General features: G+C 47.5%; 1 protein-coding gene and 1 pseudogene across 4 annotated transcripts; both read right to left on the reverse strand.

Annotated features, from left to right (window-relative positions):
• Positions 1-15,117: 15,117 nt before the first annotated feature.
• On the reverse strand, positions 15,118-53,001 carry LOC100273794 (uncharacterized). 4 transcript variants are annotated; one of them, XM_008669320.4, is made up of 11 exons: positions 52,788-53,001; positions 52,113-52,160; positions 51,851-51,897; positions 49,321-49,386; positions 25,810-25,884; positions 24,414-24,488; positions 16,055-16,125; positions 15,925-15,976; positions 15,726-15,815; positions 15,544-15,636; positions 15,118-15,449 (listed from the first exon to the last, which is right to left on the reverse strand). In XM_008669320.4, exons 1-11 carry the CDS (start codon positions 52,852-52,854, stop codon positions 15,342-15,344), a joined length of 792 nt encoding a protein of 263 aa, XP_008667542.1. In that variant the 5' UTR covers positions 52,855-53,001; the 3' UTR covers positions 15,118-15,341. The 4 variants fall into 4 exon arrangements, with proteins under 4 accessions (XP_008667542.1, XP_008667545.1, XP_008667543.1 ...); XM_008669323.4 differs by having other exon boundaries at positions 15,544-15,652; XM_008669321.4 differs by having other exon boundaries at positions 52,605-53,001.
• Positions 49,403-51,844, reverse strand: LOC103646642 (uncharacterized; annotated as a pseudogene).
• Positions 53,002-72,089: the final 19,088 nt, after the last annotated feature.

Consider the following 72,089-nt stretch of genomic DNA (forward strand, 5'->3'; position numbering starts at 1 on the left):
TTGGAGTCACTCCAATCTTCACTCCCAAGTACTCTTATTTTGTTGACCAATACCATCAATCGATCAAAGAGTGATTGGAGCGACTCACCCTTTGTCCAATCATACCTTGCAAGCTCACTTTCCAAAGCTTCAACTCTATGTCTTTTAGCTTTGGGATCTCCTTCATGTGACATTCTAAGAATGTTCCAAATGTCACGAGCATCTTCTCTTCCTTGAACTTTCCGGTATTCTTCCGGACAAAGGCTTCCTTTGATTATGCTCACTGCTTGAGCATTTCGATGAACCTCTTGCATCATTTCCGGAGTCATCTCTTCTCCTTGGGCGGGCTTATACATACCTACATTAACAATCTCCCAAAGACTAGGATGCACACCGATTAAATGCGACTTCATCTTGTCGGCCCACTCATCATAGTTCAACTCACTAAGAGTTGGTAACTTTCCAAGTGGGGCGGAAGAGAAGTTGGGAATATAATTTCTAGAGTAATCGAATTGAACTTTACTAAAGTCATTACCTTTGCTTTTGGTAGATGATCCTTCGGTGTTGAGACTTACCTTGCTCAATACCTTAGACACCAAAAGATCCACTAGATCGTCATTATAATCAAATGTTCCCTTACCTTTACCTTCTTCGGCCTTTCTTCTTGTTTCCTCTTCTTCGGCCTTTTTCCTAGCATCTTCCTCTTTCATTTTGAGGAACATTTTCTCGGCAATCTTCATGGCGAGGTCGAGGACCTTGGGGTCCACTTCCTCACCGGTAGATGTGACGGGGATTTCCTCGAGAAGAGGATCCACATGGTCCCGTTGTGTAGACATGATCGTTTCCTCACGCGGTTAAGCGTAAAACGAGGCACGAAGCTTTGATACCAATTGAAAGTAGCCTAGAGGGGGGGTGAATAGGCTACACCTGAAAATTTTCACTAAAAACTTCGAAATAGGTTAAATCAAAGTTGCACGGGTGCAAACCGGTTCAGTCGATTTTAATCCCAACTGAACAAGTTTGAACCCACTCAACTTGAATTTAATAATCTATTGAACAAATTCGAAGTAGTAAAGAAAACAGCTAAAGATTTGCCCTACACAAGAACTACTTGAATGAATAATATGAACCAACCACCGAATATGAAAGCTTAACAAGAACACACAAGAACACGCGATATATCCCGAGGTTCGGCAACCACCACAAAGGTGTCCTACTCCTCGTTGAGGAACCCACAAAGGGCCGGGTCTTTTCCAACCCTAATCCTCCACAAGCCGACCACAAAGGTCAAGGCAATCTCTTCTCAAATCTGCTCAAGGAGCGGGTGATACAAACTTCTTGGGGTCGTCCACAAATTTGGAGACTCCCAAGCAACCTCTAACCGTCAAGGAACACGAGGTTCCAAGAGTAACAAATCCGCACACGGTCAAGTTTGCAACGAGCTCAAGAACAAGAGAAAGGGAGAATCAAGATGAAATTGACAGCGAGTTCGATCGAGTTCACCTCACACCAAGGGTCCTTCAAATGATTGAAGGAGATGCGATTGCGGGTGTGAGAGGTGAAGTGAATGCTCTTGTTTGAGGGTTGGTCAGCCAAAGATTCGTGGGAGAGGCAGAAGTAAATGAGAGAGAGAGTGTGAGGGGGTATATAAAGGATCCCCCAAAAGCTGGCAGCCGTTGGGAGAAAGAGGGCAAAAACCGGTTGAACCGGTTTTCAAACCGGTTGAACCGGTTTCTACCAGGGGGATCCCGGTCCACTGGTCTACTCAGCCGGACACTGGACCGGTTTCAAAACCGGCTGAGTAGGGTCAAAATTCGGCTCAACCGGTTTCAGAAAAATATCTGCTCCGACTTTTCTGACAGCTCTGACTGTCAGACAGGTCAGAGCAGAGGTGGCAGGATGAATAGTACCAAAACCGGTTGAACCGGTTTTGGGACCGGTTGAACCGGTTTTGGGGGCTGAAACCAAACTTTGAGAATTTTGAAGAGAACTTAGGTGGAGACTTTGTGGGAAGTGAAATTTGTTTTTCTCAAGAGCATTCATGATCTGGGAAAAAATGATCTCAAGGAGTTTTCAAAAGAATTGAACTTGGCTCGTTTCACAACTTACTTAATCGTCGCGGATCCCTCTTAATTGTACGGCGATTCCTATGACTCAAGAATTATAAACTTAGTACCGCCGACGATTCATAGCACTTGGAGCACGCCATTTGATGTGGAATTTTAAATCTGCTGTGCTTTATACTTTTATGCTCGTAGGATCTGTGCTTCTCCTGTCTGTAAAAATACTGTGTACACACTAGGAGCAAACTTGTTAGAATCTTAGTTTGTTTTGTCATTAATCACCAAAACCCTCAATTAGGGTTGATTGCACTTACATCCTATCATAAATAAAAGCATGGTTCCTTTGATGACTACTAGCCATAGGGGCCTTCCCTTTTTCCTTGTTGAGAACGGGAGCCTTTTGACTTGTTAAGTTCTTGGTTTCCTTTCAAAAACCAAGTCCATCCTTAATTGAGGGGTGTCTACCAATAGTGTAGGCATCCCTAGCAAACTTTAATTTATCAAAATCACTTTTGCAAGTCTTAAGTTGAGCATTAAGACTTGCCACCTCATCATTCAATTTAGTAATAGCAATAATATGTTCATTACAGATATCAACATCAAAATCCTTGCATCTATTATAAATAACAACATGCTCTACACATGATCTAGTTTCATTTGCTTTCTCTAGCTTAGCATTTAATTCATCATTTAAACTCTTTAAATTAGAGATAGATTCATGGCAAGCAGATAACTCAGAAGATAGCATTTCATTTCTCTTAGTTTCTAAAGCAAGGGATTTTTGCACACTAACAAATTTGTCATGTTCCTCATACAATATATCCTCTTGCTTTTTCTAGCAGTCTATCTTTTTTATTTAGAGCGTCAATTAATTCATTAATTTTCTCTACTTTTGCTCTATCTAAACCTTTAAATAAACTAGAGTAATCTACTTCATCATCGGAAGATTCTTCATCACTAGATGAAGTGTACTTGGGTGTGTCCCGAACACGTACCTTTTTCTCCTTGGCCATAAGACATGTATGGCGTTCGTTGGGGAAGAGTGAGGATTTGTTGAAGGCTGAGGCAGCAAGTCCTTCGTCGTCAGAGTCGGAAGAGGAGCAGTCCGAGTCCCATTCCTTTCTAAGGTGCGCCTCGCCCTTTGCCTTCATGTTGTTCTTCTTTTTCTCCTTCTTCCCGCTCTTTTCTTGTCCCTGGTCACTATCATTATCGGGACAATTTGCAATAAAGTGACCAGTCTTACCGCATTTAAAGCAGGATTGCTTTCCCCTTGTTTTGTTCTTGTTGGGGTACTCCTTGCATCCTTTAAGCGCAGTCTTGAAGCGCTTGATGATAAGCGCCATCTCATCCTCGTTGAGACCAGCAGCCTCCACTTGTGCCACCTTGCTTGGAAGCGCCTCCCTGCTACTGGTTGCCTTAAGAGCAACAGGTTGAGGCTCGTAGACGGGTAGTGGACCGTTGAGAGCATCGTCCACGTATCGAGCCTCCTTCACCATCATGCGCCCGCTCACAAATTTTCCAAGAATCTCCTCGGGCGTCATCTTGGTGTACCTGGGATTCTCACGAATAAGATTGACAAGATGGGGGTCAATTACAGTAAATGACCTTAGCATGAGTCGGACGACATCATGATCCGTCCATCTTGTGCTTCCATAGCTTCGGATCTTGTTGACCAGGGTCTTGAGCCTGTTGTAAGTCTGAGTTGGCTCCTCTCCCCTGATCATCGTGAATCTCCCCAGCTCGCCTTCCACCAGCTCCATTTTGGTGATCATGGTGGCGTCGTTTCCCTCATGAGATATCTTGAGGGATGTCCCAGATTTGCTTGGCGTTGTCCAAGCCGCTCACCTTATTATATTCATCCCTGCAAAGTGAAGCTAGCAAGATAGTAGTAGCTTGGGCATTTTTATGAATCTGTTCATTAATTATCACAGGGTTATCTGTACTATCGAAGTGCATCCCATTCTCTACAATTTCCCAAATGCTAGGATGGAGAGAGAATAAATGACTACGCATTTTATGACTCCAAAACGAATAGTCCTCTCCATCAAAGTGTGGAGGTTTTCCAAGGGGAATTGAAAGTAGATGTGCATTTGAATTGTACATCATGCGAGAATAGTAAAAAGAGTAGTTTTGATTAACCGTTCTCTTTTTCGACGAAGAGTCGTCGTCTCTTGGTGAAGAAGAGGAGGCATCGCTGTCATAGTAAATGATCTTCTTGATGCACCTCTTCTTCTTCCCGTCCCTCTTCTTGTGACTTAATCCTGAGTCAGTGGGCTTGTCGTCTCTTGGCTTGTTGAAGAGGGACTCCTTCTCCTTGTCGTTGACCACCATCCCCTTTCCCTTAGGATCCATCTCTTCGGGCGGTTAGTCCCTTAGATGAAGAGTACGGCTCTGATACCAATAGTGAGGACCTAAAGGGGGTGAATAGGTGATCCTGTAAAATCAAACTCTAAATAGCCACAAAACTTAGATGTTATAGCGTTAGCGACTAAGTAGCTTTGAAGCGAGTTCTTGTGAACACAACAATCACAGACAATCCAACACAAGAGACACACGATTTTTATCCCGTGGTTCGGCTAAGAAACACTTGCCTACTTCCATGTTGTGGCGTCCCAATGGACGAGGGTTGCACTCAACCCCTTTCAAGTGATCCAATGATCAACTTGAATACCACAGTCTTTTTGTTTAGAGTATCTTCCCGTTTGCGAGGAATCTCCACAATTTGGATCTCTCGCCCTTACAATAAAGATCACAAAGAAAGCACGGAGTAAGGTTGGGAGAAGCAACGCACACACAACACAATTCCGCAGCACACACACGCACACAAGCCAAGACTTGAGCTCGAAACGTAGCACTGAGAGTTCACAACTCGAACAGAGCTCAAATCACTAACACAATCGATCAAATGCGTGGAGGCAGAGTGTGGGAGTCTTAGATTGCTTAGTGAATGCTTGGGTGTCTCCTCCATGCGCCTAGGGGTCCCTTTTATAGCCCCAAGGCAGCTAGGAGCCGTTGGAGACAAACTTGGAAGGTCATCCTTGCCTTATGTCGAGTGGCGCACCGGACAGTCCGGTGCACCACCGGACAGCTACTGTAGCATGTCTGGTGCGCGATTGCCTTCCAAATCGGGCACAGACGACCGTTGCAGCTTCGGGCCCGTTGGCGCACCGGACACTATCCGGTGCCCCCGTCGACCGTTGGAGCTGCCACGCGTCGCTCGCAGATTTCACGGCCGATCGTTAGCGCTGGCGACCGTTGGCTCACCACGGCTGATCGGTGAGTTTTAGCCACGTCGCCTTTCTTCATTCTCGAGAGCGACGAGTTCGCCGCGGATGACTCATCGGACAGTCCGGTGCACCACCGGACGGTCCGGTGATTTTTAACCGTACGCCGTCGTCGAATCCCGAGAGCGGCGAGTTCACGTGGACCAGCCTGGCGCACCGGACAGTCCGGTGTGCCAGGCCGAACTGGAATTTGGCTGCACACAATCAAGTCTTTTGCAATTCGATTCTCTTCTTCTCAGCACTGTTTCTAGCACTTAGATAACCTCATTAGTATTCAAAAACAAATGTAGTAAGTCTAGAAACATACCTCATGCCTTGATTTGCACTTTTCAACCTTTGGCGCATTAGGACTTAAAGAATATGCGTTCGGCATCTAATCACCAAAATACTTATAGAAATTGCCCAAGGGCATATTTCCCTTTCACTATTTTACCCAAACCTTTGACCAAACCTTGAGTTCCATCCCCGAATGTGATAGCTCTTTGGGGATCATCATTTTTCTCATATGAGGAGAACGTCCTTTTCTCCCCTGTCATGTGGTTTGTGCACCCGCTATCGATTATCCAACTTGAACCTCCCGATGCATAAACCTACAAAACAAGTTTAGGCCTTGTTCTTAGGTACCCAAACAGCCTTGGGTCCTTTGACGTTAGAAACAAGCACCTTGGGTACCCAAACACAAGTCTTGGGACTCTTGTGTTTGCCCCCAACATATTTGGCAACTATTTTGCCTGATTTGTTAGTTAAAACATATGAAGCATCAGAAGTCTTAAATAAAACATTATGTTAATTTGATGCAGCAGGAATTTTCTTTCTAGGCATTTTAACATGAGTGGTATGCCTAGAGCTAGAAGCCTCATCTTTGTACATAAATGCATGGTGAGAAACAGAATGAGGTTTTCTAGCATGAATCTTCCTAATCTCATGTTCGAGATAGTTTGCAGGATATAAAATATAACCCTCACTATCCTGAACCATGGGAGCCTTACCCTTAACAAAGTTAGATAATTTTTTAGGGGCATTAATCTTGGTGTTGTTTTGATTCCCCTGTTGGAAACCAATACCATCCTTAATGCCAGAGCATCTCCCATTATAGAGCATGCTTCTAGCAAATTTAAACTTTTCATTTCCAAGTTCATGCTCAGTAATTTTAGCAGTTAATTTAGCTATATGATCATTTTGTTGTTTAATCATGGCAAGGTGATCATCCATAGCTTCAATATTAACATCTCTACATTTAGTACAAATAGTAACATGATCAACAATAGATGTAGATGGTTTGTAGGCATTCAATTATTCAATCTTAGCATTTAATGTAATATTCTCATCTCTAAGACAGGAAATTGAATCATTGCAAACATTCAACTTTTCAATCTTAGAAACTAAACTATCATTCTCAGTTCTAAGACTTGAAATTGAATCATGACAAATGCTAAGGTCCTTAGATAGGTTTTCACATTTTTCTACTTCCTGAGCATAAGCATTTTTCAACTTAATTTTTTTTTATTTTCTTTAACGAGCAAGTCTTCTTGGCATTCCAAGATTTCATCCTTCTCGTTAATGGTCTCAATTAGTTCATTTAATTTTTTCTTTTGTTCCATGTTAAGGTTGGCAAAAAGAGCAAGTAAACCATCTCCATTATCGCTAGAGCTACCCTCATCACTAGATGTTGTATATTTGGGGTGGCTCTAGAATGTACCTTCTTCTTCTTGCCACCCTTAGCCATAAGACATTTGTGGCCGACGTTGGGGAAGAGGAGACCTTTGTTGACGGCGATGTTGGCGGCGTCCTCGTCGAAGGAGGAGTCGGCGGAGCTCTCGTTTGAGTCTCATTCCTAACACACGTGTGCATCGCCGCCCTTCTTCTTGTAGTATATCTTCTTCTCTTTCTTCTTCCCCTTCTTGTCTTTGTCCCTGTCACTTTCACTAGAAATTGGACATTTTGCTATGAAATGATCGGACTTACCACACCGGTAGCACACCCTCTTGGAGCGGGGCTTGTAATCCTTTCCCCTCCTTTGCTTGAGGATTTGGCGGAAGCTCTTGATGATGAGCGCCATCTCCTCATTGTTGAGCTTGGAGGCGTCGATTGGAAGCCTACTTGGTGTAGACTCCTTCTTCTTTTCTTCCGTCACTTTGAATGCGACGGGTTGCACCTTGGGTGTGGAGGTGGCACCTTGCTCTAAGTTAACAATGTGTTTGGAGTCTTTGATCATAAGTTCAAAGCTCACAAACTTGCCAATCACTTCCTCGGGAGACATTAGTTTGTATCTAGGATCCCCACGTATTAATTGTACTTGAGTAGGAATATGAAAAACAAGGGATCCTAGAATAACCTTGACCATTTTATGGTCTTCCCATTTGGTGCTCCCAAGGTTGCACACTTGGTTCACCATGGTCTTGAGCCGGTTGTACATGGCCTGCGGCTCATCCCCTTTGTTGAGGACAAATCGACCGAGTTCTCCCTCGATCGTCTCGCGCTTGGTGATCTTGGTCACCTCGTCCCCTTCGTGCGCGGTTTTGAGGACGTCCCAAATTTCTTTAGCGCTCTTTAACCCTTGCACCTTATTATACTCCTCTCGACATAAAGAGGCAAGGAGTATAGAAGTTGCTTGGGAGTTAAAGTGTCGTATTTGGGCGGCCTCGTCCGAGTCGTAGTCCTTGTCCCTCACCTTTGGTGCATGCGCTCCAAACTCAACAATATCCCAAATACTTTCGTGGAGTGAGGTTAGATGGTGCCTCATTTTAGCACTCCACATACAATAATATTCACCATCAAAATATGGTGGTTTTCCTAAGGGAACGGAAGTAATGGAGCGCGCTTTGAATTACGGGGATAGCGTAGGGGCATCTTACTATACTTCTTTCGCTCATGGCGCTTAGAAGTAGTGGACGACTCGGAGCTTGATGTGGAGGGTGACGAGGAGTTGGTCTCATAGTAGACCACCTTCTTCATTTTCTTCTTGTCACCTCTCCGATGTGACTTGATGGAGGAAGAGGATTCCTCCTTATGTTTGTTGCTGGACTCCCTTGAGAGAGTCCTCCTCGAGCTTGCGGCTTTTTCACCGGTCATGATCTCCCTCTTGGCGTGATCTCCAGACATCACTTCGAGTTGGTTAGACTCTTAATAAAGCACTTGCTCTTATACCAATTGAAAGTCACCTAGAGGGGGGGGTGAATAGGCGAAACCTGAAATTTATAAACTTAAACACACACTAAGGTCGGGGGTTAGCGTTAGAATTAAATTCAAATCCAAAAGAATATCTCTCTTGCTAGGAGTTGCTCAAGGATTGCGGATGACGTATGGGAGCCAACTCAAATTCACACTAGCAAGGAAACGTTAGAGAGGGGAAAACAAATCAAACAAGAATCAAGGCGAGTGAACACGATGATTTTTTACCGAGGTTCGGTTCCAAAGAACCTAGTCCCCGTTGAGGAGGTCACAAAGACCGGGTCTATTTCAACCCTTTCCCTCTCTCAAATGGTCACTTAGACCGAGTGAGCCTTTTCCTTAATCTCTCGGGTCACTTAGACCCTGCAAGGACCACCACACACTTAGGTGTCTCTTGCTTTTATTACAAGTCACTTGAGAAATAGAAGGGAAAAGAAAAAGGCCAAACCAAGCGACAAGAGCAACAAAGAACACAAGTGATCCTCTCACAAGCCCTAATGCACTAGAGTTGATTTTGGGGCTTTGAGTGGATTGATTGCTTTGATTGTGTCTTGGAGTATTGGGCTTTTGCTCTTGCAATGAATGAAGAATTCAGAATGCTTGGATGGAAGTGAATGAGGTGGTTGGGGGGTATTTATAGCCTCCCAACCACTTCTAGTCGTTGGCTGAATTTTGCTGGCGATGGGCGCACTGGACAGTCCGATGCGCCACCGGACAGTCACTGTGCACTGTCTGGTGCGCGCCACGTCAGCGCAACCGTTAGGGTTTGGAGCAGTTGACCGTTGGAGATGTTTGTCTTCTAGTTGCACCGGACAGTCTGGTGCTCTCTGACTTCTGCGCGACACTGTTCCGCTCTGACATCTCCACAGTCGACCGTTGGTTGAGCAGAGAGCCATTGCTCCGCTGGCTCACTGGACAGTCCAGTGGCACACCGAACAGTCCGGTGAATTATAGCGGAGCGCGCCTCCATTTTCCCGAGAGTGGCTGGTTCAACTCTGTACGGCCCTGGTGTCCGGTGCGCCATTTTTCAGCACACTCTAGGTCCTTTTGCTCCAATTGAATTGTGACCCTAACTTGATTACTTTCTTGGTTTGTGTTGAACCTTATGCACCTGTAATACATGAATTCTAGACAAACTAGTTAGTCCATGTGTTTTTGTTGGTCGTCAACCACCAAAATTATTTATAGGGAACGGTTAACCCTATTTCCCTTTCAACAGTTGACACGGAGATTTTTATCCTGTGGTTCGGCCAAGTGAAACACTTGCCTAGTCCATGTTGTGGCGTCCCAACGGACGAGGGTTGCACTCAACCCCTTTCAAGTGATCCAATGATCCACTTGAATACCACAGTTCTTTTTATCTCAAGTTTATCCTCTTTGTGAGGAATCTCTACAAGTTGGAGCCTCTCACCCTTACAAGATTGATCACAATGAAACCCCAAGAGTAAGATGGGATAGAAACACACGCAATAGCTAGAGTCGCAGCAAAGACGCGCTCACAAGTCGAGAAACATGCACAAAACACAGCGCAACGAGTTCACAGTTCAAACAAGTGCTCAAATCTCAAGGATAATGAATCGGATGCGTGTTTGCGAAGTCTAGGTGTACTGCTCCATGCGTCTAGGGGTCCCTTTTATAGCCCCAAGGCAGCTAGGAGCCGTTGGAGCTCCATTTGGTAGGCAATAGTTGCCTTCTGTCTGTGGGCGTACCGGACAGTCCGTGCACCACCGGACATGAACAGTGCACGATCTCCTTCCTTATTTGGCGAAGCCGACCGTTGTAGCCAGGGTCCCCTTGGCACACCAGACAGTCCGGTGTGACTTGGTGACCGTTGGCGCTGGCTACACGTCGCCCATTTATTGCGCGCTGATTTTGCTGCCGACCGTTGGCGCGGGCGCTGCTGGCTCACCGGATAGTCCGGTGAATTTTAGCCACAGCGTCCCCAACAATTCTAGAGATTCCAGAGAGCAGCGAGTTTATCGACGCGCCAGCCTGGGCACCGGACACTGTTCGGTGCACACCGGACAGTCTGGTGAACCCGTAGGCTGGTGTAAGTTTGGCTGGGCACTGCCAACCTTCTCCAATCCAATCTCATTTTGTTTGACAAGGTTCCTAGCACTTAGAGGAATATGTTAGTACCAAAAATAATTCACTAAGGCTAGAGACATACCTTGATTCTTGATTTGCATCTCTTTAGCACTTTAGCATATACCCACTAAAACACTATGTGTTGGACATCTAATCACCAAAACATTTATAGAAATGGTCCAAGGACATATTTTCCTTTCAATCTTCCCCTTTTTGGTGATATATGCCAACACATTAAAAGCAACTCGAAATGCAACAACATTTTCAAAGAAAAGCTAAAGAGTGCAAATTGAAGACAAATTTATCTCACTTAGGATTTGGCATATTTCGATCACTTTTGCCACCACTTGGTTTATTTTTACAAAACAAATTCTTTTGCCTGACTCTATGTCAAAAACACTTGTTTTGGCAAATTAAAAGATTTTTCAAGAGTAAATTTGATCAAATGCCAAAAACTCCCCCTTTTTCTCATAATCGAATTTCTCTCCCATAAGAGAACAATTTTTCAATAAGAGGGTTTTGATCAAACACCAAGGATCTTCTGAAAATAGGAGACCTCGTTATATGTGAGAGAGAACCAGCTTATATGTGGGAGTGTTTCTGCCTCCATAGTAGACTTCGTTAAGATAGTCCGCTTACGGGACCTCCAAGAAACTGCAATGCCACCAATTGTGAATATATATCCACTTGTGGCCTTGATCTCAGCTGCATCTGAGATCCAGTTGTAATCACTATACCCTTCAAGTATAGTAGGGTACCCAGTATAGTGAAGTCCATACGCAGAAGTACCTCTCAAGTATCTCATTACACGTTCTAGTGCACATCAGTGATCGCTTCCTGGATTAGAAGTGAATATGCTCAATTTGCTCACAACAAACGAGATATCAGAATGAGAAGACACAATCCTTATCTCTTAGGAATGTGGCACACTGCAGCCCGCAGGGTACCTTCAAGGACCCATTCAGGAGGGGCGACAACATCCTTGTGTTTCCACTTGTATCATCCAAGTAGCATGAACCGTACAATTCTGTATTATTCAGTACTACAATTTATTGGTCCAACTTAGATCAGTTCATCTTTGTGAAAAAAGTGTTTTGTTTCACCAAGTAAACTAAAAGTTGTACATAACCGTATAAATAAATTAGATTTTTTTTAATATACCTGATGTATAGGTTGAACTATCTTGGTGCAGCACCAATGGTTCCTGATGCAAATTCTTTTCTTGTGTGATATTTATTTTTAACAGTTTAATATGTATCATGTAGAAAATATGTTTATATTAAATTTATTTTTATCAGTATTTTTATGGGGAGGGTTCACCACACTCGTTTATCGTGTCGCTCAGCCGTTACATTACTGGTAGGATCTAATTCACATCTACCAATATCATTAAATATGATTTTATACCGTAGCAACGTAAGAGTATTGTACTAGTTATTAGATGATGTTACAGTTTGCGCCATGGTTATAGAAAGTCAAGCATGATAATCAGTTAAAACTCTGACCCACATATTATAGAGGCAATGACCCTAAATCACATATAGCTTATCCTCACTTAGACGTTTAATCATTCCTTTATTATTGTGTCTCAACTATTTATAGGCTGTCCTAATTGACACGTCAAATATGTTCTAGAACAATAAATTAGATTTAAACAAATACAAGTAGTATAATACTTATACTCCTAACGATTATATAGAAAAAATGGTCTAATATATCATATGCTATTGATAAAATAATCTCTACTATATAAAGTGTTAGTTTTTACGGTTTCACCCTTATCATACGTCAACATTTAAAAAACTTATATTTTTTAACCAATCCACGATCCAAGCCTCCCTATCCCAACTCTCTTCCCACTTTTGCAAAAAAAACTCTGTTATATTTCTTTGTAATTAGTCCACGGTCCTAGCCTCTCCATCCTGACTCATTTATGTGTCGTCGCAACGCACATACATTGTATCAGGGAAGCTTGATATATCACTTGCTAGTATGTTACTTATTGTCGGGGGTGGAATTAGGGGCACCCGGATTCTCCCCTAATAACGCGCTCAGGAAAAGTTATTTGCTCAGACACAACCCCTGAAGGCAAGGGACCAGGTCGCCTCCTCGCCCGAGGCCCATCACAAGGGTCACAGAACGCCATCCTAACTAAGGCCCCTCCCCGAGGGCCCTCCAAAAGCTTCGCCTCGGGCAAGTCTCCGCCTCGCCCGAGTCTCTCACAGACTCAGGCCCCCCGTCTTCGCCTAGCTCGAGGGCACCTCACCCTGGAACCGCCGTATCCACCTCGCCCGATTCTGTCTCGGACAAGGAGGACAAAACACACCTGAAGGCCAGCGAGGAACACTCGCATTTAATGTGCATACCTACCCTACACAGTGACACATGAGCACAACAACAACAACAAGACAGCAGTCGCGTTCAGGCGCAACATCATGATTACGCATGCGCCACTATGCGTACACGCCGCCTGCCATACCTGGATGGAACATCAAACACGACGGAAGAGCAGACCGGGCCTCAGGCGCAAAACTCCGCCTCGCCCAACGCTGGGCTTGCCCTTGGGCACCATCTCCGCCTCGCCCGACGCTGAGCTTGCCCTCGGGCACCGCCTCCACCTTGCTCGAGCTAGGCCTCGGCTACCTGCACCACCGCGAACCCCGCAGACGACCACTCTGTTAACTGTGGCACACGTCAGGAAGGACTCAACCATCCTCGGGAAGACTTTCGCCTCGTCCGAGCTTGGCTCTGACCTCGATACCTGCATGAAAGGACACCCCACGTCATCCAACACAGGGACGATGATGCACCCCGTAAGCTGACTTTTACCCATACCGAGGTCCTATTGCAACCACTACGATATGGGCATCCCCTCCCCCAGGGGCTCGGGTGTATGGCCAACCCCTCGGCCTTGGCCTCGGCTCTCAGCAGGAAAACGACAGATTCAATTCAACAGCACAGTACAAGATCGTGTCGCCCACAGGACACCAAGACATCTCTCTTACTAGCACGACGACCCCCTGGCTCAACAACATACATCCCTAAGTGTATAAATAGTGCAATCATGACTCCTCTAAGGGGGCGGGGCAAAAAACACTTGGTAACTTTCTCATGTCTTTCGGTATCGGCACTTGCCTCAATCAGTTCTAGGGACTTGGAAACTTCCCCTCTCCCGTTGTGCTTGTAATCCCTACTGTAAGCACCTCAGTGCGAGTAATATAAGCTTCACCCCCGTCTGCTGGAAGTAGGGCCTCACATTGCCCGAACCAGGATAAATCGCTTGTGTCAACTCGCACACCATCTAGATTCTAGGCACGCAACATCATTTCACTAGTTGGTTAGGATCGCCAGTCCAAACACCGACACTTATATTTAACATGTTCAAGTCATGCAACATAGTTGGAGCCAGAGCATAGTTGGAGGCAGAGCTAGGGTTTCATGCACCATAGCCAAAGTTGCGTCGAATAGTAGCATCATTGGAGGTGCATGTTATCAATCATCGCGTGGTAGTATTTGGTTCCAGAGTATGGTGGGACGAAGTCATTCCACTTCTAATTTGTTGTTGTTGTTTAGATTGATTCCATTTAGCTCCTCAAATCTCCTCTGTTATTCTTGCTCTCAAACAAGCCCCAAAAAAATTATGGAAGTCATGCCCCAAAAAAATTATGGAAGTCATGCCGAGATGTTTACCGATGGATCGATGATAGTGGCGCTGTTTCATGAGACTAATAAATGTGTCGTTCTGAGAAAATGAAGTGACTGAGGTGAGGTTTGGACTCTAGGTACGTAAGCATCTACTCCATCTGTTCCTTATCTTAAGGTCACAAAGGTTTGTCCTAAGTCATAATAACAAAATATTCATAAGCATTGACTAAATAAAAATAAAATATTACATTTATTATTAAAACATCTAGCACAATATATAATTTTATTTAATTTAAAAACAGTTATTTTTGTAGACATTGTTGGCCAATGTTTCAAAACTGACTTAAGACAAACCTTCGTTACCTTAAGATAGGGAACAGAGGGAGTAAGGCCCTGTTCCAATCTCACGAGATAAATTTTAGCAGCTTTTTTTTAGCTACTTTTAGCCATTTATAATCTAAACAGGAGAGCTAATGGTGGTAATTGAAACTAAACTTTAGCACTTCAATTCATATAGCTAAAGTTTAGCAGGAAGCTAAAGTTTATCCCGTGAGATTGAAACGGGGCCTAAGTTAATTAGCCATATGGGTACTAACCTTGTGAGGGGTTAATGAAAATTTGTGGAATGAGATGGGATGCCAAGACTCCATCCAGTGGATGATGATTTTGTGAAGCCTGCGATGACGATGTTAAGTTTGCAAATCCCAGTAGGAGTGGATTTTTTTTCCAATTTTCTTCTATTTTCAGAAACTCTATTTTTAAGTGATTTATATTTTCTCAAGAGAAAATAAACTAAATTTCATTGAGAAAATAGAAATCGGGTTCCAAACTAGCCCATGTGAGGAATCCCAGGTGTTAGCTGTCGAACCCAAGCGCCGGAAAACGTCTATGCTCTGGAATCCAAACAGTCGAGAGTGGAAAGGGCAATCGAAGGGCAGTATCAAAGACCTCGCCAACCCTGTGATTGAACGACGAAGCGTTAACAGCGATTGCACAGGTCTGACCCTGCGAAATCCATGTGTTGCTGTATGCATTGCTATAATGAGACATCTTGCAGGTGTTACCCCTGGAGTGGGACCAACTCTCCCTGTACCCACCAAACCAGCTCTAATCAGAAAGTCATCTTCTGCCTCATCCATTTCGTCGCGGACCATTTCTCTCCTTTCAGAACAGGGCACCCGCTGTGGATACTGTTTGGGTCTGTGTTACCATCCAATCCCTGGAACAAGTCCCCGAGGCCAAAAGAACACAACTGAGATGACTCTAATAAAGATCTTCTGATCAGGATATTTAACTAGACAAAATTAACACACCATGCTCCAGAAGAGAACAGCGTCCCCTTTGTTTGGCTTAACACACAATCCTTTGACCACGTTTCCTCCACAGCTGCACTCTCCATCTCCTGCCTGGGACAGAAACAAGCTGACACAAATGGCATGGTATGTACAGTATATGATATGATAACAGTTTATTAACTTGTAAAATATCAGCTAACCTGCGGAAAGTGAGTTTCACCACCTACAACGCCATCTGTCAAATACATAAGCATTGTAGCAACACGCTGCCCTCCGCGCTTAAGGTTAAACTGAAGGTGTACGTACAAATCATATTGAGTTGTGCAATTGAGAACAAGGACAGTCAGGTCAATTGTAAATCTAGAAGCCTGAGACTTGCCTTAGAGATGGTCAACTTACAGTGTCAGAGAAGTAATCATGATGTGGTCTATAATACTGACTAGCTTCATACCTGCCATTGTTGAAGTTAGCTCACAAAAATACTCAAGTAAAAAAAATACAGAATTGCTGTCTTAATTTCATCAAGTACCTCAATACTTGAATGAGCTCCCCATTTTCTTTAGGTATTTGAGAGAACACAGATATTCGCTTCTCTATAGCCTACACAAGGGGAAACAAGTGTTCACAGAACAATAATCTTCTATAAATGCAGTGTTTAGGACATGGATCTAGCTTTGTGATACAAATTAGATATCCAAATTGTTGCCACTAATAGATGGCGAACAAGATAGCACACAACATAAAAATAGAATTAAACACAATAAACATATTTTGAATACAAGATATTGTCATAATGCAAGAGCCATGGAAACTGCTGGACCCCCTGTTGTATCTTCTCATAATAGAAGGGGATATAAACTGATTAGTTGTGTACAATAGTATCACGAAAGGGCCTCTAGCTGAGGTGATTAGATGGTTTGAGTAGCACTCCTCGGGTCATGGGTTCGACTCACCGTGGGAGTGGATTTCAAGCTATGGTTAAAAAAATCCCTTGTATGTCCCATGCCAAAGCACAGATATAAGGCCCGGTCGTGGTCGTGGACGTTCTCACATAGGCTACGGTGTCGTTGTGTATGGGTGCGACAGGGTTCGAGGGTTTTCTCGACCTGCGTAAGATGGTCTTCTTAATATGATACCATGGGGGCGGTATTACCCCCGCAAGTCGAGTTTTTTGTATAATAGTATCATAATTGCTTCTAGTGAGGTGCATTAGTACCTTAGTGTCAAGCTAACATAGTTTTTTTCTCGAATACGCAGGAGAGTTTGTTATCATTATATTAATAGAAGAAGAGTGTACATAATACACAAGGCCAAAGGCCGCTACAAAGTTACATGAGGGCAATTGAAGAAGAGATAACAACACAAACGACCAACACAAAACGCCCTATGGCCTTTAACCATGAACACTAGGCAACGACAGACCCTTGGCCCCAGCCATCTCCCAAAATCTAATTTCATTTCCTGACATAATCATAATTGTAGAGATGTTTGGCCTAACTCCATTGAACACGTCGTCGTTGCCAAGAAAATCAACATCAAAAGGTTGTGATGCTAAACCAGCCAAGCCAATCCCTTGCGAGAGCATAAACCAGAATTGTCTCGAGAAAACTCGACCGAGGAGGGAAAGACCGCCCTTCCAGTATTATATTAAGAAGAGACCGAAACATGGTCCCGGACGGTAAAATCCCCGAACCTTGGCCCCCATCACTAGCGGGCCGTCACCGCTCACTCTGCAACGGCCCAGCCGGAGGGTGACGTGCGGGATGTAACCCGGGAGCGGGCGGGACACAACGAGGGGATTTTTTTAACCAAGCCAGAAATTCGCCCCCGAGGGGGATCGAACCTAGGACCTGGAGGTGCTACTCGAAACACAGGACAACAGCAGATGATTAATGGTCTCCATTTCCTAGTCACAAGAAAACACAAGCTTCCGGGTGATCAAGGTTTCGCCTCGCCAATCGGTCTGCTGTCCAACAACGGTTGTGGGCTACTAACCACAGAAAAATACGACATTTGGGAGGTGCCCAACTCTTCCAGATACGTTTCCTGTAGCTATATAGAGCAGCACATCAAAAGCCCATTTAGCAGAATAGCAGCCCGAATTAGAGAAACTCCAAATGTGCCTATCTGGACTATCTGGCAGCATTATCACCACTGAAATAACTTCCCACAAACTTATGAATTCAGCAATAACTTCTAGAATAGCCACCCCATGAATATCCTAGACCCAAGACATGTCCGCAATGCCTTCCGCAGCTGTCCTCTTATAAAACCGCTTAGGCACTAAGGCAAAACTATGTGGAGCAAGATCGATTAAATGATGACCCATCAGCCACCTGTCACGCCAAAAGAGGGTGCTATTTCCATTACCAACTTCTGTAGACATGGCCAAATAAAATAAAGATTCCACTTGACCATTAGATTGTATAGGAAAGGAAGCCCAACCTCTATCCAGGCTAGTCTTTCGAAGCCACAACCATTTAACCCGGAGAGCCCAATTTAAAAATTGCAGATTTGAAATTCCGATGCCTCCCAACTATTTAGGTCTAGGGACCTTTGACCAGGCCACCAAGCAATGGCCCCCATTTGCCTCAAAGTTGCCATGCAACAAAAAATTCCGCCTGATCTTGTTCATGGCCTTGAGAGCCCATGAAGGGAGGTCCAGAGCCATGGCATGGTAGATAATAGTTGCTGTTAACACAGACCGCATGAGGACAGCCCGCTCGGCCCTAGTCATAAGATCAGCCTTCCATTTAGGAAGGTCAACCAATCGGTCGATGAGGGGCTGCAGCTGTGACTTAGTGAGCTTCTTCAGGGATAGGGGCAGTCCCAAATATTTGACTGGGAATTCATCCAGTCGGCAAGGCAGATGGTCATGGACAAGGACCAAACCATAATGAGTACAATTGATAGGGAGCAACACTACTCTTCTGGATATTAGTCTGAAGACCAGAAGCTTCTCCAAAAAGCCTGAGAACCCTCACTGTGAGATCAAGGTCCACTGTTGTAGGTCTGAGAAAAAGCACCACATCGTCCACATAAAGCGACACCCAATGTTGAATAGAATGAGAGGATAGCGTCTGTAACAACCAAGCTTCAGAAGCTCTCACAATAATAAGATTGAACATATCCATGACAAGAATGAAAAGCATAGTGGAGAGAGGATCCCCTTGTCGCAGCCCTCTCCTATGGGAGATGAAATCACCAGGCACCCCATTAAGCAAAATCTGCGTAGAAGTGGCAAGAAGGCCACTCACAATATCACGTCAAATACTAGCAAAACCCAACTTCTCCATGACATAAAGCAGGAAGACCCAAGAGACCGAGTCAAATGCCTCAGAAATATCCAACTTTAGAAGTATTCTAGGCTGTTTTTGAGAGTGAAGGAAGCGGGCTGTTAGCTGAACCAACATAAAGTTGTCTTAGTTAAATCTACCCTTGACGAAAGCACTTTGGTTCTTAGAAACCATGTTTTCCAGCTTTCCTCCCAATCTGTTTGCAAGAAGTTTTGTGACAGTTAGAGAATGGAAACCCTTAACCCTGGAATAGGATGGGGTGATGTATTAATAGACTAGAGTGTTGGGCCAGGCTCATTACAGAGGGTAAGTACAAAGGGAGAGCCCCAAACCCTAATAGGTATTCTTTTTTTCGAAAGCGCAGGAGAACTGCGCATCATTTAATTAGAGAAGAAAAAAGGTCCAAAATGGACCAAGGTACAAAGCCCTAAGCAGGCTTAACAAAACAAAAACCCACTCACACGCCACTCACACGCTACCCACTCTCTAGACCCTGTGAAGGTTACGCGTGAGCTCAAAGCCGAAACTCTGAATATGTTTGGCTCCAGCTGTAATCGAACATCCTATCTCATCAAGAAAGACGCATCTGATAGAGCTTAGCGAAGGGGTCTCCCCATTAAAGACAGCTTTGTTGTGGTGGATCCATAAACACCAGGTCCCCAAAATGATGATGATGTTCATACCCTTTCTCTTGCTTTTATGAATCTTCTTGTTTTTCGCCACCAATCGGCAAAGGAGGTCTCATCTCCCGACGGAGAGAGATTACCTACACCCAACGCCAACAGAATGGAATGCCAGAACTGTCTTGCAAAGACACAGGTACACAAAATATGTTGTATGGTTTCCTGCGATTGATCGCAGAAGAGGCAAGACACTGGGTGGTCCAGACCTCTCATCTCCAATCTATCAGATGTCCAACATTTATTCCGAATAGCCAGCCACAAGAAATACTTGCACTTTGGAGGAGCCCAAGATTTCCAACCTCTTCCATGGTTCAAAAATAATAGCTCACATAAAAAAGGCCTCGTAACAAGACCTTGAAGAAAATTGACCAGAGGAAGTATGCAGCCAGTTATGAATATCCACCTCCTGTGTTAACACTATATTCCTTACAACATCCCAAATCAGCAAAAAATGTCGGATTCCCGTCCAGGAAAGGTGTCAAGATGTCACTGATCCATTGCCATCCTCCAAGAGCCTGGGTCACTGTTCTAGTGGAGACAATATGTTTACCAACTTTGGAAACAACATCAGGAGCAAAGTCTTTGATGCAGCCGCCATCTATCCATCTATCAACCCAAAATAAAGTCTTGTTTCCATTGCCAACCACAGTAATAACCGAAGCTTGAAAGAACTTTCTGACTTGCAATGGCACAGGCAGCTTTAGCCCATGCCAGGGCTTGTTTGAATCTGCTTTCTCCAGCCACAGCCATTTAGCTTGCAGTGCCCAGCTCTGATAATACAGATTTGGGACCCCAAGCTAATAGGTATTCTAACAGTGACCAATTTAGCAAAGTTGTGAATAAGACTTATGGGTCTAAAGTCTTTGGCATCAGAGGGGCTATCCACTTTACGGAGAAGAACAATAAACGCTGAGTTTAGCGAACGAAAATTCCAAAAATCCCTTCTCCACCACAGCTGCATTAGCTGCCATGATATCATCTTTACTGATTTGCAAAAACGCATAGTGAACCCTTCCGGCCCTGGCGCCTTGTTGGATGGCAGGTGCTTAGCAAAGGGTGTCTCTTAAATGCAATGTTTTCTTTTGGCCTACCAGATATAAGCAAAATAGAGTTGAATTATTTCACAAAAAATATTGTTTTAAAAGGTACGGCCTTGAGACAAATATCCTATGTTGGGGACCTCTACTGTCATCTATCGAAGATCCTCAAAACCCCTTATTATCAAATTGGAAAGGTGTGTTTCAGGTACAACGTGAAGGATCAACGAAGCCATCCTTCATCAAAAGCGGCTTACGAATCAGAAGGGGAAGCTATGGATCTTCGCCTGCGTACAGATGTTGTGAGGACACGTGCCGAAGGAGGAGGCTTCAATTTCAAACGCATCGACATACAAAGCAAGGGAGAAGGAGACTCAGAAGGCTTGTTCAGCGTAGAAGTAGGAGAAAATACCATGTGTGTGTAAAATATGTGGGCATGTTTGTAATTTCATACGAAGTTGTACCCCATGACTATAAATAGAGGAACAGTGTCATGCATAGAGGGACTTTTGGAGCTAGAAGACGTTGGCCTGCTCCACCCCCGAAGATACCTTCGAGTTCTCATTTGTGAAGTCGAAGCTATGATCGTAAATGTTTGTCATGTCGCAAAGATGAAACAGACTTCGTATATCAAGGAAATGAGTAAACACTTTTATTTGTTTCATTGTGTGACATGTTGATGATTGAATGGTTTTATCCTGAGCTCCTTCCTTTGGTCGACTTCCAAAGGAAAGTCGAACAAATGGGAGGGAGAATCTTAAAATATACTCACTTGTGTTGCCTTGTTTTTTAGTATCCTCTTAGGAACCAAAAACGAGACCAACCTCCTATTTCTTGTGCTAGTGTACCTCCTGTCAGAACTCAAAACATGACTCCATTGCAATCATGCATTTGACACATGCATGTAGTGTTATGGTGGGCAAGGTGTATAAGAGAAAGAAGTGCAACCGTGCCTAAGCTATTGCACGACGTGGGCCTGGACATGACCAGCATGTGGTAACCACAAGGTGACCAGTGGCCTCCGCTGGTCATTGTTGCGACCTATTCCAGCTGGAGTAATATTAGTTTGTAAGATTTCGACCACATGTGCCTCCCTTTCTTGCGCCAGAGCTACCGCATCCTCTCGTGCAATGTCAGCTCACTGTGGAGCGATGTCACACCTCTCGCTCCCTCCACTTTGTACAAGACGTCAAACCTGCCATGATGGAGCACTTACATCCTTCAACGAAGTCTTCACTGCATCGTCCGACCTTCCTCCTGCACGACCCTATGTCCATCGCATTCACCTACTTCCCGGCACAGCACCGGTGGCACTCCAGCCATAGCACTATCCCCAGCTCTAAAAGGATGAGCTAGAGGCCTTCCACATACATCACGACCACTTTGAATTTCTAGTGATGTCTTCTAGCCTCACCAACATGACAACAACGTTCCAGAGCTTGATGAACACCATCCTCTAATCATTTCTTTGTAAGTGTGTTTTGGTCTTCTTCGATGACATCGTAATTTGTAGTTAGTCGTATCTTCATGTTATCCAAAATCAAACCAGCTATGTGTGAAGCACTCCAAGTGCGCTTTTGCCACATCCTCGGCGACCTACTTGGCCCACATCATTTCGGTAGCCAGCTTCACCATGGACAGCAGTAAAGTGAAGTCAGTCACTAAATGGCCATAGCAGCAATGTGTGCGACTTCCTCGGCTTGGAGAGATACTATCACTGCTTCTTACAAAACTTTAGAACGATGGCAACCCCTCTCACACAACTTCTAAAAAAAGATGGTTTTAATGGACGAACAGATGCACCACGGTGTTCTGCGTGTTGAAGGAGGCCCTTTTTGCCACCCACGTCCTTCACATGTCGAACTTCAACAAGCCCTTCACCGTCGACTATGACGTGTCAGGCACCGACTTCAACATCATTCTTCACCATGGCAATAGGCCCCCTCACCTTTTTCAGCAAGTTGTTCTGCTAAGGCACCTGAAGGTGGCAGCCTAAGAGAACAAACTCATCGACTTGGTCCAGGCAGTCTACCATTAGCGTTCATGCCTCTCTAGGGTTAACCCTTCAACGTCTGTACCGACCAATATGTGCTGAAATTCATGATCGACCACCGTCTCTCCATGGTACCACAACACCATTAGGTTAGCCAGCTCTACGGATTTGATTTGACTGTGGAATACTAGTCAAGGCGCTTGAACACTGTGGAGGACGCTCTCTCTGGGCATAGTGCCAAGGAGCTTCAATCGAACCTTGTCCAGGCCCCCAATCCAACTCTTCGCTGATCTTCATGCGAAGGTCAAGGAAGACCCGGTGCTGCGAACGCTCCACGACACCACCACTACACACGGGGTCCTGTCGTGCATTGAGTACAGCTTGATCCTGCAGGAGTATCATGTCTTCATTCCATCTCAGTTCCCTCTGTTGTGCTCCAAGTGGCACACACCAATGTCTGAATCCAGAAAACCCCTAGCGTCGTCCGAATCCAGAAAACCCCTAATGTCTCCACGACACCTTCAGCAAGACCAATGCAGTGCAACTCTGTTGTGTCTGGTTGGACTAGCTTCCCTAGGCGGAGTAATGCTATAACATGTCTTTCTACTCAGCATTCCACGTGTCCCATTTTAGCTGGTGTATGGGCAGGCCCCCTCCTGTGTTGCATTTATACACAACCAACTTGGCATAGACATGGTGGACAATCTCTTGCAGAACCACAACACCTTCCTCATGGATATTCGTGAACGGCTACAGCAACCTCAAGACTACACCAACCAACACTATAATAACCACTACTACACACTAGAGTTCGACATTAGCGACTAGGTCTAGCAATATCTGCCTCGGGGCAAGCTGGGCCTAAGTACACCAGGCCATACCAGGTGCTTGAGCATGTGGGTGTCGTCGCCTACCTCTTATAGTTGCCTGAAGGCATGCACACATTCACAATGTCTTCCACGCCGAGGTCTTGAAGTCGTTCCACGGGACTCCGCCAGCTGCTCCATCGCCTCTGCCACTAATGCAACATGGGTACGCCCAACTCCATCAGGGCATGTGGCACATGCTGATCCAGTGGGAGAGGCCACCCATCGAAGCCTTTTGCAAGGCTCATCCCTTGTTCCAGCTCGAAGACTAGCTATTTGTCAGGAGGGAGAGATGTTATGTTGGGCTAGTATCAGAGAAAGAAGTGTAGTTGTGGCTAAGTTGTCGCATAGCATGGGCCTGGACATGTCCACCGCATGGTCACCACGAGGTGATCAGCAACCTCTGACTTCTCAAGAAGGGATTAAGGTTAGTTTGTTAGATTGTTCAGGCTTTGCATGAGTTTGTTAACTAGTTGTTAGGACTGGGCTATAAGGCTACGGCCCGCAGATTGTGCATATGGCCGTGAAACACTGTTTTGCACTGTAGACTGCACTATTTATAGAGTGGAGTTTGAAATAGGAGAGGAGGATGAGTAAGCTACTGGAGATAGCCTAAGGCACAAACATTTGGTTAATGAAAGGATTAGCCAGAGATTGAGTTCAATCTCTCCTGCTCCTCTACTCTTGCACGCACGTTCCCTACCTTGACACCGACCACAGCGTTGCAGCCTCGCCAATGAGGCGATCAAACCTCGTCCACCCACCTCCCACTCCTACTTCCTACGCAATAGCTCAAGTTCCTCCAACATGCACTCTTTTGTGTCACTGGCATAGAATGATAACTAATAGGAAACAAATACAAAAAAGGTTAAAAACCATGTTAGGCAACACAAATGAATGTCTTAAAAGCTCACTATCACAACACAAGGGGAATTAGTTGAATATTTATAGATCAAAGAAGTATTTCACATTTATATGGTGAGAAATATAAAATAAAGTATGGTAAAAATGACCTGAACGACTGGAGATTTTCTTTCTTCAGAATTCACAAACATACCAGAACTCGTCCGAACATCACTTTTTACACCCTAGAGAACATGGGACCAGTGACATCATGAATACAGAAAGCACAAGAAATGCATGACTAGCCTAGATTTTTAGATACTCATATCTACAAAGAATAAATATAATGGGCACGGATTCCCAAAAACATGCAGCCTAATGATTGATGCTTTATTAAATATATAAAGATGCCATACAGTACAGGTTCAAAATAAGATCTAGAGAAGCTGCTTTCAATCTTCAAAAAACAGTGCATAGATAGCATGACTACTTATCTAGGCGAAAAATTGAAGAAGCATATATGGAGCTTTTTCTAAGAAAATGAAGACACATCTAGTTATAATATTTCTTATTAGTACATACTTGTACACTAAAAGTAGAGGTCGTCAAACGATAAACACAAAAGTTTGCTGAATAACCCACTACAATGGAAATTTCTTAAACTGCTGACCAAATGAAAAATAAAATCTGCAGTCAATATTAAAAGGTGTTAGGTTTAGTCCCACATGGGAAATTGAGGGTGAAGGAAGGAGCACAGCATATTAAGGTGGGGGCAGCCCTCACCGATCAGTTTGGGTTGAGTGAGGCCTAAAGCCTTGGTATGTTGAGGGCTATGATGGATCTAGGCCTAGTGTGGCGCCAGCTGCATTAAGTTAGGCTTGAGGCCTTTAGTGTGTTGTGGGCTATGGTGGACAAGGCCTAGTGGGGCACTAGCTCTTGGGTATACCCATGGATCTAAAAAACCTAATTGAACTTATGTTTACTTTCAGTTATACCTGAAACGGACCCCTTGTGTCTCTTTTAAGGCATGGGCGTCCAATAAAACTCTTAACATGTCTAGGTGGTGTGAGTAGGCATGAGGCAGTGCTTAAGTGGTGCAGAAACACAACAAAGCTGCCTGGCTGGCTTGGTAGGCTATGTGTGACCACGCTGGCTGGCGGGCAGGAAAAAAGCACCCAGAAGACCCAGTGAAAATAGAGATAGGACGTGTAGGGATCAAAATTGCAAGGTCCTTCACCAATTCTTTACAAGTTTGCACGACTTGGAACCAAAATTGCCTGAATGTGTTACAATTACTTCTAAGACCGAAGTTTGGTATCTAATCTGAGACATGTGTTGCCAGGAAAAAAATAAAGAATCACAAACACTTAATCATGTGTGATTTTTAGTTCATCTAGTGGCTAGCCAAACGCTTAGTCATGTTCAACCTGACTTAGTCCATCTAGGCGCTAGGAATTGGAGTAGCACCTAGGGTGTTTTGGAACCTAGCGAGCTAGGCTGGACCCGTTGCACACTCTAACAAAAGCCAAAAGCAAGATGCTAAGAATTAGAATCCAACCAACATACCTTTCCTGTTGCAACATCCACTACAGTGGATATTTGGAGTCTTGGTCTAGCAATTGCCATTAGGTAATCACACTCCTGTAAAGATTAAATGTATTACCAGAAGAACGAAACATAAAAAATAGCATTCAAATACAAAGGAATATGCATTTTGCTAAACATTTGGTGTCTTGGTTACGATCAACAGGGGAATGGACTTGAATTCATAAGATAATACATGTATAAATAGATAAAAAGCTATTACATTTGAAAGTACTTAAAAAATGACCGAGGAGGAAGGTACCAAAGAAATTATGCAAAGAAGAATGGAAACTGAAGTATGTTATGGTGCAAATGTGATTCACAGTTCTGACTATTAGGTATTGTTTGGTTAGGCATCAATTATGCAGTCCCTTTGAAGGGACTTTGGACAAGTTTCTTGGCAACCCAAAGCGATTGGATCTAATTCATGTCTACCGAGTTAGCTCATGTATCATAACACAGTCAACTTAGCAAACTGAGATTGAAGTAAGTCCATTCGCTCCCTTCCTCCAAAACTTCCCAAAAACCTCTAACCAAATACCCAAAAAACTCTCAAACAAACTTCTTAAGTTCTTAATGTATCAACAATCTCCTCCCTCTAACAAATTCTTTTAATGGATCGAGTCATTGTCTTCCCATAGTATCAATTCTCAACATCAAATGTGCAAATGTAACCAAGCAACATTTGAAGCACAGGCAATATTTTCAAGTCATCCGATTGTTGGAGCGAAGGCAGAAACGCCACCCTTCGCTCGAAGTCTCCGCTGTTCAACCGCTGTTCTGACAGACAAAGCAGGCAGGGGCACCCTTCGCTTGATCGGCACCAGACGAAGACCGGCGACGAAGGTATCCCACAGTGCGGCCTCGTCCAGCTCAGAGGCCCACGTGCGATCCGGCCCATTGTAACGGGCCCTGCGTAGCCGCCGCGTGTTACGGGCCTAATTTGTAAAGGCATCCCTGTAATTACAGTCTGTAACCCTGCTTTATGGGAATATTCTGGGGATAACCTAGGTAGCTGAGGGCACATGCGTCCTTAGCACAAGGCGCTGGGCGTTCAGGTACCTATAAATACCCCCGCACAGTGCCCGTGAGAGGCCTGGTTAACAGAGCTATTTGCCATCTCACGCGTAACCCTACTGTCCACACTGTTCACCCCTGTTGGCCTTCTTGCGACTGACAGCAAGTTCCAACATTTGGCGCCCACCGTTCGTGCTACGACAAAACCACCCGCGATGGCACCCAAGAGAGCTAACCCGAAGGCTGACGAGGCTGCGAAGGCAGCACTGCTTGCCGCAAGAAAGGGCAAGGCCCTCGCCCTCACCCAATCCACCCACCAAGAGCCCACTGAAGACAATGTTCCCCGCACCTGCGAAGACGACACCTTCCGCACCTGCGGGCCCGAAGGACAATCGCAGCCGCCCCCAGGCTTCGCCCCACTGGAGGGCGCGGACCTCACCGAGGACGGCGAGGTCCTCGGCGTCTCAACAGAAGAACAGCTACAGCTGCGCGCCCTGCGCCTCAAGAACCGCAACCTCCAGAGGCAGAAAGAGATACTGAGGCCAAGCGCCAGCGTGTGTCCGCACTAGCCAAGGTGCGGCAAATGATACGCGACGAGGAGCAGAAGGCCCAAGACCTCGAGCGCGAGATCGCGCTGATGCAGCGCGAAGGCCACCTTGGCCTGCAGCAAGAGCCACCCCTCCAGCAGCGCGCACAACCGGAAGACACGCGCGAAGGCCACCTCGGCCTGCAGCATGGCCCACCCCTGCAACACCGGGCACAGCCGGAGAACCCGCGTTTCCCCCAGCGTGACTACACCTTCCAGCACGGCGCGCCATTCCAAGGGGTCAACTACCTCGACGAGCGAAGTTCCCTGGCGCCACACCTGCAAGTGACGCCTTGGCCAGCTAACTTCCGAGCAGGGACCTATCCCAAGTACAATGGCAGCACCGACCCGGCGCAATACATAATGAGTTATCAGGTCCCCGTTGCATCCGCCGGAGGGGACGACGCCACAATGGCGAAGTCTTTCATCATCGCCCTAGAGGGCCCAGCACTCACCTGGTTCACCAGATTGCCTCCGCTATCCATTGATTCATGGAGAAGTCTCAGGGACAAGTTCCTGCTCAACTTCCAAGGGTACCGCCCAGACACCGACGCCTTGGCCGAGCTCTCGCTTTGCAAACAGCTGGAAAAGGAGACTCTGCGGGAGTATTACCGCAAATTCTTAACACTCAAGTCACAGCTGCCCTCCGTCGATGATCAGATCGCTATCCACTACGCCATCAGTGGCCTTCGGGCCGGCGTCCTCTACAGTCACTGTATCAGAGATCCACCCAAGAACCTCCAGGAGCTATATCAGCTCTTTGAAAAATATGCCAAATCCGAAGAGCTCCACCAGCGCAAGGTTGAGTCACAGCGGAAACCCAAAGATGCCCCGCAGTCCAGCCGCACGTGGACGAGGACTCCGCAGCCAGACTCCGGTCGAGATGGCCGCAGTCAGCAGCAAGTGCACAACATCGCCAACCAGCAGCCTGCTGCTGACCCCCCTCGTCGCCAGGAATATCACCCCCAGGGCCGCGGAAATGGAACTCGTGGCAGGAGCCGAGGGCGCGCGCAGCCGCCGCGCCGGTTCTACTGCCTTTTCCACGGCGAAGACTGCGCCCACCAAACCAAAGACTGCCCCGAAACGAAGGCTACCAGAGACAGAATGGCGCGGGCGCAGCCAGCCGACAATCCCAGAATTGTCGCGCATAATTACCAGCCACCCCCTCCACCATATATCCACGCTCCCGCCCCGCATCCACCGCATCACGCTTACCAACACCATCAGGAAGTACAAATCGTACCTCCTCCACAACCACCACCACACCAGCAACATCAAAACATCCCCCATGCCCCAAAGCAGGAAGACTTCGCCGATCAACCATATCACGGAGTCATTCACATGATAACAGGGGGGTCCAGCACTGACTTCGACACCAAGCGGCAGAAGCGGGACCACTACCGCAGCATCAACCATGTCGTCGTCACTGGCCCAGTCGTGCAGACAAAGTGGTCCCACATACCGCTAACCTTCGACGCACGAGACGTCGACCTGCGCAGCGCCCCCCACATCGACGCTATGGTCATCAATTGCAGCGTGGCAGGCTGGGACTTACACAAAGTCCTAGTCGACAACGGCAGTCAGGCGGACATCATCTTCCTCCACGCCTTCGACCGCATGGGTATAAGCCACAGCCTGCTCAAGCCTTCGGACAACCCGTTGTATGGCTTCGGCGGCAAGGGCACCTTTCCCGTTGGCAAAATAGAGTTGCCCCTCTCCTTCGGTGTAGCACCCAATGCCCGAAGTGAGCAAGTAACCTTCAATATTGTCGACATGGTATATCCATACAACGCCATCATGGGCCGGGGCTCCATCAATAAGTTCGAAGCTGCCATCCACGGACTGTACCTATGTATGAAGATATCAGGTCCGCTAGGCGCTATTACGATCTACGGCAACCAGCAGACGGCGCGCAACATAGAGCGGGACTTCGTGCCTGGTCAGAGGAACGTACACTGTCTCACGACCCAGCGCGAGGTCCCTGCGCCCGCCAGCCCAACCGATAAGCAGCACGACAAGGCACAGTTGCAGAGCCAAGACGGGACCAAGACTGTCCCCCTCGATCAGTCCACGCCCAAGCAGACAGTCACTATCAGCGAAGACCTCACCTCACATGAAGAAGAGAAGCTTCTCTGCTGCCTGGCCAAGAATAAAGATGTCTTCGCCTGGTCCGCCCTCGACCTGGTCGGAGTCAGCCGATCCATAATTGAGCACAGCTTGGGAATTGACCCTTCGGTGCGACCAAAAAAGCAAAGGCTTCGCAAAATGTCCGACGAAAAGACAGAGGCCGCCAAGGCGGAGGTGCACCGCCTCCTAGAGGCTAAATTCATCGAGCCAGTGGCTTACCCCACGTGGCTCTCCAATGTTGTAATGGTGCAGAAAAAAAGCGGGAAATGGCGAATGTGCATAGACTTCACCAGTCTCAATAAGGCCTGCCCAAAGGACAATTTCCCGCTGCCACGGATCGACAAAATAGTCGATAGCGCGGCCGGATGCGAGGTCATGTCACTCCTCGACTGCTTCTCCGGCTATCACCAGATATACATGAAGGAGGAAGACAAGGCTAGCACCAGCTTTATAACACCCTTCGGCACTTATTGCTTCATCAGAATGCCGGGTCCACCTTCTCCAGACTCACCAAAACAGTACTCGAAGGGCAGGTCGGCAGAAATATATTTACATATGTGGACGACATCGTCGTCGCCAGCAAGAATAAGGAGGACCATCTCGCCGACCTCGCCGAGACATTCGCGAACATGCGAGATGCACGACTCCGCCTAAACCCGGAAAAGTGCGTCTTCGGTGTTCGCCAGGGCAAGATATTGGGTTACCTGGTGTCACACCGCGGCATCGAGGCCAACCCAACCAAGATCCAGGCCATCGTAGACATGTCGCCTCCGCAGTCCGCCAGGGACGTCCAACGTCTGACAGGCAGATTGGCCGCTCTCAACAGATTCATCTCCAGGTCCGCCGAGCGAAGTCTCCCCTTCCTCAAAACACTCCGCGGTGCAAAAGACTTCGCCTGGGGACCGGAGCAAGAAGCGGCTTTCGCCTCACTAAAACAGTACCTGTCGGAGCTGGCCATCCTCACAAGCCCCGACTCCTCGCTCCCCCTACTGCTCTATGTCGCGGCTTCGCCGCACGCGGTCAGCGCGGCACTAGTGCAGGAGCAGACAGTTGAGGGTGCGGTCAGACAGTGCCCTGTTTACTATGTCTCCGAGGTACTGACATCGTCCAAGTGCAACAAGACAGAGCTGGAGAAGATCGCCTACGCAGTCGTTATGTCCTCGCGCAAACTGCGCCATTACTTTGAAGCATTCAAGGTCCGAGTCACCTCAGACAGAGGACTCGGCGAACTCTTCAGAAACCCGGAGGCATCGGTGAGGATTGCCAAGTGGGCAGCCGAACTATCCGGCTACCACATCAGCTTCGAGCCCAGGACAGCCATCAAGTCACAAGTCCTGGCAGACTTCGTCGTCGACTGGACTGGGCCAATAACACAGCCAGACCCGTCCACAGAGAAGGTTTGGACTATCCATTGCGACGGCGCATGGTGCCATGCGGGGGCAGGCGTCGCTGCAGTCGTCACCTCACCAGCCGGAGTCAAACACAGATATGCAGCACGCCTCAGCTTCGCTCTGGAATCCGACAGATGCACAAACAATATAGCAGAGTATGAAGCGGTTATCCTCGGCCTCCGCAAGCTAAGGGCCCTCGGAGTCACCACATGTATCATCAAAACAGACTCCAAGATAGTTGCCGGCCAGGTCGAGAAAGACTTTGCAGCAAAAGACCCCGCGCTCATGCAATACCTCGCGGCCATCCGAAGTCTCGAGAGACAGTTCAAGGGATTCACCTTGCAGCATGTGGATAGGGCCAAGAACGAGGAGGCCGATGCATTGGCCAAGGCTGCCGCCAGGGGCGAGCCCTTGCCCTCCGACGTGTTCTTTCACACCATCGGCACGCCAGCCGTCCGGAGCCCCGAAGGGCTCCAAATAACTAATGATAGCGAGGGCCACCGCATAGTCAACCTAATCATGACCGAAGACTGGCGGGCACCAATAACCCTGTTCCTACAGGGGTACTATCATCCAACCGACGTCAGTGAGGCCAAGCGCCTCAGACATCGAAGCCGGGACTTCGCACTGATTGAGGGCCAACTATACAAGAAATGGGTCAGTCAGCCAATGCTTAAATGCGTCACCGAAACCGAAGGCATGCAGATCCTACGCGAAGTCCACAGTGGCACGTGCGGCTCGCACGCAGGGCCAAGGGCCCTAGCTGCCAAGGTGATCCGCCAAGGGTTTTACTGGCCTGCAATGATCTGCGCCGCAAATCGGGTCACAAGGTCCTGCGAAGCCTGCCAGAAGTTTTCTCCTCGGTCAGGCAACCCCTCGCAGTATACAAAGCTGATTGCCCATACATGGCCTCTCCAGCGCTGGGGCCTGGACATTGTCGGGCCCCTGCCCACCGCTCAGGGGAACCTTAAGTTCGCCTTCGTAGCCGTCGAATACTTCACCAAATGGATTGAAGCGAGGGCTGTTTCTACAATCACATCAAAGACTGCCCAAAAATTCTTCTGGCAGAACATTGTTTGCCGCTTCGGAGTACCCTCCGAGCTAACAGTTGACAACGGCAAGCAGTTTGACAACCAGGACTTCAAGGATTTTTGTTTCTCCATTGGCACCAAGCTAGCCTTCGCTTCTGTTTATCATCCGCAGTCCAACGGGGTCGTGAAACGCGCCAATGGGAAAATCTTCACAGCTGTCAAGAAGATGCTCCTTGATGAAAAGAAGGGCAGATGGACCGACTTATTACCTGAGGCAGTCTGGGCACTAAACACGACTGAATGCAGGGCTACTGGGTTTACTTCCTTCCGCCTTCTATACGGATCGGAGGCCATGACCCCACAAGAAATAAAGCATGGGTCCCCGCGAACGGTTCCGTCAGCCGTCCCCGACGTGGACGAGCCAACTTCAAAAGATCTCATTGACGGAGACCGGGTCTTCGCCCTGCAGGCCCTAAACAAATACCAAGCCCAGACCAAAGCATGGCGCGACCACGCAGTCATCCCGAGGGAGTTCAGCGAAGGGGACCTCGTACTCGTCCGAACAGCTCGGACGGAGTCCAGGGGCAAGCTGGAACCCAAGTGGGAGGGCCCCTTTATAGTCAAGACAAAAGCTTCCCCCAGCGCCTACAGGCTCGCAACGCCAAACGGCGAGGACCTGGAGCACTCCTGAAACATCGACAACCTCCGCAAATTTTTTGTTTGACTCATCGGGGCTGATTCTGCCCTTGTAATTCGCCAAAAACAATCTTGTAACGGCCCGCACTCTTTTCCTCCCGGGGGGTGAGGTTTTTAACGAGGCGGAGCCATGTAATATATGTGTGAAAAATCCCCCGCAAAAACATGCGTCGAAAAAAGACCGCGACGACGGTCTTCGACATTCGACCAATTCGAGGTCACCGCGAGGCTAAGCGATAGCCACCCTCGCGTGCGACAAATCCGCGCAGAAGTCGCCTAAGGGTGCAGCCGGACCAGCACAACAAGTGCGAAAAAACCCGATGTCTCTCGCGAAGACTATCCGCGCAGAAGTCGCCTAAGGGTGCAGCCGGACCAGCACAACAAGTGCGAAAAAACCCGAAGTCTCTCGCGAAGACTATCCGCGCAGAAGTCGCCTAAGGGTGCAGCCGGACTAGCACAAGTGCGAAAAAATCCAATGTCTCTCGCGAAGACTATCCGCGCAGAAGTCGCCTAAGGGTGCAGCCGGACTAGCACAACAAGTGCGAAAAAAAATCCAATGTCTATCGCAAAGACTATCCGCGCAGAAGTCGCCTAAGGGTGCAGCCGGACTAGCACAACAAGTGCGAAAAAACCCGAAGTCTATCGCAAAGACTCCGCGCAGAAGTCGCCTAAGGGTGCAGCCGGACTAGCACAACAAGTGCGAAAAAAAAGTGCGAAAAAAAAACCCGAAGTTTACCGCGAAGACTATCCACGCAGAAGCCGCCTAAGGGCGCAGCCGAACTAGTACAACAAAAGCAGAAACGACAGCATCAAACCGTCCGCGCTAAGACCGACTATAATCACACCAGCACAGCGTAACCAAACATACCAGACAAAGTACACAACGCCCTCGCAGGCACAAGCAAGCGAGGGCACACAACTTCATCGTACAAGCCTTTACACATATACAAGCGAGGGCGCCACACTCTACAGCGGCTCAACCTTAGGAATAATTCCCATCTCCCTATAATTAAATAACATTATCCTAAGCTCCTCACCCGTAAAAAGACTTCGCAGCTCCCCTTCCCCTGTACTCGCGGCGGCCGGCAAAGACAACAGTTCCTGCCGACCAGCCCTACTCACACGAAGCCGAGCCCCTTCCTCCGCGCTAACCCTACGCTTTGCAACCGCCCTTCGTCGTCGGCGCCCGGTGCTAGGACCTGGCACGTCTGGCGCGTCCGCGGCATGTGGCGTAGCCTCCGCCGCAGCCACGTCCAAGGCCGCAAAATAATCCAAGTCCTCCTCAGACGACTCCTCAGTCCACTCAACCGAGCTCCCAGAGTCAGTAAAATCAAAAAACTCAGATTCACCATATCCATTACCACCTTCTGCGGTCGAAGCCGCCAAAAATTCAGTAGTAGCAGTTGCGTGCGCAGGCCCAAAATCTTGAACCTGCGCAGCAACCAAAATTCAGCAAAATATCCAAAATTCCCCAACCCTATACACCCACTACGCCACCTGCGAAGGCCCTGACGCTGCGGGAGCCTCCGCCGCTGGCTCCGCCGCCGCTTCTGCCGTTGTTTCCGCCGCCTCCGCCGCGGAATCTTCAGCACTCGGCACAGCAGCTGCGGGGGCATCAGGGGCGCCTTCGGCCACCTTTGGGGGCAGGTCTTCGCCGGCCGCAGCAGATATGGGGGCAGCCGTCGCGCTCGCCGCGGTCTCCGGGGTTGGCTCCAGGGCGACCCCGGACACGGCCTCCGCAGGGGTCGGCTCCGGGTCAGGCAGCGCGCTGTTCAACGCCCCGAGGTCGTCCACCCGCTCGCCACGCAACGCCTAAGACAAAACACGCAAAATTCAGCAAACACACGCACAACCCACACCCAAAAAACGCCAAACAAACGAAAATGTCACCTGAGCCATCGCCGTCTCCGCCCGCTCCCTGACCACCTCGCGACCGTGCGGACCCCACATCCGGTCGTAGAGGGCCCCGGCAGAATCCTTCACCACGAGGTCTTCAACCTTATAGACATCTCGATCAAAATCTTCATCCGCCTGGTCGAAGACCTCGAAGTGCCGGCACCCTTCGCGGGAGAGCGCGTTCATCGCCCCCTCGCAGGTGACCAGGGAGGCGTACGACATGAACCCCCCCACGACAGCAGGGAGTTCCTGCAGCTCCTCCTGCACCCATTGCAGACAACGAAGCCCGGGCTCTCGGTCCGGCACCTCGAAGTCACCGGTCCGCGCACCCAGCTCACGATATGTATCCTTAAGCTGCGTGCGCGTCCGTTCGGCCTCCGCACGCAACGCGGCCTCGGCCCCCTTCGCGCGGCTCTCCAGGGCGGTGAGCCGCTCCTACAGATGTTCGGCGAGCTCCTTGGCAAGATTGCCCTCCGCCCGCGCCAGCTTGGCCTCCGCCTGCGCAGCCTGCTCCTTGGCGATGGCCTCGTTGGCCTCCCTCCTCTCCGCCGCCAGTTGGCGCCGGAGGTCAGCCTTCTCCATCTCCAGTGCGGCCACCTTGTCCGTCAGTTTACGGCACTTGCTGTCGGAGGCTGATTTCTCACGGACAGCGTCAGCATGTTGCGTCCGAAGTCTCTCGACTTCGGCAGACACAGCTGCCGTGAGGGCCCCCGACGCAGTACGGCTGGCGAAGTCAGCCACCTGCAGAGCACATGTAAGGCCGTTTCCTAAAAAAAATAAAAAAGGGGGGGGGAGAGAGTATAGCTCAGCGGACCTGACTCAGCGCCTCCGTCACCTCCTTCAGCCGGCGGGTCGCTGCGCCCGCCTCGTCCCTGACAACCGCGAGGGCCGACACCTCGCCTCCGGAGCCAAGAGCCTCGCCCCTTGCCTTCGGCACTATGGCAGCCGTCGCGATCGCCGCGGCAGGCGCAACCATAGCAAGCTGGCCCTCGTCCGACCCTGCAACGCATCAACGAATAAAAAAAAACAGCGACTTACCACCAAGATAGTCCTCCACACAAATGTCGGTGGCGAAGTCGGCGACACGCTTGCCTGCCGACGGCAACGCTCGGGCCGCCTTCGCGGCCTCCGCCACCCTGCTGGGCGGCGGCGCAGCCTTCGCCGGTTTGGAGCCTCCGGCGCCCGCGCGCTGCCTCTGGCGCCTTGCTAGATGCAGGGACGCCTGACTTCGCCGCCAGCGGCGGCTTGCCTCCGCCGGGGGCCGCAGCCTTCGCCGACTCCCGCTTTTGCCTCTTTGGCCTGGCTTCAACAATCCTGATAGCCGCCTACCGCTTTTGTGCAGCCCCTGGCGATCCTTGTCCATCACTGCCGACACAACAGCAGCAATATTCCGCTCGTAAGGAAAAACTCTCCATTTGCGAACCATGCGAGATGTAAAAACGTCCCCGCTGGCCGCGCGGGGGATAGGAACATTCCTAGGCCAGCAACCCCCGGTAACCTTCAGCATCCGAGCCGAAGACTCCCGGAGCTCGGGCGAAGACATCCTTTCCCCCGGGGCCGCGCACGTCCTCATCAACTCTCTAGCAAAGCCATCGGAAACCCCAAGTCCTCCCATGACAGTACCTAGTTTCCTCTTCTTAGAGGATGGGGCGGCCGCCGGCGCAGGGTCGTCTTTAGTCTCCACCACCGGTTTCTTCCCTCGGCGGTCCGCATCGTCTTTGAAAGGGAAATGTGCCCTTGGGCCATTTCTAAGTATTTTGGTGATTGAGTGCCAACACAAAGTGCTTAAATGTGAATCTATGCCCATGGATGGACAAGTTGCAAATCACAAGTAAAGGTATGTTTCTAAGACTTAGTACATTGGTTTTGTGTACTAATATATTTGTCTAAGTGTTAGAAACAGAGAGAAGAAGAAAAGGAGAAGTTGGCTGTGTACAGCCAACAGACTGTTTCGGTCTGGGGCACCGGACTGTCCGGTGGTGCACCGAACAGTGTCCGGTGCGCCAGGCTGCCTCGGCCCGAAGACGCCGCTCTCGGGAATTTTGCCGACGGCGTACGGCTAAAATTCACCGGACTGTCCGGTGTGCACCGGACTGTCCGGTGAGCCAACGGTCGGCCGAGCCAACGGTCGGCCGCGGAATCTGCGCGCGACACGTGGTCTGGCCAACGGTCGGAAGGAGGCACCGGACTGTCCGGTGTGCACCGGACTGTCCGGTGCGCCAGATCTGCAACGGTTGGCAACGGTCGGCTGCGACTGTTAAGGAAAGAAATCGGGCACCGGACAGTGTCCGGTGTGCACCGGACTGTCCGGTGCGCCCGACGACAGAAGGCAAGGATGGCCTTCCAGATTTGTTCTCAACGGCTCCTAGCTGCCTTGGGGCTATAAAAGGGACCCCTAGGCGCATGGAGGAGAGAACCAAGCATTCCTTGAGCACTCTTGATCACTCACACATCAATCTTGCGCACTTGTTCGACATTCTAGTGATTTGAGCTCCGTTCTAGTGTGCTAGTCTCTTGAGCTCAAGTCTGGGTCTTGTGTGTGCGTATTCGCTGTGATCTTTGTGTCGTGTGTGAGTTGCTAATCCCTCCCTTGCTCCGTGATTCTCTGTGAACATCTTTTGTAAGGGCGAGAGGCTCCAAGTTGTGGAGATTCCTCGCAAACGGGATTGAGAAAAGAAAAGCAAGAACACCGTGGTATTCAAGTTGATCATTGGATCACTTAAGAGGAGTTGAGTGCAACTCTCGTCCGTTGGGACGCCACAACGTGGAGTAGGCAAGTTTTGTACTTGGCCGAACCACGGGATAACCACCGTGTCATCTCTGTGATTGATTTCTTGTGGTTATTGTGTTTTGACTCCTCTCTAGCCACTTGGCCATAATTGTGCTAACACTTAACAAGTTTTTGTGGCTTAAGTTTTGAAGTTTTACAGGATCACCTATTCACCCCCCCCCCTCTAGGTGCTCTCAATTGGTATCAGAGTCGTTCTCTTCAAGAAAGGGACTAACCGCCCGAAGAGATGGATCCTAAGGGGAAGGGAATCGTGATCAGTGACCAGGAAAAGGGAAACAAGAGGGAAAAAAAGAAGCATTACAAGAAGGCAAAGGGGGAGGCGCATCTAGGCAAGGAGTGGGACTCGGGTTGCTCCTCTTCCGACTCCGACAATGAGGGACTCGCCGCCACCGCCTTCAACAAATCAACCCTCTTCCCAAACGAGCGTCACACATGCCTTATGGCAAGGGAGAAGAAGGTATGTACTCGCAACTCTACCTATGCTTCTTCAAGTGAGGTCGAATCTAGTGATGAGGATGAAGTAGATTATTCATGTTTGTTTAAGGGCTTAGATAGATCTAAGATAGACAAAATTAATGAATTAATTGATGCCTTGAATGAAAAGAATATACTTTTAGAAAAGCAAGAGGATTTGTTGTATGAAGAACATGATAAGTTTGTAGAGGCTCAAAAATCCCTTGCATTAGAAATTAAGAGGAATGAAATGCTTGCTTGTGAAGTGTCAACATGCCATGATTCTATTTCTAACTTAAAGAGCATAAACGATGATTTAAATGCTAAACTAGTAGAAGCAAATAAATCCAACTCTTGTGTTGAACATGTTGAAATTTGCACTAGGTGTAAGGATGTTGATATTAATGCTTGTAGTGAACATCTAGTTTCAATTTCCAAGTTAAATGATGAATTGGCTAGTCTTAATGCTCAACTTAAGACTAGCAAGAATGATTTCGATAAACTAAAATTTGCAAGGGATGCCTACACAATTGGTAGACACCCCTCAATTAAGGATGGACTTGGCTTCAAGAGGGAAGCCAAGAACCTAACAAGCCATAAGGCTCCCATTCTCGCCAAGGAGAAAGGGAAGGCCCCTATGGCTAGTAGTGTGCAAAAGAACCATGCTTTTATGTATCATGATAGGAGACAAACTAAAAATGCTTATAGGAGTTATAATGCATATGATGATTTTAACTCTCATGCCATGTTTGCTTCTAGTTCTTCCTTTATGCATAATGGAAATATGTCTAGGAAAAATGTTATGCCTAGAAAGAATATTACTCATGCTCCTAGGAAAGTAGTAAATGAACCTTCTACAATTTATTGTGCTTTAAATACTTCCTTTGCTATTTGTAGAAAGGATAAGAAAATTGTTGCTAGGAAGTTAGGGGCAAAATGCAAGGGTGACAAAACTTGCATTTGGGTCCCTAAGGATATTTGCACTAACCTTGTAGGACCCAACATGAGTTGGGTACCTAAAACCCAAGCCTAAATTTGCCTTGCAGGTTTATGCATCCGGGGGTTCAAGCTGGATTATTGGCAGCGGATGCACAAACCATATGACGGGGGAGAAGAAGATGTTCACCTCCTACGTCAAGAGTAAGGATTCCCAAGATTCAATTGTATTCGGTGATGGAAATCAAGGCAAGGTAAAAGGGTTAGGTAAAATTGCAATTTCTAATGAGCACTCTATCTCTAATGTGTTTTTAGTAGAGTCTCTTGGTTATAATTTGCTATCTGTTAGTCAATTATGCAACATGGGGTATAACTGTCTATTTACAAATGTAGATGTGTCTGTCCTTAGAAGAAGTGATGGTTCACTAGCTTTTAAGGGTGTATTAGACGGCAAACTTTATTTAGTTGATTTTGCAAAAGAAGAGGCCAGTCTAGATGCATGCTTAATAGCTAAAACTAGCATGGGCTGGCTGTGGCATCGCCGCTTAGCACATGTGGGGATGAAGAACCTTCACAAGCTTCTAAAGGGAGAACATGTGATAGGTTTGACTAACGTGCAATTCGAAAAGGATAGACCTTGTGCAGCTTGTCAAGCAGGAAAACAAGTGGGAGGAGCGCATCACAACAAGAATGTGATGACCACTTCAAGACCTCTGGAGCTGCTGCATATGGACCTCTTCGGACCCGTCGCCTATCTGAGCATAGGAGGGAGTAAGTATGGTCTAGTTATTGTAGATGATTTTTCCCGCTTCACTTGGGTGTTCTTTTTACAGGATAAGTCTGAAACCCAAGGGACCCTCAAGCGCTTCCTCAGGAGAGCTCAAAATGAGTTTGAGCTCAAGGTGAAGAAGATAAGGAGCGACAACGGGTCCGAGTTCAAGAACCTTCAAGTGGAGTTCCTTGAAGAGGAAGGGATCAAGCACGAGTTCTCCGCTCCCTACACACCACAGCAAAATGGTGTGGTAGAAAGGAAGAACAGGACGCTCATCGACATGGCGAGGATGATGCTAGGAGAGTTCAAGACCCCCGAGTGCTTTTGGACGGAAGCCGTGAACACGGCTTGCCACGCCATCAACAGGGTCTACCTTCACCGCCTCCTCAAGAAGACTTCGTATGAGCTGCTAACCGGTAACAAACCCAATGTATCTTACTTTCGTGTATTTGGGAGCAAGTGCTACATTCTAGTGAAGAAAGGTAGAAACTCTAAGTTTGCTCCCAAAGCAGTAGAAGGGTTTTTATTAGGTTATGACTCAAATACAAAGGCGTATAGAGTCTTCAACAAATCATCGGGTTTGGTTGAAGTCTCTAGCGACGTTGTATTTGATGAGACTAATGGCTCTCCAAGAGAGCAAGTTGTTGATCTTGATGATGTAGATGAAGAAGATGTTCCAACGGCCGCTATGCGCACCATGGCGATTGGTGATGTGCGACCACAGGAACACTTGGAGCAAGATCAACCTTCTTCCTCAACCATGGTGCATCCCCCAACACAAGATGACGAACAGGTACCTCAAGTGGAGGCGTGTGATCAAGGGGGAGCACAATTTGATAATGTAATGGAGGAAGAAGCGCAACCGGCACCTCCAACCCAAGTTCGAGCGATGATTCAAAGGGATCATCCCGTCGACCAAATTCTGGGTGACATTAGCAAGGGAGTAACTACTCGATCTCGATTAGTTAATTTTTGTGAGCATTACTCCTTTGTCTCTTCTATTGAGCCTTTCAGGGTAGAGGAGGCCTTGCTAGATCCGGACTAGGTGTTGGCCATGCAGGAGGAGCTCAACAACTTCAAGAGGAATGAAGTTTGGACACTGGTGCCTCGTCCTAAGCAAAATGTTGTGGGAACCAAGTGGGTGTTCCGCAACAAACAAGACGAGCACGGAGTGGTGACGAGAAACAAGGCTCGACTTGTGGCAAAAGGATATGCCCAAGTCGCAGGTTTGGATTTCGAGGAGACCTTTGCTCCTGTGGCTAGGCTAGAATCAATTCGTATCTTGCTAGCATATGCCGCTCATCATTCTTTCAGGTTGTACCAAATGGATGTGAAGAGCGCATTCCTCAACGGGCCAATCAAGGAAGAGGTGTACGTGGAGCAACCCCCTGGCTTCGAGGATGAACGGTACCCCGACCATGTGTGTAAGCTCTCTAAGGCGCTCTATGGACTTAAGCAAGCCCCAAGAGCATGGTATGAATGCCTTAGAGACTTTCTAATTGTTAATGCTTTCAAAGTTGGGAAAGCTGATCCAACTCTTTTTACAAAGACATGTGATGGTGATTTGTTTGTGTGCCAAATTTATGTCGATGACATAATATTTGGTTCTAACCAAAAGTCTTGTGAAGAGTTTAGCAGGGTGATGACGCAGAAATTCGAGATGTCGATGATGGGAGAGTTGAACTACTTCCTTGGGTTCCAAGTGAAGCAACTCAAGGACGGCACCTTCATCTCCCAAACGAAGTACACGCAAGATCTGCTAAAGCGGTTTGGGATGAAGGACGCCAAGCCCGCAAAGACTCCGATGGGAACCGACGGGCACACCGACCTCAACAAAGGAGGTAAGTCCGTTGATCAAAAAGCATACCGGTCCATGATAGGTTCTTTGCTTTATTTATGTGCTAGTAGACCGGATATTATGCTTAGCGTATGCATGTGTGCTAGATTTCAATCCGATCCTAAGGAGTGTCACTTAGTGGCGGTGAAGCGAATTCTGAGATATTTAGTTGCTACGCCTTGCTTCGGGCTCTGGTATCCAAAGGGGTCTACCTTTGACTTGGTTGGATACTCAGACTCCGACTATGCTGGATGTAAGGTCGATAGGAAGAGCACATCGGGGACGTGCCAATTCTTAGGAAGGTCCCTGGTGTCATGGAACTCTAAGAAACAAACTTCTGTTGCCCTATCCACCGCTGAGGCCGAGTACGTTGCCGCAGGACAGTGTTGCGCGCAACTACTTTGGATGAGGCAAACCCTCCGGGACTTTGGCTACAATCTGAGCAAAGTCCCACTCCTATGTGACAATGAGAGTGCTATCCGCATGGCGGAAAATCCTGTTGAGCACAGCCGCACAAAGCACATAGACATCCGGCATCACTTTTTGAGAGACCACCAGCAAAAGGGGGATATCGAAGTGTTTCATGTTAGCACTGAGAACCAGCTAGCCGATATCTTTACCAAGCCTCTAGATGAGAAGACCTTTTGCAGGCTGCGTAGTGAGCCAAATGTCTTAGATTCGCGGAACTTGGATTAAATTGTAGCATACATGTGTTTATGCCTTTGATCATGTTCATTCTGCATTTTGTTGCTTATTATGGTGCTCAAGTTGTACAAACACTCCCTGGACCTCACAAGTCCGTTGCAAAGTGATGCACATGTTTAGGGGGAGATGTGTTACAACTTGACCCTTTGAGACTAACCATATGCTTGAGATTGCTTGATTTAGTCTCGAAGGAGAATTGAAAGGGAAAAGGTGGACTTGGACCATGAAAGACTTCCACTGCACTCCGATGAGAGGGTAACTTATTCCAAGTCCATCTCATGAACTCTTATTGCCATTTGCTCTTAATTGAAGATTTTGGTGAGGCAATGGGGTTAAAGGGCCAAGATTAATTCCGTTTTGGTGCTTGATGCCAAAGGGGGAGAAAATAAAGGTCAAAGCAATAAATGGATCAGCTACCACTTGAGAAATTTTGAAAATAGTGAAATAGAGCTTTTTGTTTTGTCAAAACTCTCTTATTGTCTCTTTTGTCAAAAGTTGGTTTTTTGTGGGGAGAAGTAGTGATTATGGGAAAAAGGGGGAGTTTTTGAAATCTTTGATCAATCTCTTTTGGAATGACTCTCTTTATGCTTCAACATGTGTGTTTGACTTAGAGATAGAGATTTGAGTTTGATTTGCAAAAACAAACCAAGTGGTGGCAAAGGATGATCCATATATGCCAAAATTGAATAAAACTCAAATTTGTTTTATTTGAAGTGATTTTGAACTTGTTCTAGTTGCTTTATGTTGTGTTGGCATAAATCACCAAAAAGGGGGAGATTGAAAGGGAAATGTGCCCTTGGGCCATTTCTAAGTATTTTGGTGATTGAGTGCCAACACAAAGTGCTTAAATGTGAATCTATGCCCATGGATGGACAAGTTGCAAATCACAAGTAAAGGTATGTTTCTAAGACTTAGTACATTGGTTTTGTGTACTAATATATTTGTCTAAGTGTTAGAAACAGAGAGAAGAAGAAAAGGAGAAGTTGGCTGTGTACAGCCAACAGACTGTTTCGGTCTGGGGCACCGGACTGTCCGGTGGTGCACCGGACAGTGACCGGTGCGCCAGGCTGCCTCGGCCCGAAGACGCCGCTCTCGGGAATTTTGCCGACGGCGTACGGCTAAAATTCACCGGACTGTCCGGTGTGCACCGGACTGTCCGGTGAGCCAACGGTCGGCCGAGCCAACGGTCGGCCGCGGAATCTGCGCGCGGCACGTGGTCTGGCCAACGGTCGGAAGGAGGCACCGGACTGTCCGGTGTGCACCGGACTGTCCGGTGTGCACCGGACTGTCCGGTGCGCCAGATCTGCAACGGTTGGCAACGGTCGGTTGCGACTGTTAAGGAAAGAAATCGGGCACCGGACAGTGTCCGGTGTGCACCGGACTGTCCGGTGCGCCCGACGACAGAAGGCAAGGATGGCCTTCCAGATTTGTTCTCAACGGCTCCTAGCTGCCTTGGGGCTATAAAAGGGACCCCTAGGCGCATGGAGGAGAGAACCAAGCATTCCTTGAGCACTCTTGATCACTCACACATCAATCTTGCGCACTTGTTCTACATTCTAGTGATTTGAGCTCCGTTCTAGTGTGCTAGTCTCTTGAGCTCAAGTCTGGGTCTTGTGTGTGCGTATTCGCTGTGATCTTTGTGTCGTGTGTGAGTTGCTAATCCCTCCCTTGCTCCGTGATTCTCTGTGAACATCTTTTGTAAGGGCGAGAGGCTCCAAGTTGTGGAGATTCCTCGCAAACGGGATTGAGAAAAGAAAAGCAAGAACACCGTGGTATTCAAGTTGATCATTGGATCACTTGAGAGGAGTTGAGTGCAACTCTCGTCCGTTGGGACGCCACAACGTGGAGTAGACAAGTTTTGTACTTGGCCGAACCACGGGATAACCACCGTGTCATCTCTGTGATTGATTTCTTGTGGTTATTGTGTTTTGACTCCTCTCTAGCCACTTGGCCATAATTGTGCTAACACTTAACAAGTTTTTGTGGCTTAAGTTTTGAAGTTTTATAGGATCACCTATTCACCCCCCCCCCCCCCGGTCTAGGTGCTCTCAGTCTTGACCAGAGTAGCCGTCATATGGCAGTTGGTTCAATTCGAAGACCCTATTCAGACGGTCATTCGACCCGCGGATCTCCCAGCTGCGCTGGCCCTCTGTCCTCGGCACATAACGCCCAACAAGCCGCACCGCCTCATCCTCCGCCTCACGCACAAAGGCGGCCGGATCACGGTTTCGCAGATTTAGCGCGAAGGCGGGACTCCGCACCACCTTCCCACCACGGAAAGGCATCTGGCGAGGGCATACTTCGCCCAACGCCCAACCATGCGCCAAGGGCCATACCCCGTACGCCGCAAACTCTTCAACCAAGTCGCGCCCACTGCTCTGTCCGGCGGCACACCGAAGGGCCCCTTCGTCCACATCATCCTCCGCCACTTCAAAGGGCGGGTACGCCGAGTAAAAATGAGAGCACATCTCGGACACGGGAAGTCCCTCGTGGCCTTCGACGGTACCCTCAGCAACGTAAAACCAAAATTCATTCCAGTTGCCCCACTTGTTGCGGGCGCAAGGAACCAACTCTACTACCTGCATCGTGGTCTTGCCGGTCTTCGGCGTGAACGTGCAGGACCCAAACTGAGCAACTTCGTCCCCGATCATTCTCTTCTGCCAGTGTAAACAATAATGCTTCGCAAAAACTTCGACCGATGGCTGTCCGTCGTACGAAGTCGTCGCCCAGACATACTTCGACAGGGCCACCACGGCATTCGGCGTCAGCTGATGAATTTGCACGTTGAACCTGCGCAGGACTTCGCCAACAAACCGGTGTGCAGGCAAGCGAAGACCGGCGGCGAAGAACGCCTCGAAAACAACCAATTCGCCCTCCGGCTCGGGGACTTTCTCCGTCCCCGGGGCACGAGCAACTCCGCCGCCGAAGTAGCCCAACCGCTGCATATCCTCCACGCGGGCCGACGACATTCGCGACACGCCGAAATCAACAGAATCGCCGGCGCGCAACTCCTCCGCCATCAAACTACTCAGCGTCTCCTCCGACGAGGCGGCGGCCGGCGGCGAGGAGTCGGCCGGCGGCGTAGCGGCAGCGGAAGAAGAGGAGGACGGCATCGCTACGTACCGTCGGCGGCGGCGGGCAGTCTGCTTCACTCGCGCCAGATCTCCGGCGAACAAGAGCACGGCGGGCAGGCGAGCAGCAAGGCGGCGGGCGGCTAGGGTTTTCGCGGAGCGCGGAAAGTAAAGTTCAAAAAGCGCCGACCCCCGCCCCCTTTTATAGGCAGGGCGCGGCTCTTCGGGAAACCCGCAATCCAACAGGGCGCGGCGCTTCGGGAAACCCGCAATCCAACAGTACGCCGTCAATCAACGGTCACATCAAAAACCCCCGCGGAACCACTTCGAGCGAGGGCAGCGTCTCCGCCATCTAGCGACGTCTTCGGCACCAGGTGACTTTGTCGAACTGGTCCCTCGGAGGGCAAATGTTGGAGCGAAGGCAGAAACGCCACCCTTCGCTCGAAGTCTCTGCTGTTCTGACAGACAAAGCAGGCAGGGGCACCCTTCGCTTGATCGGCACCAGACGAAGACCGGCGACGAAGGTATCCCACAATGCGGCCTCGTCCAGCTCAGAGGCCCACGTGCGATCCGGCCCATTGTAACGGGCCCTGCGTAGCCGCCGCGTGTTACGGGCCTAATTTGTAAAGGCATCCCTGTAATTACAGTCTGTAACCCTGCTTTATGGGAATATTCTGGGGATAACCTAGGTAGCTGAGGGCACATGCGTCCTTAGCACAAGGCGCTGGGCGTTCAGGTACCTATAAATACCCCCGCACAGTGCCCGTGAGAGGCCTGGTTAACAGAGCTATTTGCCATCTCACGCGTAACCCTACTGTCCACACTGTTCACCCCTGTTGGCCTTCTTGCGACTGACAGCAAGTTCCAACACCGATTAATCATGATTAGTCGCGATTAATCACCCAAGTCGGTTTGGAGTTTGAACCAATCGTGATTAATCACCAAGTCGTCCGACTAATCGTGATTAATCGCGATTAATCACCCAAGTCGGTCAGCCAGAACGACCAACAAGTCGTCCGACTTGAAAACATTGAGCACAGGTACTCAACTAGTATCTTTATAAAATGCTCAGCTCTTTCCCAACCATTCAAAAAAATTGTGTAGTTGCATTTTGTTCCTGCACAACTGTTGGGATTAGGGTTACAGAGGTCGTATGAGTGGTAGGTTTGGGGTTTAGGGCCAGGACCCTGACGCTTGGGTGCAGTCGGCTGTTGGTGGAGAAGGTGTGGTACTGTTCACGCGATGAACAGTGCGCGATGAACAACAACGAGCTGGGAGAAGCACGGGCAAGATAATTGCCTGCTTGGTTCTTTCTTTAATCAAAGGAGTACAATATATAGGCTGTGATAGCAACCCCTAACAAACTAACCAAATCTATATAGGAGTTCCAAACTATGCTTATCCATTTAAACAAACTAGCTAATGCTTATCCATCTAAACAAACTAATTGATACTTATCCATCTAAACAAACTAGCTGATTTTATTAGGGTTGTTGGCTGTCGGTCATAACATCTCTCCCGGCCACCACAAACAGCTCGTCCTCAAGCTGGAAGGCAAGATTACGGGGGTGGGGGATCTTCCGAAGCAGCCATGTCGTCGTTGGCGGTCACCTCAAGGTAGAAGAGACGATGGCAGTGATGGCCTCGTACAAACGACTCGTCGTAGTTGTAGCACAGACCCTGGTGGCGTCGCTCTGTCGTCTCTGTTGGGGTGAGGCACTTGAACATCAGTGTTGTCGGGGTCGAGGCAGCAGCTGCTGGCCCAGCCGGTGATGCCGATGTGGGGGATGGCGCAGCTAGTCGACGCGTAGAGGGCGGAGGCGTGCGGCCGTCCGAGCCTTGCTTGCTGGCAGCGTTTGTATGCCCGGACGAGGACCACGGCCTGCTGCAGGTCGCCGGGCGCGCACAGTTCGACGTCCACCCGGAGATGCCATGGAAGTCCGGCGGTGAAGAGTTGTGCTTGTTGGTGCGGTGGCGGCACAGGCTACGTGTGGCACAGGAGAGCCAGGAATCGATCCTGATAGTCCTCCACCGTGGAGCGAAACGAAAGGTGTGCTACCTCGCCCAACGTGTTGCTGCGCAGAGGAGGCCCAAAACGCTACTGGCACAACGTTTTGAAGCGCGGCCAGTGCAGTGTGGGCTCATCGCGTCGCAGCATGACAGACCACAGCTATGCAGCGCCCGTGAGATAGTATGTGGCCATCCAGACTTTGTCCATCTTCGGCGTCCCTTGATTGTAGAAGAAGCTCTCACAGCGAGACAGCCAACCAACAAGATCTTCCTTGCCGTCGAAGGTGGGAAAGAGAAGGTTATGGTAGTGCGGGTTGTGAGGGTGCTGCTGCGGGTTGGAGCTGTATGCTATGGTGGGGTCGGGAAAGCCTGGGATTGTGGAGTGTGGAAAGGGAATTTGGTGGATGAGCAGGGGGTGGAAGGGTTGATTTGTGCTGTGGAGACAAGGGCAGCGGTGGGTGATGGAACGGCAGCGACGTGGGAGGCTGTGGGCGCAGGGGCGATGGATGGAAGCACTGTTAGGGGCAGGGAGGGTGCCGCAGCGGGCACGATGGGCATAGTTTTTAAGGCGGTATGGTGAGGTAAAGTGGTCAACCCCCTTTTTACCCTTTTAAGCAGTAACGCGTAAGGCGAGGCGACGCCTTACTAATATATAAATATAGAAATATATAGGAATATAGTATTAAATAGGTAGGGATGATAGTACTAAATAGGAGCACAAGTTCAACATAAGACAACATAATAGACTTAAATACAACATAATTAATAGGTAGTAATAGAAGATTAGGAAAAAATAAATACATAACTAATAGACTTACTGATAGGAGTAAAAGATAAAAAAATAAAGGGGTTTAAAGACATATGGGCCACCGGCCTGCTGTTTCTCAGCCCATCCAGCCCACTACTTGACCTAACCTACACTTATCATATTCCTTTCTCAGCCACCACCCTGAGCCCGTCCGCACAGCAAGCCTCTCCCCCACGCCGCCGCTCTCTCTTTCTCCCTCTACCCTAGCGCCACCGCCCTCCTCTGTCCTCTGTTCCCCACGTCGCCGCTCCCATCTTTCTCCCTCTCCCCCGGTGTTGTCGTTCTTCTCCGTCCCTCTCCCGCAGCTCTCTTTCTTCCTGTCCCCACGCCGTTGTCGCACCCTTTCAGAGCTCTGCGCGTCACGGCCGCTTGCGCCTTGCGCGCCGCGGCCACCTATGCCCCGTCGTCGCCGCCGCAGGTCTTCAAGGCGTCCTCAATGCAACACCTTAGCAAGATTCAAGGCGCCAGGGCGAAGCCATATTGGCCAAGGCGGACGCCTTACTCTCCAGTCTAAGGCGACAAGGACGCCTTGCTACTAATCAGTGCCTTACCGCTTAAGCGACGCTTAACGAACGCCTTAACAACTATGGCGGTGGGGATGCCCCCATTGCTGGAAAGGCCATAGGGGTTGATGATCGCCGGGGGAACATAAGGCATGGGAGGGTCGCCTGACATCCTAGGATCGGTAAGGTCTTCCGATACCAGATTGTTGGGATTAGGGTTACGAAGGTCGTACGAGTGGTGGGTTTGGGATCTAGGGCCAAGACCCCAGCGCTTGGGCGGCGTCGAGCTATTGGTGGAGAAGGCATGGTAACCACAATGAATAGTGCACTATGAACAGTGACAGATGGGAGAAGCATGGCAATATAATTGCCTGCTTGATTCTTTCTTTAACCAAAGGGGTACAATATATAGGCTGTGATAGCAACCCCTAACAAACTAACCAACTCTATCTAGGAGTTCCAAACTAATGCTTATCCATTTAAACAAACTAGTTAATGCTTATCTATTTAAACAAACTAGCTAATGCTTATCCATTTAAACAAACTAATTGATACTTATTCATCTAAACAAACTACCTGATGCTTATCCATCTAAACAAACTCGCTGATTTTATTAGGGCTGTTGGGCTGCTGGTCATAACAACAACACACTTCATGTATTGCTGGACTGGAAATAAACATTCCTGTTCATATGTAAAAGTTACTAGCAATAAGAGCAATCTACAGTTCTACATAATTCCATTTTCGAGCAAGCAAAGGAATCTAAGTGGCACTGGTATTGCCCACTATGATTTATGTTGGCGCTATGGTTTATAGTGACATAACACATAGCGTTAATGCCTTGGGTTACGAGAGAGACAAACCTCTGAACTAAGAAAATTATGGAAAACAATTATCCTTGGCGTCCAGCTGATAACTTCAGGCTTCACCTACACATTATAATTATAAAGAAATTTGGTGAGAAACAAGAAAATGCTGGATAGGTGTACACCAAACTAGACCTTTAGTGAGTAAACTGAAACCATTTGGGAAAACATATGCAATTATGTTTGATGACTGAAACAGTGAATCCAACATCGTTCATGCCACAAGCTGACAAGTTCTCAAATTATACCGATGCAGCAAATTTTACCAAGAATTCAAGGTACTTTTCTCTAGTGACCTGCACAGAACTTCATAAAGAAGAAATAGAAAGGCTAAGGGTACCACTACACTTTGTTTCAGTACATTGCTCACACTAGCAATTGCCAGCTTAAATTGCTTCTGTCTTCTAAATCTAATTGATGGTTCCCATTTTTCAGAAACTATATCCGATTAATGAAGCCATTTAGGGTGGATTCCAAAAAATAAGCCAGATGAAAACTATGTCGGCTAGTCACTCATGTAAATCATACCCTAATAGGCTTGTATGAGTTTTCTTAGGTTCCTATCTTCTTAATATAACTGTTATGAGCGGCAGATGGCTGCGAGGGTTAGAGGGCGATGGCTAGGGTTAGAGGGCGATGGCTAGAGTTAAAGGCTTCTTAATGTAACTGTAGCATCACTGTAGTGGGCCCTCTTGGGCCCTGACGCTACACCCCTCCTGGACAAGCAGGTCGTCCTGGAGCTACAACCTAACGATGACTCCGCTAGACACAAACCTAACATCTAAAAATAAGCCTTTTACATCTCGACTTATTTTATTATTCCGATATGAATTAGATTGTGACTCTTTATTTTTGACCCCTTAAGATAAGGCGGACACAATCCGCGCATTGGACCTACAAGTGTGCAGACACCTGGATCCCATGGACACCATCTGGACGAAAGGGGAACACATAGATGGCCACCTGGAATAGGTTGTAACAATGACCAGAGGAGGCGCCCTCGTGGCGGCCAGTAACGAAATGTGGTGGCGCTAGGCAGTGCACCCACGCCTATGACGAGGGGAACGCCTTCCCTACCGCCGTTGCCGTAGAGTTGGAGTTCGTCGCCCACGGGACACGCACCATGCTCGCGCTTGGAGACAGCGGGCCAGCGCAGTTGCTGATGGCCGTCCGACAGGGCGAGGTCGTGCCTCCGTGTGCCGAGGTCGACCTCCACCAAGGTTGCCTCAAGTATCTGTCGGCGCGCCTCCTACAGCCGCTGGCGCACTAGGAGGCCACGTGTCGCAGCCTGCAGCCGCACCGTCGCTGACACCTTGCAGGCACTCGCCCACGTAATCGCCTTCCTCTCCGCAAGCTGCTGCAAGGTTGCTGGAGCAACTGGGCACTGCCGCTTGAAGATGGGGCGTTGTCCTTGCCGACCCGCTAGGAGGCAGCGTGTCGTCGCCTATAGCTGCCCCGTGGATGCCCGGATGCCATCCACACCCCCATAGAAGACGTCATCGCAGTGCTGCTGTGGCGACACAGGCATGGGGGCATGACGGGGTCGGTGAAGGAGACGTTGCCATCGTGAATTTTGGCACCGTCGATGAGAAGGCGTACGATAGAATTGGCGATGGTGATGGTGGCATGGAGATGGGGTAAAGGGGTAGGCCTCCCTGAGGGATGATTGCGCCTAATGTCACAATCTGTGTTTGGGGCGAAGACATGGTGTACTGGGGTCCTCCCATAGTCATGGCGTATGATGGAATAGGGGAAGGCGACGATGGCTTCAGCAACAGATGAATGGGCAGGCATGGTGTCGTTGGGGCGCTGGTACGCGACATGCCATAAGATATCGGCGGCAGTGGCTGCTACTGCGGAGGAAGAAGGGTGGCTGCCAATGTCGCCTGCATGGTTGCCATGGATCGCGTGAGCTTATGGACGGCTGCTACCAAGGACTCGAGCGTGAGGGGAGGTGGCGATGTCGTGGATGAGGATGTGGTGGGTCTGGGCACTGACGGTGTGGAGATTGGCAGCGTGGCGGAGGAGGCCGACGGCTGGATGGTGGTGGACGAAGGGCCTGACATCTCCGATACCAGATTGTTATGAGCGGCAGATGGCTGCGAAGGTTAGAGGGCGATGGCTAGGGTTAGAGGGCGACGGCTAGGGTTAGGGCGCTGGGGAGGCCGGCCGTAGGGCTTTGCCCACGGCCGGCAAGAGAGAAGGGATTTCCTTCTAATCTCTTGCTTACTTTCAATTGATACAATCCCTCCCCTTATATAGAGAGGGTTACTTGACCTCTAAGTACTAGATCTAATCTTATCTCTAATTCTAATATTATCCCAAATTAGCCTTATCTTTATCTGACCTTATCTTTATTTAACCAACCCGAGGGGCGTGCTACAGTACCGTGTAGCGGCCCTATAGCAGGCCCTCTTCGGCCCTGGCAACAACGTTGTGCGTTCGAGAGAGAAAACTATGCCTCACACATGCATAATATTTATGGAGATTATACAACTTAAGGCATGAATGTGAAACCAGAACTTACATATCCAAGGCGAAGAAGAACAGCCTCTGGATCACTATCTGCATGCACTATATTTGTGATGCATAAAAAAAAGAAAATTCAGTGACACACACTCAAAGGGAACCTAAACTAAAGTTGAATACATGGGAATAAACAGGTAGATAATTTGATATTGCAAAATAGAAACAAAAATGACAGAATTTGTAGTGTAATGCAAAAGAAATGAGAAAATACACCCAAGCATGCATATTGGAGTTCAGCAAAATAGGGAGGGAACACATACCTGAATAGCCATCTAGTCGATGAAGAAGTGCTAACTGAAGCAAAGATCCTATGTTCAGGGAAAAGGAAGCAAAATGCAACTAAAATAAAATTAGTAAATTATGTAAAATGTACACAATTTTGTAAATGCTAGCTGGAGTTAAGAAACCAGTATTTGAGGATAAGAGAAGCATTGTTAAACTAGATGCTGAAGCTATTTACATGAAGAACACTAAAAACTACACATGGCATCGTGCATGCCAAGACGCCCAAAGCAACCATGCTTCGGCACCAAGTTCAATTCAATGCCCCATTAAACTGACAGACACTAAAGCCGTATCCACTCCCCACTCCGGCAAACTGTAACTGCTCCGAAGTGAACCTGCTGAGGGGTGTAGATGCGTAGTGCCTGAATGGAGTCGAATTTCCGCGATTTACCCTACGCGCCTACGCAAAACGCTCATCGAACACAGATGCGTCAGATTTAATGGGGAAACTGACAGTTCACTGGCACCTGAGCAGCCGGAGAGAAGCATGCTCGACATTCCGCCGCCTCCCCCAACTAGCCCGAGCCACGCTCAGACTCGATCCAGCAAGAAGCCAAGCTGAGACAAGAGAATGCAAACCGAGGGGCCGCAGGAGCCGCGGGGCGAAACGAGGGGAGTAGATGGAGGCGCGGTGCGTGCTCAGTGCTCACCAAGGATCATGCCGAGTGTGACGAAGGTGGCCAGAGGCAGCAGGCGCCGCGCCCGCCACCGCGCCATCCCCGCCGAATCTCGTCGTGCCCGTGACACACGGGTGCCCACTATGGAGCAGAGGTATGGCGCTTGAGTCAACTGGCTGTGCTCAGCAGGCTGCAGAATTTGCAAAAAACAGACTTGTGGAGTTTGAAATAGCACGCAAAGCTTGTTCGTCTGTCTCAATTCACGTGAATTTTTACATAATAAAAGACACATAGTCGGCCTCAAACGAGGTTAAGGCCAATTATCTTTACTACTCTATAAGAGAGCAAAGTAGGCGTTCACCACCAGTTTCACCGTGGCTCCGCTCCCGTGATTCGCGTGCCCCCGCCTGCTCCCGCACCCGTCCTCGCGATGCCCGCCCCTGCGCCCGCCCCGTCCCCGTGACGCACGCCGCGGTGCCCCCGCCCGCTCGTGATGCCCCGGCATCCCGTGCTATCGGCTGCCCCCGTCCGTGTGTGATGCTCGCGGCCGTCGCCTCTGCTTCCACGCGACCCGCGGCGAAATCCTGGAGCCGCACCTCAGCGTCGACGATGGAGGAGGACGGGCCTGCGAAGGACAGCATGGTCAGGCCGGGGTCCGTCGCCGCCGCGCCCCACGACGGAGACCCGGAAGCCGCTGGCCAGTCCATGCCACCGCCAGCCAAGAAGGAAAGGAGGGCCTCCGCCCTGCTCCCAAACAAGAAAGGTATACTCATCTTTGTGGCTGCTAGAAAAACCATGAATTTATTTCTTATGCGAGCATACAAATATGCTTGTTTTTTTCATTTACATATTTCTCATATTGCCTTTGCACAAAAACCAGAAGATTATTTCTTGTTCAGTTTACTTGTGCATTAGCTAGCGCACAGGTTATCTTGCTTTAATCTGTATGTTATGTTCGCTTTTTTGTCCTACAGATGAATGTGAGTATAGGAATGGGAAGTGGTTTCTGACAATCGTAGACCACTATACTCAGGGTTTGGTTGTAAGCAGTAGCTTTCAGAGAGTTGGTCCTGCAGACTAACCCAGCGAAAAGATTTCGCGTATGAAAAATTCAGATGGCAGCCTGAAGCTTGTGAGATGCCAGAGTTTGAGGCCTCCCAGTTCTTGAGAAGGTACATACTACATAGCCAATGTCGGTACCCCAAATCAGGGGTACCCTCTTCTACAGTATGAAGACGTTGTACACGTACGACGCCTCCAGGCTACACGGAGAACGGCACCCGACCCCACCACATGGGCAGGTCTAAGGGCACCACGTGGCAAGGAAAAATAATACATCCCACGATGCATCATCGGGCCTGGACCTCCACAGAGGGACACCGGACCCCTGTACGTACAAGTCCGGAGCTCCCAAAAGGGCATGTCGGGTCCCTCGGGTGGGCCCCAGGTCCCTCCGAGTAAGATCCAGTCCTTAGCAAGGTCCCGGGACGGGGATGATCCTGGCATGAGTAAGGGTCCGGTGCTGGCACGTGTCCAGGCCATGCCCTACGCTCCCTGCTCAGGCGGAGACCCGCTGCTGTCGCATGGCTTGTGGCCCATGACATAAGCCAACGGGCCGAGCCTGACGTAAGGCCGCTAAAGCAGCGCAGCCTCTGCATTTATTGCGGAGAGGACGCGCCGCCTGCCACCACGCTGACGGGCGACGTGCCCTCTCAGCATTTAATGTGTCTTGTCCAATCCGCTGGCAGACGGCGTCAGGGTCATCCAGCAGACGGCGCGCCTGTCCAGTCTATTGGCAAACAGTGCGCCCGTGTCGTGCGGTGCTTTGAGCTCATCATCCCTTCTACAAGAAGCTTCCCCTGCACGCCGAGGATACGCAGATCTTGGATGTCAGGGCACAAGAAGATGGCCCCATCAGCGAACATTTGTAGCTCCAAGTGCTATATTCATTATGTCCCTGGGCCCACATGTTGGGGCTTAGTACCATTGTGCATGCCCCCCTTCAGCTATAAAAGGGGAGGCATGCGGCGTTATAAGGGAGATCCAATCTTAGGCTCACTCGGACGCTCACAAGTTCATATAAGCTCTCAAGCAATACATCACACAATGGAGTAGGGTATTACGCTCCGACGGCCCAAACCACTCTAAATCCTTGTGTGTTCTTATGTTCTTCCCATTTTCCAACTAACAAGCAAAACTCTTAGGCCCCTCCTCATCTTAGGATTTAGGGCGGGTGCACTCCGCCACCCGGCCGGAGATTTCCTCTCCGACATTTGGCGCGCTAGGTAGGGGGCTAGGCATTAGGTTTTTGCTTGTTTCCTTGCTCAAGCATGATGGTGCAAATCATTGAGCACCGTGCCGAGACTTCGGTAGACTTCGCGGTGGAGGGAGAAGCTACTTCCTCCACACCGCAGGTTCCCAACCGCTCAGTGCTAGGACTGCTGTTGTGCACGCCGCACGGCAGCACACGGTTGCACAAACGTCCCAGACTCCATCGAGGGTGACTCCGGGGGCATTGTCGACAGCCATGGAGTTGTTGCGACACCCTCCAAGCTCCACGGCCTCACCAGGGGCCATGAAGCAATGGCGGGACGACGTCGACCGACTACTCGGTACGACACATTCTACCTCGACCAGATCGAGGACACGGTCATCATGGCGCCAACACGAGGCGTCAGCGTCTGTGCGCTCGCCCTCAGTAAGGGGCGCACAGACCAACGACCTCCGGGCAGAACTCGACCGCAGGCGTGCGGGAGAGGATGCCCAGGTCTCTTTGGAAAGGGCGTGCGAGCGTTGCCAAAACATCGATGGTCGCAACCTCGATCAAGACTTCGCTGCGGTTGCACCGCAGACACCAATGGGCACCCGGTCCCAAACGGGTGTCCCCTTGGCCGGCGTGGGCTGCACCGCTCTCGCGGATCATCTTGGCGCGGCGTCATGGCCTCCTAAGTTCCGGCCGCACCTGCTGGAAAAGTACGATGGAACGTCGAACCCGTCGGAGTTCCTGCAGGTGTACGTCACCGCCATCACGGCAGCAGGTGGAAACACCGCTGTGATGGCGACGTATTTTCATGTTGCCTTGTCTGGACCTGCCCGGACCTGGCTCATGAACCTCACCCCAGAGTCAGTCTACTCCTGGGAAGAGCTCTACACGCGGTTCGTTGCGAACTTCACCAGTGCTTACCAGCAGCACGGGGTGGAGGCCCACCTCCATACGGTGAGGTAGGAGCCTGGGGAGACTCTCTGGAAGTTCATCTCCCGCTTCACCAAAGTGCGAGGTACTATACCTCGCATTTTTGATGCTTCCATCATCATGGCCTTCCGACAGGGAGTACGTGATGAGAAAATGCTGGAGAAGTTGGCCACACATGACGTGGAAACTGTCCCCACACTCTTCGCTCTGGTCGATAAATGAGCCAGAGCCGCCGAGGGCCGAGCTTGGCACTCGGCCCCACAAACCGGAGCTACCCAGTCGGGTGGCTCGGGTGCCGTCCCCCGGGACGGAAAGAAGAAAAAGAAGAAGGATCGCGACTACCAGAAGCCGTGGTCCACCGCTTTGGTTGTCGCAGCTACGACCGGAGGCCAGGGCGACCGCAACAAACGTCCACGACCACAAAGGAGTAACAGCGGCTCATGCCCTATGCACCCCAACGGTCGCCACAGCGCCGAGGAGTGTCGCGAGATCATTGACCTCACGAAACGCGTCAGTGAGCAGCGCGACAAGTCTTCCAAAGACGGCTCCCCACCTCGTCACCGACCTGGCAAAGAAAAGGTGGACGACGGCGAGGTGGCCACGGCTGAACGGGACCTCGGGTATCAGTCACCCGAAGGGGACCTGAAGGATGTCTTCGCCGGAGGCTCCTACTCTGGTGGAGACAACTAGACGGACCCCAGAAGGACCCTGTGCTCCCCGGTATACGGAGCTGAAGCTTGCCTTCCTCTGGAAACCCTTTTGGATTCCCCACGGGTCCAGGCTTCCGACAGGTACATGCAGGAATGGCCACAGCCAAAGACGAGGGCTCCCGTGTCAAATGCAGATGGGGACCCAGGGTCGGGGCCTAGCCCTACGGCAAGTACCAAACCAAGAAGGGCTCCGCAACTCTCCCCAGCTGGGAAGGACCCTTCAAGGTAACGGGAATGCACCGACCCGAGGGCAACCATCTAACTACGACTGAAGGAGTGCCTTACCCCGATGTCGAGACATCTCTGTAAGTTATATCCATAGAGCAAGTTTGAGGGGTCGAATCTGTTTCCCTTCTTGTAACTAGGTAACGCATACGTGTACGCCAATCCGGTGGGGTCTGTCCCCATAAACCCGACCTATTGGTCTGCACCCATGCATGACGAGTTATAAAGAAAAACTACCCCCTCAGTTGTGCCCCTATGATAGTTCCATCTTGCTGCTCCATGGTCCTACCTTGCAGTCTTTCAGATAGTACTTTTTATCTAACCCACCCGTACAGTTTCCATCTGTCCTGTCATGACGACATCCGAATTGAGCAGTCAGGCTCGCAGTTTAGAGCCTCCTTTATGAAAGTTGGGAGGTCCAACAGCCCAGAGCCGGCTCTAGAGAACGGGACCCCATTCTATGGGGAGGTCCGGAGCCTATGTGGCCGCTTAGCCTGGTTCCGTACCCGAAAGCCTGCACACTCCACCACTCCGTGACGGACACCTAGTATTTGGGGATATAAGTCCTGTGCGTCCGACAACCTCGGGTCTGGAGCTAGAGAATGAACATTAGTCTCCTAGGGTGGTCCGGAGCCAGTGTAGCCGCTCAGACTCGTCCCGTACCGTGGGCCTGCACGCTCCACCACCCTGCGACAAGTGTCCTAGTATCTAGAACCGCGACCCAAGGGGGTCCGGACACGCAACTTGGCCACCCAGACTGAAACCTGAGAGTCCCGAGCATGTATCAAAGGATGGCTAATATCAGACAGGGAACCCTATGGGTGTACTACTAACGCTCCCTAGCTGAAGCTGTGTACAGATCCAGATCCCGGCGAGGTTGCCTCCCGAGAGTTGTTGACAACCTTTTCAGATACGCTGGTATCCAACCTCAACACATCGAGCCTGCATCCCAGGCGGGGGGCCAGGTACCAGGGAGGAGTCAACAATATCGCACACAGCAGAAACAAGTTGAAAATAGATAAGTGATAATACTGCTTAATTAAATAGTACTCTTAGGTACCTTACAAAAAGCGAAAGTATTACATCTGTTTCTGAGGGGAGCCCTAGCTCCATCTCTACTCTACAGGTATGAACTACCTCCACACCAGTAGGGCCACGGATAGCTAGCCCCGAGCGGCTCGCCAGCGGAGGCGACCACCTCAGCATCGACGGCGGCGGCCACCTCTGCACCAACGACTCGCCAGCAGTGGCGATCCCCTCAGCACGAGCGCCATTGCGAAAAGGTCCTCGCTCCCGTCTTCCTACAGGGGGCAACAACGAGGCCATTAAAGCCAAAGAGTTGGAGGCTCGGCGGCAGGTGGCACTGATGGTCTCGCCAGCGGAGGCAACCACCTCTGCAATGGGCAGCCTCACAAGTGGCGGCGACCACCTCAGCACCGACGACAGCGGCCACCTCTGCACCGGTGGGCGGCGGCTGCCTCAGCGCACGCGAAGAGGTCCTCGCTCCCGTCCTCACTGAGGGAGTGAGGACAAGACCATCCAAGAACGAGGCCATCGCCCCTGCGGCGCGCGACGTCTTGTACGACCCCCCGTTGCGGCCGGCGGCGCGGGAGAAGCCGTGGATGTGGCGAACCCGCGCATGGCACGACCGTCGCTCGTGTGGTGGACGGACAGCCACGTCCCGACCAAATGGCAGGAGGCAGCGTCGGAGGCGGCACCAAAGCCATCCAAGCCGAGGAACCAGGCACGCGGCGGCTGGCGGCGCCTGCAGTCGACCGGTACCGCGTACCCGAAGTTCGCCTCCTCCGCAAGGCTGGTGAACGCCCTTCTCCCCCGAATGCTAGAGGAAGAAGCGGGCCGCCAGCCCATGCGGGAGGCGTGACCCCAACTCGGCTCGCCCTCCTCCCCAGCACGGATGATGAACATCCTTGAAGCTGAGGGCAGGAGGGAGGCCGCAGCCCGGCTCGCTTCTCTCCACCACAAGGCTGGTGGTCATCCCTCTAGATGACCACTGGCAGGAGATTGCAGCTGGGCTGCATGATGAAAATCCTTGAAGCCGAACGATGGCGGAAGAGCGCCAACCCCCACGGGGTTGCGCTCCTCTAACAGCAGCAAGAAGAAGACAAGATCGACAGCACCACCACGAGCGCAAGCTCTTCGGCGGTGAGATCACCGGAGGGGGCGGCCCTGATGCGGATCCCTCCAAAGAACACCGGCGCACCCCATCTAGAGGCCCGGAAGGCGGAAGGGCGCGATGAATGCAAGAGGAGCGAGGCATGGCTACTGAAAGTTGCCTAGAGGGGGGGTGAATAGGCAAGTTAAAACTTTTTCAACAAAAACTAGAAGCAAACTGGGTAAAACTGAATTGATCTTGAAATTCACCCAGTTAACTTTGGAAATGAGATGTTCTAAATGATCCACAGGGTTCAAAGTAGTAGATCTGAGAAGGCCACTTCTCAAAATCCACACACCAAAAAGATATAAACAATCTTTCACGGAATGGTGAGAGAACGAAGAACACAAACAAACACAATGAGCAAGAACACAAGAGACACAAGATTTATCCCGAGGTTCGGTCACACCACCAAGGTGCCCTACTTCCTCGTTGAGGCGCCCACAAAGAGCCGGGTCTCTTTCAACCCTAATCCTCCCTTTGCCGACCACAAAGGTCAAGCCCACACAATAATCTTTGCTCAAACGAGCGGGTAATACAAACTTTCTTGTGGTCTTCCACAAGATTTGGAGACTCACAAGCGACACCTAGTCGTCTAGGAGCTAGAAGCTCCAAGAGTAATGAATCCACAAAGAACTCGATGTAGTACCAAAGCTCGAATCAAGAAGAGCAAGAGAGATTTGGAGATGAAGCACAAAAACCGCAGCTCTCAAACTCACTCAAATATTTCTCTCCAAAGATTTGAAATGGGAGAGGCAAGAGGTGTGTGAGAGAGAGTGGGAGGTGTTTCTCAGGTTGGGAATGAAGTTTTGTGTGTGCTCTACTGTGGCGAAGAGTGTGGGAGGTGTATATAAAGGTGCTCCCAAAAGCTGGTGGCCGTTGGGGAAATCTGACTGAAATTCGGTTGAACCGGTTTCAAATTCGATTGAACCGGATTCCACCAGTCGGTTTTCGGTTCACTGGCGGACTCAGCCGGAGACTGGACCGGACTCAAATTCGGTTGAACCGGTTTCAAATTCGGTTCAACCGGTTTCAAATTCGGTTGAACCGAATTCAAAATTCGGTTGGACCGGTTTTCCAAAAATCTGCACATGACTTTTTCTGACAGGACTGACTGGCAGACTGGCAGTGACAGAGGGGAACAGTGCAGAAACCGGTTGAACCGGTTTTAGGTCTGGTTGAACCGGTTTTTTGAACTGTTGCACAGATTTTGAGAAAACCGAAGTGAAACTAGGGAAAAATGGAAGTTTTAGATCAAGGATTTTGAGCTTTAGTACCAACACCAACCTTCTTTATGGATCCCCTTGATAGTACGACGATTCCTATACTCAAGTTAAATAAAATATAATTAAGTAAACTCCTTGAGTCATTGGTGTCTCATGTGTGATTTCTCCATGGTGTTGCTTCATAAGGATCACAAACATCTTTGTCTCACCTTTTGAAACAAACACAAATCGAGCCTGTGACTTGTGCCATTTCACCATATATGAGTTCAAATCATGGTTTCAAGTCACCTTACTGATGCATCAACATGTTGTAACTCTTCATAGCTGATTAGTTCATCGACTTAGTGCAAGTACTCTCTTCTTCACCTTAGCCTTGGTACCTCGGTCTACAAGTCGTCGCTTTGGCCTTCACCTTCGCTTAGTTCCTCGAAGCCCTTTCCTTGCTATCTTCACCCTATCAAGCCATTCTTGAGTCACATCCTATTGAGCATCCATTGAGAGAATCATTTCTTTAATATTGTGAACCTTGCTTGAATGTCATCTAGATATAACTGCTAAGATCAATCAAGCTCTAGTTTGATTCTCATATATTCATATATGGACTAATAGTAATATGGTCAAGCCAATTCACGATTCCTCATATCTTATTCACTTTGGCTTGACCAATCCTCTTAATCACTTCAACCTCTATTATGATCATATTTATGCATAGTGATTTCTCAGGACTTGTCCATATATTCAAACCAATATAGAGATCATATTATATCCATTTGCATTGTCTCACTGGTTATTTGACCTTGTGTTGAACCTTGTTCACTGATCATTACACACTATTCAAGTATGTTCATCATACTGAATTTCCTGTTCAACACTTAGCAAACTTGTTAGACCTTTAAATGTGTTGTTATCCAAATCACCAAAACTCACAAAAGGGATGAATGCACTTTCAATCTCCTCCTTTTTGGTGATTGATGACAACACATTTAAAGCTTAGATAAGATTTGATAAATAAGATTTTGAATCCTATGATATAGTTTCCTCCCCCTAAATATGTGCATTTCAGAAAATACCAATTTTGTACTCAAATGCCAAAACCACATATTTGGGTCAAAGAGTGAAGACAACTTATATCATACTATTCATAGGGTGCTTTGTGTCATAAATAAACGTGATGCTCATGACATATTATGCACACATCAATTTCCTTCATCTTATGTTTTACTTATGATTCAACCCCCTTTTGTCAATTATTTCTCCCCCTTTTCAAAAGTCTTCTTACACTTAGTTACATAAGACTAAAGGTAAGCTTTAATGCACAATTTCTCCCCCTTTGTCATAAATCTCCAAAAAAAGATATAAAGAATATAAGGGGTAGAAATTATGATTAATCAAGATTTGAACACACTATCATGAAAAGGGTCCTTATATGGCACAAAGGTAATGGAGAAGTGTCATAAGTGATGTACCTTTGCGTTTTACCTTTTCAAAGGGGTGTTCCACACTTGTGTTGTATTTAGAGTTCATTTTGCAATCTCTTGTTGGCATAATTGTGACATAGGTCCAAGATATCAAATGAATATTGTCATACTAATTGAAAGATAAATCTCGATACCTGAAGTCTAGATGTCACCTATCATTTTCTTATCATAACAAGAGGCAGCATAAAAATTGCACAAGTATGAATTATACAACTAGTGATCATGTACGAAAAATATCAATTGAAAACCACCAATTGATACAATTTGATAGATAATCAGATCACTAATTGCATATTACACTAAGTTCTCCTCAAGTTTTAGTGCACACATATATATGAATTCAATTGATACCTGTTGAGAGTACTTATTTGCAACTTAAAGTACCATTGGCATAAAAGGAGTATCAATTGAACATAATCATGCAACATAAGAAACATGTGCACTATTTAATCAATTAAGTTCTAGACAGGAGAATCTATAAGCTATGCTACTTCAGATATTTGTAATCCAAAACGATGTGATACATATTTACCAATTTTAGATGACGTTGGAGTAGCATATACAAGAGAAACTCATTCTCTTATGAAATGTATAGAAGATACATTTATTGGAGCAAAGAATCTTTGATACCCATCAAAATTTGCAGTGGAAGCGATTGTCTTTGCTTAAAGATTCCTTTCTAATTTGAGACTACACACATAATAGACTTGAAAATGAAGTTAGTCTCAAAGATTCAAATTATAGACCATTCTCCCCTAAATGTGTGCATACAAGTGATGAATACTTGTTTAGCTTATGCACTTGGACTTGTGAGGCCAGGGGATTAAGTTCTACAATTTGAACCTTGGTACAACTAAAGTATGAAAATATGAAATTACACCAATTGAAGGAATTACTCATAATCAAAAGGTATACTAATAGACATGATATGCAATATTTTAAGCCAAGATTCAAGTGCAACCTTATGATGTGACTTAAGATATTTCATATACATGCATACACTATCTTGTAAGAGCCTAGATACACAAATGTAATACAATAGTTCATGGAGTGACACACCTTTGTTCCATGCCATATGGTCTTCATTATAATCATGAATTTCTATATTAGCTTTTGATAGGCTTGACATTATTTTTGCACAAAGCAAGATGATTTTCATTCATGCCCATCAGTCTTCATTACGACATGTATTGAGTAAATTTAGCATGCCAAGGACAAACATATCCTCTTCAAAAAAAATCAAGAGAAACCCATTCTTTTCAAAGAACTACACAAGTTCACTAAAAGAAAATGTTAGTATTTAAGGACACAAGATATAGAATGAGCTCCCCCTAAATGTGTGCATCAAGTACTCGAATTACTTGTAACATGCACTTGATTCAATTAAGATTCTTAGAGGGGTTCATCATATATCTTGGCCAGGGCATAATAAATTTGCAACAATTGAAATCATGCTAGAGAACACATATCGTTCCCCAAAAGAACTAATCCATGGGGTGACATGTGGTAATTATTTGATCATTTCTTTGGAACCACTCATCCTCATTTGATGTTCTTCTTTCACCAAGGTGTGAGACTACACAACATGAACTTGAAAGAAATCATTAGTCTCACAAGATATAGGCTAAACTCTCCCTCAATTTGTGCATGCAAGAGTACACAAAGTACACTTATGCACATCAACAATACGAGGTTAAAGGAGATGTTTGTACTATATCTTGGTTTAACATAACATGCTTTACATAGATGATGAAAATTAAACCAATTGAAAGTTTAAGAAATGAAAGTATATCAATTGAAATTCTGTAGGGTAAAGCATGCTAATATGAACCTCAAACCTCATAATGAAGGATATCATATAAATATGTCACTACATCTTCATTATTTGGTTGACAAAAAGTGTAACTCCCTTCTTGAATCACTATGATTTCTTTTCTCTTTATGATTTCATCCAACCAGGCAATCTTGAACTTCATTAATCTTGGCATGGTTCAATCATACATGATATGAGACCCATTGAAACTCAATGATTGAAATAACCAAGACTCTTATATCCATAGATTTTGAATCCATCTTGAAAGCACTTGGAAGGACCTTGTTCAAACACTCAGAAAAGAGAGCATTAAAAACACATGGGAAGGTTTCACAAATGATGATCCTTATATGTGGATGAAAATGAACCATCATTCTTGAAACCCAAAAGGATAGAGTAAATTCCTTTAAATTAGTGCACACATATAGTTGATGTTAAAGTTATATGCACTATTGAACATTTTATAATGCAATGAATTTAACCTATACTATGGTACATCCCACTAAGGATAGAATACTAAAACAACTGAAGGATGGGAAGTTTTCATACCTTGGCCTCTTATCAACTTCATCTTACTTTAGTTGAATAGTATCCTTTAAGCTTGTGATTTATCCAATTTAAAACAAGCACCATCTCTTAACATAGATTTTCTATGGATAAACTCAACACAAGAGATGGCATTAGTAGCACAAGCACTAGTTTCTTATTTAGCAACCTTTTTTATGTGGAAGGCAGGTGAGTTGCTAAAAATAAAGAAACCTCATAATATGGACTAAATTTCTCTTAATCCCTTATACACAATACATTATTGAATGACATAGATTTAGATATGCATGGTTATTCAATGAAGTCCAAAGGTCTAATTTAAGCCATATTATGGTGAGTGTCTAATATGGAAGAATCAAATCCAAATTAATTAGAGAGAGATAATACATCACATAGTTTTGAATTATTGATCATATGATAAGATTCATTTTTCTTCCAATTGGACCTTTATTTCATAATCAACAACTGATGTATGTCCTCAGGTGCTTCTTCTTCCTTAGCGGATTCATTATCGAACACCCAACTTGATCCATTGAAGGAGTGAGCCTGCAAAACAAGTTTAAGCTTCATATCTTGGTACCCAATTTGAATTGGGTCCTTTGAGATTAGTAGTAAGAGCCTTGAGTACCCACACAATCCTTATTGTGGCCTTTCTCTTTGTGTAGGCACCCACATATACTTGACAACCATCTTACATGGTTTCAAGTCAATATTTAATCACACAGATAAAAGCAAGAGTTAAGAATAGGAGCCTTTTCTCCTTTTCTTGATACATCGTTGTGTTGCCTTCTTGATGATGAACCTACCTTGACTTTGGGTGCACCTATCTTATCAAGGTTAGTCGCATAAGCATTCATATCATAAAGACAAGTTATGCATAGAATTTACAACTTAGTGATCCAATACAATGTGAAGCATATGGATATCGATTGAAGTAGATTTCTAAGATATCAAAATATGGGTTTCCAAAATTTAGAGAGTATGGATCACTAATTGTACCTTTTACAGTTTAAAAATCATATCCATGTTAGTGCATATGTATGTGATGAATATCAACAAAAAGATTCTTATGCACTTTTAGAATTAACGATAAGGGAATTTTAAACTGCATCAAGAGTAGCTATTTAGAAAACAAAGATTACAATCCATATGAATGAGATACAAATTTACCATTTTGGATTGTCTTATTATAGCTTACTCAAGTGAAACTTATTCTCTATGACACAAGATATATAATGTTCTCCCACTAGATATGTGCATCAAGTATTTGAATGACTTACCACATGCACTTTCAATTCAGTTAAGAGTCTCATGCGGAGTATATTACATATCATGGTCAAGGCATGACAAATTTGCAATGAATTAACTTATGCCTAAGAATACTTACCACCATATAGAATGTACCTTTTGTTATACCAATTTGACAGATCTTACTATCTGTGGTGGTGTCACCTTAGTATTCTTCTTTTCATCATTTGTGGAGACTTCCTTCTTTGTTATCTCTTTTCCTTTTAAAACTAGTCGATAAAACACTTTGAAAAGAGGTATTAGTAGTACAAGGAAGTGTTTAATGAATGATGATATATATATATATATGAATGGCAAACAAATCATCATTTATGAGGCATAAAGGCATAAATTAAATTCCTTTTAAGTTAATGCACATGGAGCAGTGAATTCACAATATGCACTAATTTACAAATTTAAGCCAAAAGGAATTTAACCTTCATATTGACATTCCTTTCCATAGAATATATTATTACCAATTGAAAGAATGCCACTTGGAAGGAACTACTATTGATCAACTACCAATTGAAGCAATTTGTTCCATACCTTTGCCTTGAGCATTCCTAATCTTTCTTTTAGGTGAAGATTAACCTTTAAAGCTTGTGATTTTATCAATTGAAAGAGCACAATCTCTACTTATGAATTTCCATGAAATATCTTAAAAGAGATTGTATTAGTAACACAAGCAATAGTTTCCTATTTAGCAACCTCTAGTATATGAATGACAAGAAGGTTACTAAAACAAGGAAACCTCATGATATGAACTAAATTACCCTTACAAGCATCATGCATAACATCAATTGTAAAAAAGATGAAAGTAGTATGATTATTTAATTAAGTTTTACATGGCAAGTTTAATTCATAGCATGGTGAGTGATTAATGTAGAAGACTCAAAACCAATTTAAACAAGAATGAATACATCACATAGTATTGGTTCGATCTTCTTTGAATGTTGAATGACACACTCTATTTGGGAAACACATTCTCATGTTGTGAGACTATATAAACACTTGGATAGAAACATTAGTCTCACAACTCTAGTCATATAGAGAATTCCCTTTTGGTAAGTGCTTTAAGAATTTGAATTTCTTACTTAGCACTCTATTCATTTAAGAACATGGGATAATACTCTTTATGTCTAGGTCATGGTAATAATATGATGATTAACTTGAAATATGCCACAAGATACATACAATCAATTTAAAGCATGCAGATTGTCACAATATAAAAATATGAACTTGCAATCTACCATATAATTAGATCTTTTCCAAAGCAAGGTAAAATCTTTTAAGTTCATTCTCAAGTGCTTCATTTTTCCTATGTGGCTACAAAAGACACAAAGGAATATACCAATTAAAAGCAATGTGCACTTAAGAATTAATTGTTACCATCCTTTGGATATCACTTGGTTGTAGGCCTTTTGCTTGATTCCCACAAAGGTTAATCCTTATTCCCTACAACACAAGTTCTTGCTAGAGATGAATATGAAGTTAGTGATATAACAACTCAATTCATCTTTGGGTCAATCTTAAAGGATAGACAATGTAAGATTGATAGCTTGAGATAAGAATTGAGTTAAACCGCTCAAGCACCCCCAAAGCTTCATATCATCTCTGGGTACCTGCAAAACTTATTAAATACATTTTGGTACCCATTTTTGGATGGGTCCACCAAGGTTAGCTAATAAATACTTAGGCACCCAAATGGCCTTTGTGCTAGTTTCAGGTGAACTAATTACCTTTCTAGCACAAGTGTCATTTTTGGGTCTCCTAAGTGAATATGAATGAATTGACATGGTAGGCTTAGGATACTCACTCATGGGACAATCCTTGCATAGGTGTCCCTTTCTTCGGCAAGTGTAGCAAATCTGATTTTTAATTTTGCAAGACTCCTTTTTGCCTTGCTTCTTGTTTGCTACATGGTTAGTGAGCCTCTTTCTTTCTAAAGTTAAGCCACTATCCTTTGTGTAGGGACATGACTTAATCTCATGTCCCTTATCATGACATTGATAACACTTTCTAGCGCATCTTCTCTTATTTGGAAGAGTGACTTGTTTGTTACCTTGTGTGGAGCATGTGGAGGCGTAGTTGAGGCACTTGTCATGAGCTTTGGCTTTCCTCTCTTGATGTTTGTTCATGTCCTTCTTGGAAAACTTGATATTCTTTTGAAGGGGTTTTGTGCATGCTACTATTGTCCCCTTCTCAAGCTTTTTCACCATATTATCACGGTTATCTTGAGAAGGTTGAGCATGACACTTTCCCTTCAATTGAATCAAGCTCCTTTTTAGCCTCTCATTTTCTTCCTTGAGCTCATTGTTTTCTTTTGCACAGGAAACATTACTTGTTCCTGAAAATTCTAGCTCAATGGAAGATTGGCTTTCTTGAGAGCAACATTTGTTAGCACATGATAATATAGTTTCTATTTGAGTACATGTGCATATGTGAGGTTGGTATGATTTCAAATTAGTTAACATAACCTCATGAGCCATTTCTAACATGATATGTGAATCCATAAATTTATTATGAGAGCACACAAGCATATCATGTTTTTCTTGCAAAGCTAGATTTTCAATATTTAGCTCTTCTATCGTGTTCTTGAGCATATCATTTTTATTTTCTAATTGAGCAATATATGATGAATTATTAACAGCTTTAATTTGCTCAATTGAAATGTCTTCATACCTTTGGACCAAATCATCATGAGAGCACTTTAGCTTCTCATGCTCTTTGGTCAACTTCTCTAAGTCTTCGATTTTTCTGATGAGGAAGTCTTCTTGCTTATGAAGCATTTCTTTTTGTTCTTCCGCTCTTTTCATGAGTTTGAGCAAGCTCATCCGATGTTTCTTGCTTAGCTGAGCGAAGAATTGTTGAAGATCATCCTCATCTTCACTATCACTTTCTTGCTCCTCCTCATCCTCACTTTCGCTTTCACTGTCACTCCCATTAGCAATAAAGCACATATGAGAAGTGGATTTGAAAGACGAACCTTGTGAAGAGGTGGATTCGTCATTTGGTCTCCATCGATCATTTTCTTCTTCAATTTTGTTCTTCGCCTCATCTTCCTTCATTTTGAGGAACATCCTTTCGGCGATTCTCATGGCAAGATCTATTGCCCTAGGATCAACATCTGCACCAAAAGATGAAGTCGAGACAATCTCAACCTTTTCAAGCTTAGAAGCACTTTCATTTCTTAGACCCCCCGACATGATCTTTTCCTCACGCGGTTAAGCGTTAGAACGAGGATTAGGCTCTGATACCAATTGAAAGTTGCCTAGAGGGGGGGGGTGAATAGGCAAGTTAAAACTTTTTCAACAAAAACTAGAAGCAAACTGGGTAAAACTGAATTGATCTTGAAATTCACCCAGTTAACTTTGGAAATGAGATGTTCTAAATGATCCACAGGGTTCAAAGTAGTAGATCTGAGAAGGCCACTTCTCAAAATCCACACACCAAAAAGATATAAACAATCTTTCACGGAATGGTGAGAGAACGAAGAACACAAACAAACACAATGAGCAAGAACACAAGAGACACAAGATTTATCCCGAGGTTCGGTCACACCACCAAGGTGCCCTACTTCCTCGTTGAGGCGCCCACAAAGAGCCGGGTCTCTTTCAACCCTAATCCTCCCTTTGCCGACCACAAAGGTCAAGCCCACACAATAATCTTTGCTCAAACGAGCGGGTAATACAAACTTTCTTGTGGTCTTCCACAAGATTTGGAGACTCACAAGCGACACCTAGTCGTCTAGGAGCTAGAAGCTCCAAGAGTAATGAATCCACAAAGAACTCGATGTAGTACCAAAGCTCGAATCAAGAAGAGCAAGAGAGATTTGGAGATGAAGCACAAAAACCGCAGCTCTCAAACCCACTCAAATATTTCTCTCCAAAGATTTGAAATGGGAGAGGCAAGAGGTGTGTGAGAGAGAGTGGGAGGTGTTTCTCAGGTTGGGAATGAAGTTTTGTGTGTGCTCTACTGTGGGGAAGAGTGTGGGAGGTGTATATAAAGGTGCTCCCAAAAGCTGGTGGCCGTTGGGGAAATCTGACTGAAATTCGGTTGAACCGGTTTCAAATTCGATTGAACCGGATTCCACCAGTCGGTTTTCGGTTCACTGGCGGACTCATCCGGAGACTGGACCGGACTCAAATTCGGTTGAACCGGTTTCAAATTCGGTTCAACCGGTTTCAAATTTGGTTGAACCGGATTCAAAATTCGGTTGAACCGGTTTTCCAAAAATCTGCACATGACTTTTTCTGACAGGACTGACTGGCAGACTGGCAGTGACAGAGGGGAACAGTGCAGAAACTGGTTGAACCGGTTTTAGGTCTGGTTGAACCGGTTTTTGAACTGTTGCACAGATTTTGAGAAAACCGAAGTGAAACTAGGGAAAAATGGAAGTTTTAGATCAAGGATTTTGAGCTTTAGTACCAACACCAACCTTCTTTATGGATCCCCTTGATAGTACGACGATTCCTATACTCAAGTTAAATAAAATATAATTAAGTAAACTCCTTGAGTCATTGGTGTCTCATGTGTGATTTCTCCATGGTGTTGCTTCATAAGGATCACAAACATCTTTGTCTCACCTTTTGAAACAAACACAAATCGAGCCTGTGACTTGTGCCATTTCACCATATATGAGTTCAAATCATGGTTTCAAGTCACCTTACTGATGCATCAACATGTTGTAACTCTTCATAGCTGATTAGTTCATCGACTTAGTGCAAGTACTCTCTTCTTCACCTTAGCCTTGGTACCTCGGTCTACAAGCCGTCGCTTTGGCCTTCACCTTCGCTTAGTTCCTCGAAGCCCTTTCCTTGCTATCTTCACCCTATCAAGCCATTCTTGAGTCACATCCTATTGAGCATCCATTGAGAGAATCATTTCTTTAATATTGTGAACCTTGCTTGAATGTCATCTAGATATAACTGCTAAGATCAATCAAGCTCTAGTTTGATTCTCATATATTCATATATGGACTAATAGTAATATGGTCAAGCCAATTCACGATTCCTCATATCTTATTCACTTTGGCTTGACCAATCCTCTTAATCACTTCAACCTCTATTATGATCATATTTATGCATAGTGATTTCTCAGGACTTGTCCATATATTCAAACCAATATAGAGATCATATTATATCCATTTGCATTGTCTCACTGGTTATTTGACCTTGTGTTGAACCTTGTTCACTGATCATTATACACTATTCAAGTATGTTCATCATACTGAATTTCCTGTTCAACACTTAGCAAACTTGTTAGACCTTTAAATGTGTTGTTATCCAAATCACCAAAACTCACAAAAGGGATGAATGCACTTTCAGCTACTGCCCGGGAGATCGACCCCCTTTTAAAGGTAGATTTCCCCACTCGCGCCCCGAAGCGTCAAGGGCAAAGTCTCCCCCGACGTGCTCCAGGGTTCCCACCCTATGACACGGGGGCCAGGCCCCACATGTCATACAGACTGACCCGAAGCACGAAGAAGGCGAACCACCGCACAAGGAGCGTGCAACTGCTCCGCGGTTATGCGCCCCTTCATTTTAGGGCAACCAGCAGTCAGGAAGACGAACCGCCGCACAAGGAGCATGCAACCGCCCCGCGGTTATGCGCCCCTTCATATTCGCCGAAACCAGCGGTCGAAAAGGTGAATCGCCACGTAGGAAGCGTACAACCGCCCCACGGTTGTGCGCTCCCTCAGCTTCGCTGCAACCGGTGGTCCAACATGGGGGCCCAGGCCCACATGTCATGCAACCAGCGCGCCGGGTACCAGGTGCGGAAAAATCGCACCGCCGCTCGCGCCAATGCCACGTCTTCTCGGGGCCACCGCGGAAGACTGAAAAGATAAGTTTTCAGAACCAGTGCAGTGACTCGAGGCATCCCGCGCATGGCCCAACAGTAACATTAAGTACAAAGGTCACGGGCCAATCAACCGTGGGAATAGGCGTAGCAGTCGGCATGCCCATAGGTGGGCCGACAATGCCAACCGCTAATCAGACTCTGGCTCCACCTGCAGGCTCGCATCCTCCCCTGAGGCGGGCCCGGGGGCCACTGTCGGTACCCCGAATCAGGGGTACCCTCTTCTACAGTATGAAGACGCTGTACACGTACGACGCCTCCAGGCCACACGGATAAAACGGCACCCGACCCCACCACATGGACAGGTCTAAGGGCACCACGTGGCAAGGAAAAATAATACATCCCAGGATGCATCATTGGGCCCGGACCTCCACAGAGGGACACCGGACCCCTGTACGTACAAGTCCGGAGCTCCCAAAAGGGCATGCCGGGTCCCTCGGGTGGGCCCAGGTCCCTCCGAGTAAGGTTTAGGCCTTAGCAAGGTCCCGGGACGGGGAGGACCCTGGCATGAGTAAGGGTCCAGTGCTGGCACATGTCCAGGCCATGCCCTACACTCCCTGCTCAGGCGGAGACCCACTGCTGCCGCGTGGCTTGTGGCCCGTGACATAAGCCAACGGGTCGAGCCTGACGTAAGGCCCCTAAAGCCGTGCAACCTCTGCATTTATTGCGGAGAGGACGCGCCGCCTACCACCACGCTGACGGGCGACGTGTCCTCTCAGCATTTAATGCGTCCTGTCCAATCCGCTGGCAGACGGCGTCAGAGTCGTCCAGCAGACAGCGCGCCTGTCCAGTCTGTTGGCAAACAGTGCGCTCGTGTCGTGCGGT

The sequence above is a fragment of the Zea mays genome, chromosome 2, assembly GCF_902167145.1.
Source record: "Zea mays cultivar B73 chromosome 2, Zm-B73-REFERENCE-NAM-5.0, whole genome shotgun sequence".
NCBI classification, from domain to species: domain Eukaryota; kingdom Viridiplantae; phylum Streptophyta; class Magnoliopsida; order Poales; family Poaceae; genus Zea; species Zea mays.

Bases quoted from the DNA above. Each gene is read 5' to 3' on its own strand.
- LOC100273794 (XM_008669320.4), bottom strand. From the start codon at position 52,854: ATGGCGCGGTGGCGGGCGCGGCGCCTGCTGCCTCTGGCCACCTTCGTC. The intron at 51,898-52,112 runs GTATGTGTTCCC...TCACAAATATAG, and splicing joins TCGACTAGATGGCTATTCAG to TGCATGCAGATAGTGATCCA. The intron at 15,637-15,725 runs GTTAGCTGATAT...TTTCTGTCCCAG, and splicing joins GTGAAACTCACTTTCCGCAG to GCAGGAGATGGAGAGTGCAG.